At 45.3% G+C, this 68,850-nt stretch overlaps 9 protein-coding genes, 2 long non-coding RNA genes and 1 other non-coding gene across 17 annotated transcripts in view; 6 read left to right on the forward strand and 6 right to left on the reverse strand.

Annotated features, from left to right (window-relative positions):
- Positions 1-1,239, forward strand: part of LOC100481535 (histone H2B type 1-C/E/F/G/I) — a 16,991-nt gene extending 15,752 nt beyond the window's left edge. The window contains exon 2 of the mRNA XM_002928525.4: positions 1,058-1,239. The gene's annotated coding sequence lies outside the window, so the exon portion shown is untranslated. The remainder of the gene's footprint in view (positions 1-1,057) is intronic.
- The window catches only part of LOC117802195, a 6,259-nt gene extending 1,756 nt beyond the window's left edge, over positions 1-4,503 (reverse strand). Inside the window, exon 1 of one of the 2 annotated variants that reach the window (XR_004625250.1) lies at positions 4,353-4,503. This is a non-coding gene — a long non-coding RNA (uncharacterized LOC117802195). Of the gene's footprint in view, positions 1,062-4,352 lie in introns of those variants that run through there. The other variant, XR_004625249.1, reaches the window with a different exon arrangement.
- Positions 4,504-8,110: 3,607 nt separating this feature from the next.
- On the forward strand, positions 8,111-8,761 carry H1-6 (H1.6 linker histone, cluster member). Its single transcript, XM_011236399.3, is given in 2 exon segments — positions 8,111-8,694; positions 8,697-8,761. Coding segments are annotated over 2 exon segments (636 nt in total). The 5' UTR covers positions 8,111-8,123.
- A 2,224-nt stretch (positions 8,762-10,985) lies between these two features.
- Positions 10,986-11,341, reverse strand: LOC100481285 (histone H4). Its single transcript, XM_019809268.2, has one exon. It carries the CDS (start codon positions 11,315-11,317, stop codon positions 11,006-11,008), a length of 312 nt encoding a protein of 103 aa, XP_019664827.1. The 5' UTR covers positions 11,318-11,341; the 3' UTR covers positions 10,986-11,005.
- A 6,260-nt stretch (positions 11,342-17,601) lies between these two features.
- On the reverse strand, positions 17,602-25,947 carry HFE (homeostatic iron regulator). 4 transcript variants are annotated; one of them, XM_034660097.1, is made up of 6 exons: positions 25,642-25,946; positions 22,381-22,605; positions 21,908-22,207; positions 20,835-21,110; positions 20,593-20,706; positions 17,602-19,660 (listed from the first exon to the last, which is right to left on the reverse strand). In XM_034660097.1, exons 1-6 carry the CDS (start codon positions 25,721-25,723, stop codon positions 19,620-19,622), a joined length of 1,038 nt encoding a protein of 345 aa, XP_034515988.1. In that variant the 5' UTR covers positions 25,724-25,946; the 3' UTR covers positions 17,602-19,619. The 4 variants fall into 4 exon arrangements, with proteins under 4 accessions (XP_034515988.1, XP_011234698.3, XP_034515989.1 ...); XM_011236396.3 differs by having other exon boundaries at positions 22,381-22,644; positions 25,642-25,945; XM_034660098.1 differs by lacking the exon at positions 25,642-25,946 and adding an exon at positions 24,656-25,610 and having other exon boundaries at positions 22,381-22,644.
- An 11,548-nt stretch (positions 25,948-37,495) lies between these two features.
- LOC117802196 lies at positions 37,496-42,531 on the reverse strand. Of its 2 annotated transcripts, XR_004625252.1 has the most exons (4): positions 42,202-42,531; positions 38,720-38,909; positions 38,247-38,516; positions 37,496-37,686 (listed from the first exon to the last, which is right to left on the reverse strand). It is a non-coding gene; the product is annotated as an uncharacterized LOC117802196 (long non-coding RNA). The 2 variants fall into 2 exon arrangements; XR_004625251.1 differs by having other exon boundaries at positions 37,496-38,516.
- Positions 42,532-45,846: 3,315 nt separating this feature from the next.
- On the forward strand, positions 45,847-48,214 carry H1-2 (H1.2 linker histone, cluster member). Its single transcript, XM_011236409.3, has one exon. It carries the CDS (start codon positions 45,898-45,900, stop codon positions 46,537-46,539), a length of 642 nt encoding a protein of 213 aa, XP_011234711.2. The 5' UTR covers positions 45,847-45,897; the 3' UTR covers positions 46,540-48,214.
- Positions 48,215-53,889: 5,675 nt separating this feature from the next.
- Positions 53,890-54,362, reverse strand: LOC117802187 (histone H3.1). Its single transcript, XM_034660113.1, has one exon. It carries the CDS (start codon positions 54,327-54,329, stop codon positions 53,919-53,921), a length of 411 nt encoding a protein of 136 aa, XP_034516004.1. The 5' UTR covers positions 54,330-54,362; the 3' UTR covers positions 53,890-53,918.
- Positions 54,363-55,107: 745 nt separating this feature from the next.
- LOC100480781 (histone H2A type 1-D) lies at positions 55,108-55,731 on the reverse strand. Its single transcript, XM_002928522.4, has one exon. It carries the CDS (start codon positions 55,676-55,678, stop codon positions 55,286-55,288), a length of 393 nt encoding a protein of 130 aa, XP_002928568.1. The 5' UTR covers positions 55,679-55,731; the 3' UTR covers positions 55,108-55,285.
- A 245-nt stretch (positions 55,732-55,976) lies between these two features.
- On the forward strand, positions 55,977-56,453 carry LOC109491083 (histone H2B type 1-B). Its single transcript, XM_034660129.1, has one exon. It carries the CDS (start codon positions 56,029-56,031, stop codon positions 56,407-56,409), a length of 381 nt encoding a protein of 126 aa, XP_034516020.1. The 5' UTR covers positions 55,977-56,028; the 3' UTR covers positions 56,410-56,453.
- Positions 56,454-66,567: 10,114 nt separating this feature from the next.
- Positions 66,568-67,054, forward strand: LOC100480280. Its single transcript, XR_004625241.1, has one exon. It is a non-coding gene; the product is annotated as a histone H2A type 1-B (transcript).
- An 869-nt stretch (positions 67,055-67,923) lies between these two features.
- LOC100480024 (histone H3.1) lies at positions 67,924-68,432 on the forward strand. Its single transcript, XM_019809264.2, has one exon. It carries the CDS (start codon positions 67,981-67,983, stop codon positions 68,389-68,391), a length of 411 nt encoding a protein of 136 aa, XP_019664823.1. The 5' UTR covers positions 67,924-67,980; the 3' UTR covers positions 68,392-68,432.
- The last annotated feature ends 418 nt before the right edge of the window (positions 68,433-68,850 follow it).

Here is a 68,850-nt window from a genome sequence, read left to right on the forward strand (position 1 = left end):
GGGATTCCCTAATAGGCAAACCCTGGTACCTTTTCCTGCATGGGATTCGGACACCTGCAGGGGATAAAATCAGGTTTGTCTTTGTTTGCTTGACAAGAGGAGGAGGAAAAGTGCATTTTACAACACCCCCAGAAACAGACTAAGCATTTATTTGGGTACATTTCCATCAGATATGTTTCATCTAACTTATTTAAAAGCTCATGGGGGATGACTTCAGCCGTTAGCAGCCCAGAGGGACGAGCAGCTGGGAGAAAGGTGGCTTCTGGGAACAGTTTCAACTGCTCCATGTGGGAATAACAAGCTCGAACTCTAAACTGTGGTCATATAAGGACCTTCCTCGCCCCCCACAGGCAGTTCCAGCCGTGGCTCACCCCAAGCACCCCACCTTAGACAATGCCCGCTCCCTGGGCTTTGTCACTGTATCTCCTACGTGAAAAGCCCTAACCTGATGAATTCCTACTCGCCCTTCAAGACTTGGCTCAGGGGCGCCTGGGTGGCTCAGTCGGTGAAGCGTCTGCCTTTGGCTCATGTCGTGATCCCAGGGTTTTGGGTTTGAGCCCGAGTAGGGCTCCCTGCCCAACGGGGACTCTGCTTCTCCCTCCCGCTGCCCCTCCCTGTGCTCTGCGGGCGTGATGCTCTGTCTCTCAAATTAATAAATAAAATCTTAAAAAAAAAAAGACTTAGCTCAAACGTAACTTAAAGGACACTGGCTAGACACAGTCATCCTTTATTTAAGAGCGTACACAGGCCCCAGGGCTGGAGGCTGTGAGTTTACTACGGAGGGTCACTATCCAACAGCTGCGGCACCGGGAAGCTCAACCTTCATTTTCTCATTTACGCAGCGGAGAGAATGATCATTGTAGGCACCTCATAAGGTTGCCACGAGATTAAATGCATTGGTGTCTATAAAGTGCTTAGAACACCGTCTGGCATAGAACAAGCCCCCAGTGAACTTGGCCATCTCCATTATTGCTGTTGTTCTCAGAGTCCAGTCCAGTATCAGGTATCTGATGAATTATAGAAGTGAATTGATCAGTTCATCTCTCTCTTTTCACAGGAGGAGCAGCTGGGTTTTAGACATCTTCACCCACCACTGGTCACGGCTAAACACCATTGCATCTCACATATAAAACAACAAGTGACGCTACGAGAAGATAAATGGAAATATTTTTAATAATCACGGAAGGATCAGTAAGAACCTGGCTAAAAATTTTTTTCTGAGTATAAAAATATTAAATGTTTATTGTAGAATTTTATAAAAAGAGAAATATATAAAGAAGAGAATTAAAATAACTCTTAGTATCTCCTTTTAATATGTATATGACAAATACGGTACAGGTGAATGTGAATACATACGTTACACCTGTGATGCATACACAAAGCGTATTTAAGTACCATGCCATATACGCACATATAGAATTTTCTAGGTAACATGCTTAGAAACCCAATTTTTGACGGATGTACCATTACTTACGTAAATAGTCCTGTGTTATTAGCTATTTAGATTGAGTTCTATTTGTTTTTACATTTTTTCAAAATTATTAGATAATCTCTACACCCAGCGTGGGGCTTGAACTCATGACCCTGAGATCAAGAGTCGCATGCCCCTCAACCGAGCAAGCCGGGCGCCCCCTGAGTTTCATTTTTATGCATTTGAGATCAAACAGATCACATATCTTTGCTTAAATATGTGATTATCTCTTAAGATAGACTTCTACAAGTAGAAATACTAAATCACAAGGTCACCACAGTTCGCAAGACTCTTAATGTATACATTGCCAAATTGCCATCCAGAAGGACCATGCCCATTTATAATCCCGACATTTTATGAAAATCCCTGGTTTATAGCATGCATATTTACACTGAGAATTTTTTAAAACATCGTTAACCTGACAGACCAAAAAAATTTTTTTGAAATGTCATTTCCCTCATTATTAGTGAGGGGATTTTCCCCCATGTTTTCCTGAGCCATGATCCCATAAGAAACGAACCGCTGCCCATGATCGCAGTCATTCCATGGAAGGTACCATATGGAGAATAAGCAGGCTCTTAGGTTAAGACCGGAAACTAGGATTTAGCAGGTTCTCCTCTGCCCAGAAGGCTGCTGGATTAATAAACCGCATTGGGCTGTGTGCGTAACTGAACATGCTTTTACCTACATCATTTCTTACAAGCCTCCTGACGACTCCATGAGAAAGGTGTCGAATGTGGATTGAATTCTGTCCCCCCAGAGTTCATATGTTGAAGCCCTAACACCCAATGTGACTCTAGCTGGAGCTGGCTTTAGTAGGTATTCAAGGCTTAAGTTATAAAAGTGAGGTCCTAATCAAATTAGATTGGTGGGCTTGTAAGAAGAGGGAGAGGGAAAGATAGTTCTGAAACGCATGCTGCAGAGAAAGGTCATCTGAGGTCAGAGCGAGAAGGCAGCCATGTAGAGGCTAGGGAAAGAGCTCGCACCAGAACCTGACCACGCTGGCACCCTGATCTCAGATTTCAAGTCTCCAGAGCCACGAGGAAATACATTTCCATGGTTAAAGCCACCCAACCTACAGTATGTCGTGCCGGTAGCCTGAGCGGATTGAGACAGCGTCGTCGCCGTGACTTACAGCCAAGGGAAGGGAGTACGACAAGGAGAAGTAAGGTGACGTTTGGCCATGATCACAAGAGCCAGACACAGGCAAGGTTGGAAGTCCACCCATTTCTGCTTATTCCCAGACCAGGGCTCCCCCATTCCACCCGCAGACAGTAGCCTCGGAGGGTCAAGAGCCACGAGTTTGAACCAGTATTAGACTAAGTCTTGTCTCCAGAAGATGGATGTTTAATCTTAAATAAACATGCTCTGACAGCTCGCTTATGAAAACTGTTGAACTTCATGCAAAACTAAAATGCAAATTGTGGGCAAAACCGATTTTGCCTACCCAGTGGAAAATGACATAAAGCCCAATGATATCCTTAGAGCGTTGGGGTTTGTGTGTGTGGTGAAGCAGGCTCTCAGATTGGTCCTAGAGTAGGGCCTCGGGTAAATAAACTGGAAAGACATAGACTGTGAACTGTTTATTTATTTTTTAATATATTTTTTAAAAATTTATTCATTTACTTGGGGGGGTGGGCAGTGGGACAGAGGGAGATGGAGGGATAGTCGCAAGCAAACTCTGCACTGAGCGTGGAGTCCCCCCTCGGGGTTCGATCTCATGACCCTGAGATCACCACCAGAGCCGAAAGCAAGAGTTAAGCGATTAACCGACTGAGCCACTCAGGCGTCCCTAAAATGTTTATTTTTTAAAAAAAAATAAAGAAAATATAGGACATAAAGGTGGAAATTAGATTGACTATGTGTCCATCCATCCATTCAATCGTTCTGCACAGAATTGAGCCCCTCCCACACACCAGACACTGTTGTGGAAGGATTCAGTACCGTGCACGGCAGACGAAAATCCTGGGTCCATGAAGTTGGCATGCTCGTGGAAAGGTATTAGCCCCTGAATCAGTTACAAATGCACTGGGCTGCATTTCACAGAAATCCATATATACTGGGTTAGCTAGAAAGAGACTTGTTTTTCCCCATCAGCAGGAAAGCTCGGCTGGTTTGTCAGGGGGCGTGGGGAGCGGCCAATGCTGCCCAAGTGTACAGGTTTCTTCTAGCATCCTGTACTCTCGACCCTGAAGTTTTCACCCTCCATGTCATTCTCAACCTCATGGTCCTCTTTAGCAACTCTGGAGGGCGAATGTATGCTCCAGACTGGAAGAAGGGTAAGATCAAGGGGAAATAGGCATGCACCATCTGAGTCTACCGAATTACTATTGGGAAGTTAAAAAAAAAGAGTTCTTGCTTTTTTCCTGGTGATTCCATGTTCTGTATTAAAGTTCAACAGAAAATTCACCCCAGGGGCGCCTGGGTGGCACAGCGGTTAAGCGTCTGCCTTCAGCTCAGGGCGTGATCCCGGCGTTACGGGATCGAGCCCCACGTCAGGCTCCTCTGCTATGAGCCTGCTTCTTCCTCTCCCACTCCCCCTGCTTGTGTTCCCTCTCTCGCTGGCTGTCTCTATCTCTGTCAAATAAATAAATAAAATCTTTAATAAAAAAAAAAAAAGAAAAGAAAATTCACCCCAAGTTCTAATGCTTGTGTCTCTTTACTTTCAAAGACTGGCTCATTAGCATCTGGGGAGCTTGGGAAAATCATTTCAGTTACCTGGCACTGAGCTGTTCACAGAAAGGTTTTGGATATCAGTCTATGTTGTTAGCAGTATACGTATGAGTCACAAATTAAGAAGCAGCGTGATATGTGTCCTTGTTTACATTTAAAGAGCTAATAAGAGAGGTCGGAATGTCAGGAAGAACAGAAATGAGATGACCTGAATGGTTCCTCCAGCACTTTTCCAGTTCCACAAGCAGCTTTTTCTTCAAGGGCAGGCGCTTCCAGTGCTTTCTAATTAGATAGTGGTGGGTTTCAATCCTCTGTCCTCTGAGAAGCTTCTAGAACTCCTTCAGAAGATGTGCTGTTTCCTAAGGAGCAGCAGAAACAGGCTGAACAAGTCATTCAGGTCCAACTGACTCAACCGAGGACACCTTCCTGCCACCCTCTCTCACAGATATTTCTCTTGTCTTGGAACTCTGGGCAGATTATTGTTTGGGGCATTAATTTCAGCACCAAATAACTGTCATTGCATATATTTAAATCTCATCTCCCAAATAAGGGAAATGGTGATTTCTTTAGTTTGGAGACCATGTAGGACTTTTTTTTTAATTTAAAAAAATGTCATTTTTATGTCTCTCAGCCCTGGAACAGCATCATACCTGCATTTGATATTTAATACTTGATGATTTTAGAGACAATGTTTACAAACCATGGAATTATACACATGCCCTTTCTACAGAGCAAACAAAATAATTACTCAATAGCCAAGCAACCAATCAATCAAATAGAGTGATTCAAAAAACAAGGAGGTCAGTTGAAAAAGAGGTAAAGCTAAATATGAAATAATGTTTGTTAAAGATAGATGAAACTGTCTTTGAAATGAAGTTCAAAAATAGCTATTGAAAAAAGAAGAAACATATGAAAAAAGGATAGCAATTTTAAAAGGTAGGTTTAAATCTTAGATCCTAGGAAAATCCAAGAAGCGTGTAGGACAGACATGCTGGTATGTGAAAGTCTGCTAATCTCACTGAACATAGTCAAAATCTGTAGATGCCTTTATTTTATTCACACACACCCATATATAGAGAAATATAGTGTAAACATTTTTTACAACAGACTAGAATGTTAAAATAATATTAAAAATGGGCTGTATGGTTTCCATATCATGAGAGAGTAAATTTATTATATTTTTTGAGGAAAACTTTCTTTTATTTTCTTTGCAACTGCTTCCCTTGCTTTACTATGCAGAAGTTAGGCCAGCGAAAGTCGATCTAAGGAAATGTTAATGGCAGTATTATTTCAATAATGAAAGTTCAGAAGGTTAACTTTCCCACAATAGAAAATTTGCCAAAATAAAATTACAGTGCTCCACAAAAAATGCTATAAAAATGTAATTAAACATGAACAGCAGTTCTTGACATATTAAGGAGAAAAAAAAATAACCTAACACAGGTGATGTCCATAACTAGCCAGAGCCTTTTGAAGCCAGCCTCTTGCTTACTAGCTCTAAGAACGTGGGCTCATTTTATGATTTTTCTGTGACTCAGTTTCTTAACTACAAAATTAGTTTCTATACTTTCTCATTTTTTTTTTTTTTTTTTTTAAAGATTTTATTTATTTATTTGACAGAGATAGAGACAGCCAGCGAGAGAGGGAACACAAGCAGGGGGAGTGGGAGAGGAAGAAGCAGGCTCATAGCAGAGGAGCCTGATGTGGGGCTCGATCCCATAACGCCGGGATCACGCCCTGAGCCGAAGGCAGATGCTTAACCGCTGTGCCACCCAGGCGCCCCTATACTTTCTCATTTTTTAACAAATTCATTTATTTGAGAAAGTGAGAGTATGAGTGGAGGGGCAGAGGGAGAGGGAGAAGCAAGACTCTTCACGAGCAGGGAGCCTCACATAGGGCTCCATCCCAGAACCCTGGGATCATGACCAGAGCCAAAGGCAGCCGCTTAACCAACTGAGCCACCCAGGTGCCCCAATACTTTCTCATTTTTTTGAATGGGGAAACTTGGGATGATGACTGACACAGAGTAATAAGCACTGTGCGTGTGTGCGTGTGTGTGTGTGTGTGTATGGTAGCTTTTATATTTCCAATGAAAATATGAATCATGGTTTTCTCTGGATCTTAAATTATGGAATGTAAGAATTTTTTAAATTCTCCAATTCTTTGTTACTTTTAAAGCAATAGAATGATATGTTCTGTCAACCTATAATTATAAGGATCAATCCACTTCACAACCTGACCCCTAAGGGCAAGTACTCAGGGGTCATAGAGGGTCAGAAAAACCAAACACATGTTAAAACATAGGGTCCTTGGTAAGATGCACCTGTAATCTCCCTTAGAAGAAAGATTTTTGAAACTGAGGGTCACATTAGTGCATTATTGCCTTGTGAAATCAATCCCATCATTTGCAACCAGCATTGAAAAAAATGAACTAGATTAGAATGTACCAGAACGCAAGCACTTAAGTTGGTATTGTTTCCTGAATTTTTGTTTCGCGAGTGTGTGCTTTGTGAGACACAGAGAGACAGAGACTTTGCAACCTCACTCTGCAACCCAAAATTGGAAAGTCTCATCATTTGAATTCTGTTTCAGAAATATTTCAAATGTAGAGTCTCTCCTTTCTCATACTGTTTCCTCACGTGAAGCCCTTGTCTTTCTCTCGAGACTGTTGTTACAGATTACCAGCCTCTGACACCGGGCCCTTTCCAACAATTATTTTTATGTGAAAAGTCTAAAACCAAGACAGCTACAAGAACAATACACAATCCTCCCCTTAAACACTTCGGGTCGTTCCCCAGCCTGCAGCACAACAAACTTCTCTGGCAGGCACTGGGGGAATCTCCGCAAGATGGTCCTTTCGGGGTTCTCCTCTGCTGAAGCCTGGACTTTAGCCACACTGCTCTGCTCTCTCAACGTCCTCCTGGAAGGTCTGGTCTTGATGAACAAGCTCCTATCTGGACCTCTTACGAAGGCAAGTCCGAGGACAAGCCCAAAAAAGCACGCAGGACCAATGACTCCTTCCAATGACCCCTTTCCCGCAGCTTTGCAGGCTCCTGGGCCAGCCCAGTCCTGCTGGAGATCTGGGGCTCTGGTTCCCACCGAGCTCCTCCGCCTCCCGTTTTCGAGTTGAGAGTAGGGACTGTGTCTTTTTCTCTGTGCACGTGCTTGGCGTTCAGGAGGCAGAAGGGGGTTGCGGTGAGGGTGGGGTTTGGCTTAATGAGACCAGAAGCAAGATTCAGTTGAGGACACCAGCCACGGAGGTGACCTGATTGGGGTGCACGGATATCACGTGCTAGCTCCACGTGACTTACTGCCTTCGCGAGGGCGATGCGTCAAGCCACAGGGACTGAGGACTGGTTTAACTCACAACCCACACGCCTCAGAGATTACGGTTCCTTAGATTGTGTTTGCCCAAATAAAGTCGTACTCTGCAGTTTTTAGACAATTCTGTAAGCATCTCCTAAGCACGCAGTGAGACATTTAAGGGATGTGTTACTTCCTTCATATACATAAATAATTTTCAATAAAAATCAATATGTGAATAATTTATTTTCTCCACCGATTGGAAGTCAACTGCTCGGAAAAGCACTCAGAAGAGCTGAGGTAAACAGCTCGCTCAAAATTACTTTTAAATTTACAAGGAAAAGAGGAAGTTTTCTTCTTCTCCCTGAATTTTGCTGAAAATCGGGAGCTTTGTCTAATAGTGTTGGCATTCGGGGTCACTTTTCATCAAAAGGTTAAAAGGCGCGTGAAATCCGAGTCTCCACGGACTACCCAGCAATAGTGTGGACGATTCTGTTCCAAGGATTTGTGAGGGATCCAACTTTTGCGGGTAAAACAAACACAAATGCTCCTCCCTCGAGGGGCGGGGCGGTGCCCGGGTGATGCACCAATCACAGTGCGCCCTGCCCTATATAAGGCCTTGAGGCGCCCGCGGCGTTTTGCTTCTCGGTGGTCGCCTGCAACTTGTCCCTGTGCGATGTCTGAGACGGCTCCAGTAGCCACAGCTGACACTGCCTTGGCGTCTATGAAGAGTCCCCCCGCGAAGAAGAGAGGGAAGAAGCCGGTGGGCCTGCCGGGCGCTAGTCGCAAGGCCCCGAGCCTGTCCGTGTCCAAGCTGATCACGGAGGCTCTCTCCGTGTCTCAGGAGCGGACAGGCGTGTCCCTGGCCGCGCTCAAGAAGGCGCTGGCGGCCGCCGGCTACGATGTGGAGAAGAACAACAGCCGCATCAAGCTGGGCCTCAAGAGCCTGGTGAGCAAGGGCACCCTGGTGCAGACCAAGGGCACCGGCGCCTCGGGCTCCTTCAAGCTCAACAAGAAGGCCCTTCCTGAGCCCACCAAGAGCAAGGTCAAGAGGCCGTCTTCTGCCAAGGCGAAGAAGCTGGTCTTATCCAGGGATTCGAAGTCCCCGAAACGTGCCAAGACCAACAAGAAAGCCAAGAAGCCCAGTGCCACGGTGGCGCAGAAATCTGCCAAGAGCGGCAGGAAGGCCCAGGGAGCCAAGGGCAAGCAAGCACGGAAGAGCCCGGGGAAGGCCAGAGCAGGGAAGCCAAGGCCGGGAAGCCTAAGCTGAGCCAGCAGAAGACTAACCCGAGGAAGGTGGGGTCCAAGAAGTAAGCCGACAGAAACTCCATTCTCAACCCAAAGGCTCTTTTAAGAGCCACTCACGTACTAGAAAAATGGCGTGACACTGAAAACTTCTAGAAGCTTGTAGATGGGTAAACTGAGTGGTCTTCTCAGTAAATTCTATTGTAGGGAGTAAAAAGGGTCTCGTCAGACAAGTTACCGATTTCAAAGGTTTCATTTTTTGTTAAGATTACTTGACAGTGAGAGGAGGAACACAAGTGGAGTGGGAGAGGGGGAAGCAGGCTCCCCCCTGAGCAGGGGGCCCGATGTGGGACTCGATCCCAGGGCTCTAGGATCATGAGCTAAGCCGAAGGCAGACGCTTAACGACTGAGACAGGTGCCCCAAGGGTTTCAGTATTTGCAAATCCTGTTGCCTTATCCAAAAATAGGTTGCACACTACCATTCCAATAGGGCACGTGGCCTGTGTAGCCACCATACTCCTGGAAGGACCAACGTGTAGGCCGATAGCTAGCTATGCACAAACCTAGCTAATTTCCAAGGGCTTAGATTCCCATTGACCCTGTTACATGGTGCTGTCGTAACCACGATTTCAGAACTCCTTGTCCACAGCTTTCTGGGAGTCAGGATATAGGAATCCAATTGTAACAAAATTTGGGTTGGAGGAATTTTAAATGTTTGGAGTTTTCCATTTTTTAAGATTTATTTGAGCGATAGCACCAGCATTGGGGGAGGCAGAGGGAGAAACAGGCTCCTTGCTGAACGCAGAGATTGACCAGGGACTCCATCCCAAGACCCTGAGGTCATGACCTGAGCCAAAGTCAAAGAGTCAGATACTTAACTGACAGAGCCACCCCCGGCGCCCTGACTTTGCCATTTAATAAATAGAAATAAGTATCTTAAGTTTACAGTTGAAAGAATATTGAAATACAGTTTATCCTCATTTCCAAAATACTGTATTGTCCCATTAAAGAAACTCGTTTGATAATATTAGTCTAATGTAATTTTATGTGTTTTCTGAAGAGAGTGGATAGGCTTGTCCAGATTGTGTTCTACAGGCTTAAAAATACTAAACGTTTCTGGAAACATAGGGGCTACAAAGTTTTCAGGTCCCAAACTGAACTACATCACAAAAACTACTTGGGAAATTCTCACGGTCTGAGTGAAGGCATCTTTTTCATTTTAAGCAAAATCAGTTTTTCGGCTTTCACTTAATTTGGGATTTAGCATTGTTAAATATTATTATAAATACTAAATTCATACTGTTAATCTTATTTTGGGCCTCGGTATTTGGGGCAAGCTTTAACAACGCCCAATGCGAAACTAACACATTTTCATGTACAAGCTTGTACTACAGATAACTCACTAGGGCCTAGCCTTTCTAAACTCATTTCTGTAATGGGGTCTCTGACAGTTCTTTTATATAATGGAAAACGAATAAACATAATGGTTAAAAGTTGTATACAATCAGCCGCAGCCCGAGTCTGGCTTCCACATGGCAGCCAGTTGCCCTTTCAGGTTGGAACCATAGCGCAGGAATAAGCTTCACTTGCCTGGCAAGGCCGTGAGTCCTTTGTCCGACTGCCGCGCCCAGCAGTGCACCGACCTCAGACCCCCGCCTGGAAGCCGGCAGGTCCCTGGCACTGCTCGAATCCGTCGAGAACTGGCCCCCGCGATCCTGGGCGCCTTTGTTCCTCGCGCCACTTTAGCGCCTGGCATACAGCGGGTTAAAAACAAAGCAAACCAACGAAGCTTTTTCTGCCAGTTCCGGGGACAGATATTACACCCTTTAAGCCAACAGGAAAATGGTGCTGAAATCCCACCCTCCCCATTTTTTTCCTGCAGTACAGCGAGTATCATCCAATCAGAGCTTGTCCCCAAAGGACATTCTTTTACACAGAAGCTGGTGTGACCCGAGAGCTTTGCGCCCTGGACGCTGCCGGCTCTGCCCTCATCCAAACGACCCAAAAACGACCTAAGTCGGGATGCTCCCGATTGCATAAAATACTCATTTCTGTCCTGAAACCATTTCATTGCCACCGTGTAACTGACCGCTTTTTTAAAAAATGGGTTTTCCGCAAAACTCTAAGTATGCTGTGGTGTAAATATCCCGTGATCTGGATTACATCGCTGCGTAAATGGTAACGTACTTCAAACTTACTAACCTTTCACTACCCCAAACTTATTTCTACTAAGCACAACAGCCCTTTAAAGTGATTTTGTGGGCGGCCCTGAAAAGGGCCTTTGAGTTTGGAAATACGGTGGGCTGTGGGTGCTCAGCCCCCGAAGCCATAGAGGGTGCGGCCCTGGCGCTTGAGCGCGTAGACCACGTCCATGGCCGTGACGGTCTTGCGCTTGGCGTGCTCCGTGTAGGTGACAGCGTCCCGGATCACGTTCTCCAGGAACACCTTAAGCACCCCGCGGGTCTCCTCGTAGATGAGCCCGGAGATGCGCTTGACGCCGCCGCGCCGGGCCAGCCGCCGGATGGCGGGCTTGGTGATCCCCTGGATGTTGTCGCGCAGAACCTTGCGATGGCGCTTGGCGCCCCCCTTGCCCAGGCCCTTCCCACCCTTGCCTCGACCAGACATTGCTATCCAAGTGGCGGTCTCCTTTTCGAACAGCCCTTTAAATAGCATTTGTGCGGACCTGATTGAGAACAAGGTGCGCTGGCGTTCTTTCCAAATTAAGTCAGCAAGGGGGTGTGGCAAGGAAACCTCATTAACATTTGATTGGCCAGTGAAACCTCGCCTGTCTGGCGGGCTGGAGCGGGAGGTATGGCTCTCATTCAATTGAAATGCTTGTTTCTCTTTTGTCCTGCGTTGTTTTTTCTGGGCGCGTTTGCAGGTGAAATGTGGTTTTGTGGGGTTTTTTGTGTTTTTTTTCTTTTTTCTTTTTTCTTTTCTCTTTCTTTCTTTCTTTCTTTCTTTCTTTCTTTCTTTTTTTTTTTTTTTTTTTTTTTTTTTTTTTTTTTTTTTTTTTTTTTTTTTTTTTTTACCGGGTAAAGCTTCTGAGCAAAGAGAACCACTCGTTTCTTTTTATTTCCACTTAATAACTAATAAATTATGTAATGATTCCTTGGGGGAGAATGTAGAGGTAATATGTGAAGAACGGTGGATTTATCGGTCAAGGGACTTTCCCTCAGGTTCTTTTAATATTCCTATTAAACTGACATATTTAGAAGGCCTTTTTTATGCTGGACAAAGTAAGCCTGGCCATCTAAAAGGTCTGGCCCTATGTTTGGGAACAGCAAAACCCCAACAATTGCAAATTAAAAGTTCTTGTTCTCTTTCAAACATTTATTGAGTGACTCCTGTTTCTACAAAAGTCTGTGCGAGAGTTAGGGAACCTAAAGCTAAGCTTCAATGATCACTTGCCCCTGGACGCTCCTCTTCCTGGCCTGCTGGGCCTGTCTGATCTGCCTGCAATTCCTAATAAGCTCCCCTTTCCTCCTTAACTGATGCCTTTTCAACCTTCTCCAGGTTTACAAGAACAAACGTTTTGTTGAGTTGGGGATTAATTGTAGGGCAGGGCTAATACTTGATTAAGGTCATTGCAAAGCCTACAGGGCCCTCCCCTGGAGGGCTTTTGATGAGATTATTGGTGTTTTAAACAAGGCTAATCCCATTAAGGAAAAAAGAAAGAAAGAAAAAGCAGAAGAGAGCAGAACTGGATCTGAATGTGGTTGGGAGAGAGCCTTTTCAAATCAAAAATTTCTGCTTAGCCTCCTGCTGCAGCTTTTGAAAATTTCCATGATCATTCTTACTCTGCTTAAAACCGGAGAGGGAAGTGCACACCCTCTTTCCATCCTGGTTAGTAAATAACTGCCTATTCGGAATATTTAAAATGCGACAACGGCTGGAGAGAGATCACAGATTATACATAACCTCATACTTTCTCGGGTGAAAAGAGAGAAGAGTCCCAGGAGAGGGTAGGAAAGTCCTGAATGGCATATGATTTGTGACACTTCTGGAATTATTAAGTAGTTACGTTCTTCTGCCCCAAATTGAGGGTTTTTAGTTTCCTAACTTTTACTCCTCCCTCCCCCACTGCGAACACATATTTATAAGGGGGACTTAGCTAGGAAAAAATGTCAAACACTACAGAGAAAAACTGCAGGATCTGAGGTTATAAGTAAAATTGAAATCTCAACATGCTTTTTAATTCATGGACATAAACAGAAAAAGCATGTATATAATATGGTAATTTCATGCAAAAATCTGTGGCGTGGGCCACCCTTGATACACATCCCAGCGGGTGCCCTTGGCATTGCAACCAGAGATCTAGGCCAGCTTTCCCCCAGTTTTATTTTGCCCACTCTATCATTAATAAAACATCACTTTTATTTAGACATCTTATTCCTTTTTTCTATTCCCTTCTCCTAGGTCCTCCTTTATCAATTTTTCTCAATGACGTTGACTCAAAAATCATGAATGTCACAACAGAAATATTTAAAAGGTGTACACATATAGATGTATATTAAAAATGGATCCTTCCACTCTGGAAAGGGTACAGGTCTTACCTGGTCATAAGGCTTGGGAGAGGGGTGCCTCACTCTGGAACCTGTATGGCTGGCTTTCTTTTCACCTCCCTCTCATCCTCAGAGAGAATCTGGCTTCAGAGAACCCCAATTATTCAACATGTGAGTTAAGCTCTTCAGCTAAAAACCCTACAAACAAGTTGTGGTTAATAGGTCACATCACACATTTGAACAAATAAAACCATCAGGTTAATCAAAGGGCTTATAAAAATATGAAATGCCCACAACCACCCTCTGCAGTAGACAGACTAACTCAATCAAAGTATCAGAGCTGAGGGATGGTGTAGAGACTATATGTATATATAGTCAACAAACAATCCCGATACTTGTCCAGCGTTGAGAACTACCAGTACGGAGCATCACTTTTAAGTGTATAATTGTTCTTTAGTAAGAAGAAATCTTATGGTAGAGATACTTTTGACCTATATTACAGTTGAAGAAAGGTGTACCTTCAACCTGACCCAACTTAGTTTTCCAGGGCTTTATAACATTAGTTGTCTCCAACAATTTGGGTATGTCACTCCTGGTGTGGGGCAGACAGCCCTTCAGCCCCTGGCTGATGGATCTTACTGCAATGTAAGGCTTTGATGAATTTCTTTTTTCCAGCCACCTAACGTTTACCCTGGTATGAATCCCCATTGTCTTATTCACTTTCCCTAAATTCAATTTTCATTCCCATTGGCATATCTGTGGTCCATTACATATATTATGTCTTCCCTAGCTTCCTTACTTCCTCTCCTTCCTTTTTTTAATAATAATTTATTATGTTATGTTAGTCACCATACAGTACATCCTTAGTTTTTGATGTAGTGTTCCATGATTCATTATTTGCGTATAACACCCAGTGCACCATGCAGTACGTGCCCTCCTTAATACTCATCACCGGTCTATCCCAATCCCCCACCCCCCTTCCCTCTGAAGACTTCCTCTCCTTGCTGTTCTAGAAAATGTTCTACTTTTTCTTCTAGGTCCAAACATTCTACTGAAAGTTTTGGTCCCACCCACTTGCTCAGCCTGCTGTCTTTGTGTGGGCTTGCACCTATGAACATTTTTAATTTATTTTGACCTACTGGAAAAAGTTCTTTGGACAGAGAACTTCTAACAATATCCTTACTTATACATTTATTTGTTTCAAAATTTTTATATAAATGTCTGTAATTAAATTTGATTTTCAAATTTCCTTGAATGCTTTCTTTTTTTTTTTTTTTTAAAGATTTTTTTATTTATTCGATAGAGATAGAGACAGCCAGCGAGAGAGGGAACACAAGCAGGGGGAGTGGGAGAGGAAGAAGCAGGCTCACAGCAGAGGAGCCTGATGTGGGGCTCGATCCCAGAACGCTGGGATCACGCCCTGAGCGTGAAGGCAGACGCTTAACCTTTGTGCCACCCAGGCGCCCCTCCTTGAATGCTTTTTTAATCACATACACAAAGCACAAAAAGTATTTTGTACTTGTTTTAATGGCAAAACTGTGATTCCAAACATATACAAAGGAAGGACCATTAACTGTTACATCCATATTTAAAATAGATGCTCTCTCTTGCACACATTGTCAATATATTTTAGCAATATCAGAGTTGGTTGTTCACTGTTTTTTGAAAATGCCATTGTGGTAACTGTTTAAGGAATAAAATTCAGGTCATTTAATCAACCTGAAGAGTAAGGTTAACTGAGACCTAAAGCTAGATTTATACAGATACTGGTACTAACCCATCCCACCCTCACCCGGTCCCACCACGAGTACACAGAAGACTCCAAAACTCTTTGTTAGACTCTTTGGATCAAAAGCTAGAATTTTATATTTAAAAAATAACAAAACTTGGGGCGCCTGGGTGGCACAGCGGTTAAGCGTTGCCTTCGGCTCAGGGCGTGATCCCGGCGTTATGGGATCGAGCCCCACATCAGGCTCTTCCTCTATGAGCCTGCTTCTTCCTCTCCCACTCCCCCTGCTGTGTTCCCTCTCTCGCTGGCTGTCTCTATCTCTGTCGAATAAATAAATTAAAAAATCTTAAAAAAAAAAAATTTTAAAAAATAACAAAACTTAAAAAAAAAAAAACCCCACAAACCGGCAACAACGGTTTCTACCCAAATCTGTGAATAAAATGATTCACAGGTGTTTCAAGGCTATCATGCCCAAATTTGTCCCTTAATGATAAAGAGAATAAATAGAAATGTGAATTCATTCATTAGAAATTTATTTATTAACAGAAAAAAAATCCTTAAATTAAAAAAAATACATCCAAAGAAAATGTTTCCAAATATTTGTAAAAAAGCTACAGGGATACGGCAAATTCTGAAATGTTACAACAGATTCCCTCCTCATTGCGGCAGACAGCAGAGGTGCTGTCAGCAGAGCACCCCAAAGAGACAGTAACAACGCCACACCACATGTTTTCTTGACACAGAAACAGTGGTTTCTTGTACAGTGGTGATAAGCTTGACTCCCAGTCAGACGAGCTAGAAAAGAAATCAAGCCCAATAATTTTCTAGCTGTGTTAATCTTCAGCAAGTTACGGAACCTCTCTGTGCTTTGGTTTCCATACAACAAAATAAGGGCAATGAAATAACGGTTCCTGCTTCACTGGATTCTTCAGAAACAGTATCTCGAACAAGGCCTGGTATCTAGTAAGTACATAATCATTATTACCTTAAAAAAATAGTTTTAGAAAATATTCATGCCACGGGAGACATGCGTGTAGGGTGTCAAGTCAACCCCGGCTTTGTAGCGAACTCGTCACACAAAATCATTAATAATGAAATGACATTCTACCTGTTAACACCGATCCCAAAAGAGAAACGAAAAAAGGGTGGCCCAAAGTCTGCAGAAAGAAATCAAAACCTCAAATACCCGTCCATCGATGTGAGACTCTTAAATGTTTAAAGTCATTCTTGACTTCTAGTCATTATTAGAGTGTGATTAGAAAAACATAGTTTAAAAATGGTGGCTTGTAAGAATTCTCCAGCATTCTATGCTTTCGGAGGGGTGTGCGGACACGCACAATGCTTTACGGTGCGGGGAGCCCACGCAGCCCTGTAAGACCCTACTACCAAGCGCGCCCGGCGGTTCTGAACCCACTGCTGGCCCCCAACAGCAAACAGCACCGAGCTTCTCTTCTGTTCCCTTCTCAGCTCAGGCAGCTCAGCATGCCCGTGATCAAACCAGCTGGGGACTCGGTTCTTACTTCCTCAAAGTCTCAGGGGCTTTTCTCCACAGAAGACCTCCAGGGCCACCTCTTCTCTATCCCCATCCCTGCAGGAACCTCCCACTCCCCCGGGCTATACAGTCACATCACCACTGTGACACTTTCCACCATAGCCACCAGGTGGCACCCTTTTCCACACTCCTGCACTTCACGGGTGGTTTTGCCAGAGGCCACACAGGATCCAGAATTTTAAAGGTAGGTCTTTGATTTTTCAAATGTAGTTGATCTTAAGAATTGATGAACAAGAACAGAAAAATTAAGCTAAGAAACACTGAAAGATAATAGAGGTTTATAACTTCCATTATGAAAAGAATGGGTGGCTCAGTTGATTAAGCATCTGCCTTCGCCTCAGGTCATGACCCTGGGGTCCTGGGAGGGAGTCCCCACATCAGGCTCCTTGCTCAGCGGGGACCCTGCTTCTCCCTCACCCTCTGCCTCTTCCCTGTTTATGCTCTCTCTCAAATAAATAAATAAATAAAATCTTTAAAAATATATATATATATAAAGAAAAGTAACAAGCCACCGTTGCCAAGGGTTACAGAATGTGCCACTGAGAAAACAGGTGTTTCTTGAAATCTCAGTCTGTGTGAAAGAAAACCAATAAAACACACACTAGTGCCTAATTAGTTGTAACATATCCTTAATGAGCTACAACAGCCAGGGAAGCTTTTGGGCAGTCTGTTCTGAGTACAGAATGACGTCTAAAGAGGAAGAATCTGTCAGTGTGTGTTCAGTGTGGTTTGGAGGTAAAATAACCAACACATAACAGCTTAGATGATAATGTTTCTAGAGTGAGGAGAAACAATTAAATTAGCTACCAGAGTTCCATGAAGATTTCCATAAAAGAAAAAGTAAAAAAAATTGGAAGCATATCAGTGTCCCACAAATGACCCAATGATTAATTTGATTAATCTATAACATCGTTAAGTACATAGGAAAAATCATGCAGGGGCGCCTGGGTTGGTCAGTCAGTTAAGCATCTGGCTCTGGATTTTGGCTGAGGTCGTGATCTCAGGGTCGCGGGATTGAGAACCGAGCTGGGCTCTTCACTGGGCATGGAGTCTGCTTAAGATTCTCTTTCTTTCTCCCTCTACCCTTCTGCCCCCTAAAAAAATCATGCAGTACACAACACAATTAATTAATTTAATGTTTATTAAAGTGTATTTGTTGATTTTATATATTTTAATATAGCAATCGTGAGAGGAAATACACAGATCAATGATAGGGTCTATCACTAGCTAATGGAATGAGAGTTTCAATTTAACTTATTTTCAAATTTTCGACAGTAAGCACAAATTACATGTACTTTTATCCACTTAACTTTCATAACCAGAAAACAAAGAAAAGCTTTCAAAAAAATTGTTGCAGTCTCTTTGCCCAAATTCAATACCTAACAAACAAACCATTGACCTTTTTTTGGTCTTTGAGGCACCTGCCGTCGCAGACAGAATGCCTTGTTGCACATTATGTGGCCAAACGTACACAGCAGCAGAAAGGAAACGTGAGCCATCTGGGGGTCTATGTTAGTATTCTTTTGAACATAGTCAGATGAATTACCTTCCCAGAATGGAGTAATTCTTGAACAGCCTGGTGAGATGAGTTTCTTTTCTTAATGCACACAGTGGGGGAAGAGAACCAGACTGCCAGGAGCCCCAGGAACATACCAGGTTTACCGCGTCTAATACGACAGACATCGCTCTGGTTCCTGGAGAGAAATGCCACCAGGGTTCTGACTCTGGAGGCACGGGCAGAGCAAAAATGCCGTGAGGTCCAACACAACCACTGACAGACACCGCCGATCCCCGTCCTGACCCAGGGGCCCGAGAGATGTGCCAGACAGAGGGGACCAGGCTGGCAGTGGACTAAGCCAGCCACACGCTGGTCTTTCCCCAGCAACTTTGCAAGGAAATGGCTGTGGTTATTTTCTGCTGTTTTCCCTTCGTTTGGGTCAAGCTCGCTGAGAATGAAGATGCTGGGGGACAGAGGACTGTGCCCCTCCCTCCTTCATTTCCTGGCACATGTAAAGCGTCTGTGGGCCGCAGTGACTGGGAGTCAGACTGACGGAGCCGCTCCCCTGTCTCTAGCCCAGGCAGCCTGCAACATACTCTGTACTTCACTTCGCTCACCTAAAAAAAGAACGAGCCTAGTAGTTAGTACTCATATCAGGGAATTATTGTAAGAATCCTACGTAAGCAGGGGCTCAGAACTCAGTCTGGTGGCAAGTCTGCTGGCCTTTTCCACGTATCTATGTAAGTGTCAGCCACCTTATCACCGTCTTCATCCTGAGGATCATTGTCGCTATCACTTCATTAGCAGAGACCAAGCGGGAAATGACTGCGTTACTTCGAGCCTGGCCAACGGAGAGGCACCGTGAATGCATTAAAGTAAATCGCGACTCCGAGGAACCCTATGTGACACCTCGCTGCCAATGAGAAAAAGATACCCCTCCTCAAGACATTTCCCACCCACTTTCTGGAAAACTATCATAAATAAACACAGGCATCCACAGTGGCTCTTCTGGGAAAGGTGTTTCCTTGGGTTGTGCAGTGCACCGCCTTCACCGCTGTACGATGACCCACATCACCTTCTGATGGAAGAGACCAGAGGGCTTGGTGACAGGTGAATTACTGGCTAACAGAGAGAGGATCAAAAGGAAACCTGGATGGGCCTGGGAAATGCCTGGATGTGGGTGCAAAATTCTGGTAAGGGCATGAGAGTGTTATGCCCTAAGCAGAAAGTTCATCGTTTTTCTCAGATGTTGAAAGGAACTGTGAGTTCCCCAAATTTCAGCTATTCCAGAGGTAAGAGATGAGATGACATAGGCATGTGGAATCGGAAGTGATACAGAAACGAAGGCGAGCTCTAGAGGCAGCTTGAGATTCAAGATAGCCAGTTCTGCCCAGAGGCCTGCGCTGGGGCTCATTGGCACGCAGGAACTCAAACACCAAAACGGGAGAAACTTCTCAAAAACTCAAACACCAAAACGGGAGAAACTTCTCAAAAAGGAACAAGGCAGGCCACAAGCAGAGAGTTCCTGTGGCAGTCCCTGTTCGTTTGGTCCAAATCTGCCCTGGAACACGAAGAAGGCCCCAGGGGCGCCCTCTCTGTGAGTCTCCACGTCTCCTCCCCACGAGGGGTCTGCAGGCTGTCCGTCACTTACATTCGGCCAAGACGTAGTCCCCCATGGCTCCTCCTGCAGAGACAGGAGACAGGAAAGGGGCATCGCAGACCCGAGCACCCTGCTGCCTCGTCCCCGGCCCTCACCCCCCTCATCCATTCACCTCAACTGAGACCAGGCCCTGCCTGGAGACCTCTCGGGGCTCGCACACCACCATCTCTCACCTGGAGCTGCTTACCGGCTCTGTAGCTGGCCTCTTTGCCTCCCATCTCACCTCCTGACACGCATTCTCCAACCGCTGAGACTGTGTCCCCCCTACTGTCCCTGCACTGACTTCCCAGGGCTCGCTGGCTTGCATCCTCGAGGCCCCCAAAGCTCCGCGTGGCTGCCTTCCGTCACCACAGATGCCCAGTGAGGCAGGAAGGCACCCCGGTGACGGACAGGCTGAGACAATCCTTCCTCACCGCCCACTACGCCCCGTGCTCCTCCGTGTGCATGGCTGATCCATCTGGGTAGGCCTCCCCCTGGCCTCAACCTCTCCTAAAGCCATCTACCTCAAGGCCCACAACTCTTGGTCGATCCCCAGCAGGTCATGGCCATTCTTTCCCTTGACGCCCCAGAGAATTTTCTTTGCGTCTGTCTTAGGACCTTAAGGGCTCTCCTTTAACTGTGTTTACTGGTCCCACAGATTTCGTCCCGTTCCAGATGTGAGATCTGAGAAAAGCAGCGAGGAACTCAACTTCAAAGCCCGCGCACCGCTTTAAACAGCATCTTGCAAAACAGTAGGTGCTCAAAAGGCGTGTGCTGAACTTGGAGCTTTCATTCTGAGGAAAGCCATTAACTCCTGCTCCCGGGGCGGGGGGGCATGTTCCCAAAGAGAAAAAGGGGAACGGGCTTGTCGTGGATGGACACCCAATGCCCTCCGCCCTCCCTCCCCCCACTTCCTGATGGGTTAGTGTGTCCTGGGGTCAGAGGAACTGAGAGACGTCCTCCTTCTTCCTACTCACTTGAAGCCTGCCTTTTCCTTAAGACTCTGAACAGAATTCCCGTGAGAAAGAGGGTGATGCACACGGCGACCCCGCCGACGACGCCGACCAGCACGGTGCCGGGCACCGGGGCCTCTAAAACAGCAGGAGCATGTGAAAGCTTCGACTGCGGCCCAGCCCAGCTCAGAGCCTCCCCTCCCTCCATGCCCACCCCTGCGGGTCCCCCCACAGCGGACTTCCCCTGCCGCCGCTCTCATCCGTACCCCAGGTGGCAGTGAGCGGCTGGTCCAGGCCTGAGTGCTCCACCCGGCAGGCGTAGCGCCGCTCTTCCCCAGGGGCCACGACCAGCGCCACCCGGCCCTGGAACGTCCCATCCCCGTTGGGCAGCACGTCCTCCGGCTCAACGTCCTGGGCGTCCAGTGGCTGCCTGTCCTTCAGCCACTTCATGGTGATGCTCCGGGGATAGAAGTTCAGAGCCTGACACCGCAGGGTGCTCACTGCCGAGGCCACGTGATGAGTCACCTTCACCGAGGGGGGCACTGGACAGGAAGGAGGAAGGATCTGGAGAGGGGAGCTCTCTACCCCAGCCAGGAAGACTGGAGCTTTCACTTCCCTTCCTCTGTGGGTCAGAGGCAGAAGCTAACCCTATTCAGACACAGCTGCAGAAGGGTCACCGTTTGTGTCCTAAACCGTGTTGTGGGAGTCAGCTGGGATGGGGTGCTACAGGGAGGACGGTCAAGCCCATCCTCCTGTCCCGTATATAAATACACATACTTGCTGCTCATGGCCTCTGTCCTTTGTCAGTATAGTCAATGGAATCGGATGAAGTTGCCCTGTATGCGGATTTGACTGAATAAGCCCTATTGGCCAATTCTACCTGGCTCAACCCAGGAAGTATTCCTGTAAGAAGGGGCCCCGGAAGATTGGCAGCCTTCAGGGACTTTCTCTCTGTTCTGTGAAAGTAACTTTAACCTCGAAACGATTCTGCTACTCTGATTGGTTGCCTTCATTGGTAATTTCTTGACTTGGCATTCATGTGAAAATTGACATCTCTGAAATTCCTAAAAGGTTTAAATATACACAGGGTTCTTGGTTAAATCAGAAGATCACAGATACTTCTTCTTTGGCCACATGTAGGGAGAAGAACACATAAAACCATGACCCTTGGCTGTGTCCTACATCTTAGCTGTAAGGCGGAGACCCCAGACCTCAGCGCCTTCCCTGAGAGTCACGTGACCCTGGGCACCTGGGAAACCCCAGCCGGGGTCCTGCCCTGCCCTGCATCCCCTCCGCTGTGTCAGGACAGTGTGGGGGTACCTGGGCGCTCCCACCGTACCTTGCCGGTCCAGGACGCCCCTCCCCAGCTCCAGCAAGCGCTGCAGCTGCTCGGGGCAGTCCCTCTCGAGGTAGGCTCTGTTCTGTTTGGCCCGAATCTTGTTCACTTCCCACTCCAGCTTGGTGGCCTGGGCCTTGGGCTCTGCTGCTCTCCAGTCCAGCGTCTCAGGGCAGAATTCCAGATGGTTCTGCCCATCGTACCCGTACTTCCAGAACCCCCTGGTGCTGTTGTCCTCTTGCACCTCACAGCCCAGGATCACTTGCAGGGTGTGGGACTCTGACGACACCCCGAGCTTCGTTACTGAAACCGAAGGAGTAAGTCCCTGTCTCACCATCCCCGGGGACCCCCAGACCTCAGACTCCTTCCCTCCTCCCGCAGGACCTCAGACTCCCGGCCTGCTCCTCCAGATGCATCTTCAAGCTAGAGGACTGCTCTCTGCCCACCTCGGAAGGCTGAGCGCCCTCTCCACGTACCCTTGCTACGGTTGTGATTGTCCATGATGGTCCAGAAGTCGACGATGAACATGTGATCCCACCCTTTCAGACTCTGACTCAGCTGCAGCCACAGCTGGCTGGCGGCCCCGCCCCGGACCCACGGGGCTCGGGGCTCTGCACGGCGACTCTCGTGACTGTAGGACACGAACAGCTGGTCATCCACGTAGCCCAAGGCCTCAAACAGGGGCAGCCCGAGGTCCGGCACTGAGGCACCCATGAAGAGGAAGCGCAGAGAATGGGACCCTGGGGAGAAGGCAGGAGGACATCTCTGCAGGCCACGAGCGGGGGTGGGACGCGGGGGGCCACAGCCCCGCTGGATCAAACTCACAGCACCAGCTGCGTCCGAGCCCACCACCCCACGACATGTGAGCGGCAGGGCCTCCCCGCCCCCTGCCACAGGCCCAGGTGCTCTCGCCCCCCAGGGAGCTGTCACCACCCCCTCGAGCTCCTAGCCTCTGCCCTGCTTCCCACATTTAGGGCAATCTCCCGTGCAGCCCAGAAACTCTCCAAGATCCCAAAAGCTCTCTAGCTGGGGCAGTGGAGCTCAGGAGTTGATGCTCAGGGCAAATTAGATCCTGGTGCAGAGGAATTTGCTGTGGGTTTTTTCCATGACTCCCGTCGCTAAGCCCTTTCCTGTGTAAATGTTTGCTGTGAAATGCTTGCGGATCTGCTGATCCATAGCTAAAACTTTCAGAGCAAACCCGGAGGAAGCAGGTGGGAGCTCCCCTTCCCTCCGCTCTGGAACGAGGGATTCCGGGACGAATGCCCAATGCCTAGAACAGCGCCGGCATGTAGTAGGGCCTCAGTGCACCCTTGCTAGATGAATCAATGACCACTCCTTGCTTTTTCTCTCTGGCCCTGAGCTCCAGATTCTTACACCCAACAGCCGACAGGACACCACCAGTTGAATGACTAATTGGAAAAACCAAACTTAAGTCTAACTCTTGATTTCTCCCCAGCTGCTCTTTCTTCCGCCTTCACCATCTCAGAAATGGCATCACCTGTCACCCCATCGCTCAGGCCAATAAAACGTTTAAAACAATAAAATAACTTTTACATAACAGTCGCCTTTGACTTTTTCTCTCACACAGCACGGGGATCCTGAGACCCTTCAGCAACTTCCTTCTCTGTGCATCCGCAATGAGCCTGCTGCTCAGGGCTCCTCTGCTCATCCCTGCCTCGGCCTACCGTGTCCCCAGAACTGTCTTGCCAAAAGCCCTGACAGGTCACATCCCTCCGCAGCTAGGACACACAGGGCAGCCCGCGAGGTCCTAGGAGACCCTGCCCGTGGCCTGCGGCTGAGTCCCTGACAAGTCCCTGCGCTCCTGCTGCACCCGAGCCACCCCTAATTGGGAAGCCGGGTCTCCCAGCAGACACTTGGCAATGTCTGGAGACACCTCTGACCGTCGTAACTGGGAGAATGCTACTAACATCCAGTGAGTAGAGGACGTCCGACCATGCGCACAACAGGAAAGTGCCCGTTTCCCTGAGGGTGCAGTCCCTGACTCAACTCAACTTTCGGGGTCCACTCCGCTCATCTGGGAAGCGATGCTTCCGGCTGGCACCCCCCGTTTCCCTCAGCTCTCTGCTCTACCGCCAGCCTGAGAGGAGGCTGCCCGAGCCTCCCTACCTCGCCTCCTTCACAGCTCCCGCTGCTACCCGGGCTCTGGATCCTCTTGCTTGTTGCTTTATTGTCACCCCCCACGAGAATGCAAAATACCAGAAGGCAAGGACTTGGCTCCCCGCTACTTCCTGGGGTCTAGAACAGGGCAACTCACGCTCCAATACTTCCTTTATACGTGTGAACAACAAATATTTCTGTTCCACATCAAATTTAAGTTTCCACCCTTTCTGCGGTGTGACATTTAAGAACCACGGCTACAGGGGCGCCTGGGTGGCACAGCAGTTAAGCGTCTGCCTTCGGCTCAGGGCGTGATCCCGGTGTTATGGGATCGAGCCCCACATCAGGCTCCTCTGCTATGAGCCTGCTTCTTCCTCTCCCACTCCCCCTGCTTGTGTTCCCTCTCTCGCTGGCTGTCTCTATCTCTGTCAAATAAATAAATAAAAATCTTTAAAAAAAAGAACCACAGCTACGGAGATGCGGGTTCTGCCTCAAAAGCCCAGGGTAACGCTGAACAAAATTACCCACTAGTAGGTCATGCCTCATTCTCGTCACCTGTAAACGTGGACACACACACGACCTATCCTCCAAGTGTTGTTCTGAGACTGTGTAAAAAGGTGTGTGAAGACTCACCGTCAACTGAGATTGGGAACGGTGGCAGTGCTTCATTTTACATCAGTGAACCGGTCGCCTGAGCTCTTTCTAACCCGGCGAAGGAATATAACCCGAGGGCCAGTGAACACTAGTTAAAATCGCCCTATGACGGGCTCCCACCTCCCAATGCTTAGTGGAGTCACGCCAGACCCCAGAGAGGAGGGTGATTTAAACCGAGTTAAAGGTCAGTTACCATCACGGTGGCATCCTTCAGTAAAGGCCATTAGTTACATACACTAGGAAGAACGTTGCAAATCAACCCCCGCCCCCGCCTTCCGCGGAAAAGGAGAACTTTTTCGTGCAGTTCAAAAGTCCAGCAATCACAGGTATGTTATTTTTCCAGGCAAAAGAATAACCGCCAAGAGTCAAAAGGCCGGGGTCAGATGTGTCTCGGGAGCCTCCCCTCATCCCGGGTTCAAAAGGGCTGCGGGTGGGGGTGCAGGAAGCCCAGCCCCGGCTCGCTCTCGCGCCCCACGCGCCCCACGCGCCCCACGCGCCCGCGAGGCTGGATGGGGGGACCCCGCTGAGCCGAGGCCCGCTGCCCCCGCCAGCCCTGCGCGTCAACGCCCGGCCGGGCCTACGCCGTCTTTGGGGAGAAGAACTTCCTGTTCGGGGACGACGGGGAAAACACGACATGGCCCAAGCAGAACAAGAGCCCCCAGATCCGAGTCCGCAGACCCGGGGATCTCAGCTCAGCCTGTATGAGAAACGCACAGATTTGGAGTTAAAAGTAGTTAAAAGTGTCACAGCCGGCGGAGGGGGCGGGTGGCTCCGAGCGCCACCCTGGAGAGTTGCGACGGGCGTGGGGACCCGCAAACCCGCCCGCAGCCGACGGTGGAGCCCCTCCCGGGAGAGTCGGGGACAGGCTGCGCTCGGGCCCGAGCCGTGCCCCCCCCCCGCACTTGGCGACCCCAGGGGCTCCGCAGAGCTGGGTTCGATCTCGTCGCCCCGCGGCCCGGACTCACGCGGCGGCCGGTGCGAGGCCACGGCCCGCAGCAGGAGCAGCAGGAGCAGCAGGAGCAGCGCGCGCCGCGCTCCCGGGCCCATCTCGGCGCTGCGGCCGCGCGTCTCCCCGGCTCGCGCTGCGCGTCCCGGAGCTTCACCCGCCTCCGAGCGGCGGCGACGCGGGCATGGCCAAGGAGTCACCCTGGAGTCGCTGCCCGGGCTGCGGGGACACCAGACAAAACTTCCTGCCCAGTGCGATCCCTTTCCGGGCCGGGGCTGAACAGAAACGCGCCTCCTGAACTTGAACTCTCCCGCGGCCCGGAGCACGGGCTTGTGAAACACTCCGTGACCCCGCTGTCCCTGGGGGTTTTGAGGCCTCGGGGGACGTTGTTGATGGGGGAAAGTATGCTTAACAATGTTCTGACCTAAATAGTTCAATTTCTGATAGTATTTAAATAGTAAGTAATTTAAAAATTCAACGATACATTTTTCAAAATTTTTATCTTAAGTTCAGCTTGCCAATCTTGTTATTCAACTTAAAAATATGGTTTTTGTGTAAGACTTTAATTTTATTTCCACATTAGAAATAATTAAATAAGTTTAATCAATTAGAGACTACTGAAACATCTTTCACAATTTACGTAAATTAAATTTCACAAACTTTACAGCACATTGGAATCCCCTAGAAAATCATTTCACCTGCTGATGCCCTGCTTTTACTCTCAGCTACTCATTTAATTGGTGTGCAGTGCTACCTGGGGATTGGAATTTTAAACCCCCCTTCACAGCCCCCCCCCACAAAGTTTGGGAACTCCTGCTTTAGATATTTCAAAACATATTAACAAATTTAACACATTTGGTTTTCCTAAAAACTTTAAATACCTACTAACTCCAATGAACAGTACCTTTTTAAGCATGTGTGCTAATTTTGGCCATCTAAGAAAAAAATCAAACTTGGAAATTGGGGCCTAACTGTAGGGGGACATGAAATGCAACTGGAAAAATGTTGAATACAGTTGATGAGTACATTGGGGTTGACTGTAATATTCTTTTTTCTTGGTAACAGCTTGATTATTGAGATTTAGTTCACATACCATACGATTCATCCACTTAAGGTGTAAAATTCAGTGAGTTTTCGTATTTTCACAAAATTTTTGTATTTTACCACAGTTTTAGAACATTTTTCGTACTCTCCACAAAGAAACTTTGTGCCTTTTAGACACCACCTCCAAATCCCTCCATGCCTCCCACCCCCCCACCCCCACCCCAGGCAGTCACTAATCTACCTTCTGTCTCAATAAAGTTACCTCTTCTGAACATTTCATACACATGGAATCCTAGAATATGTATTTCTTCACGACTGGCTCCTTTCATTTAGCATAATGTTTTCACGTTTCTTTTTCATGGATAAATAATATTCCATTATACCCCATTTTATTTATCCATTTGTCAGTTGTTGGAAACTAGATTATTTCAACTTTGTGCCTATTAGGAATAATGCTGCTCTGAGCACTTGTGTACCCATTTTGTGTGGACTTTTATTTTCTTTTGGGCGTACACCTAGGGGTGGAATTGCTGGGTCATATGATGACTCTATGTTTAATTAACCTTTTGAGGAACTGCCAGACTGTCTTCCAAAGTGGCCACACGGTTTCGCGCTCTCAGCAGCAGAGAATGACAGTTCTGATTTCTCTACATGTTTGCCGACACTTCTTATGGTTCGTCTGTATCAGCCAGCCATCCTAGTCGGTGAGAAGTACTGCCTCACCGTGCCTTGGATTTGCATTCCCCCGATAACTGGTGACATTGAACATCTTTTTTTTTTTTTTAAAGATTTTATTTATTTATTTATTTGACAGAGAGTCAGCCAGTGAGAGAGGGAACACAAGCAGGGGGAGTGGGAGAGGAAGAAGCAGGCTCCCAGCAGAGGAGCCTCATGTGGGGCTTGATCCCAGAACGCCGGGATCACACCCTGAGCCAAAGGCAGACACTTAATGACTGCGCCACCCAGGCGCCCCTGAACATCTTTTTTTTTTTTTTTTTTAAATCAGATTATCGGCCATCTGTAAACCTTCTTTGGAGAAATGTCTATTCAGATCCTTTGCCATTTTAAAATCTGGGTTATTTGCTTTTCCTCGTTGAGTTGTAAATGTCCTTTATGTATTCTAGATAGAAGTCCTGTACCAGATATATGATTTGGAATTTCCAATTCAGTGTGTTATCTTTAGTTTCTCGATGGTGTGCCTTGAGGCACAGATACTGCTAATGTTGGTGAAGAGCAGGGGCGCCTGGGTGGCTCAGTCGTTAAGCGTCTGCCTTCGGCTCAGGGCGTGATCCCACAATCCTGGGATCGAGCCCCACATCAGGCTCCTCCACTGGGAGCCTGCTTCTCTCACTCCCCCTGCTTGTGTTCCCTCTCTCACTGGCTGTCTCTTTCTCTGTCATATAAATAAATAAAATCTTTTAAAAAAAATTTGGAGAAATGATTGTGCTTGTGCTCTGGTATAGACAGCCTCAGTTCTCATTTTACTCCCAAGACCTCCTATGCCACAGGGAATAATCCTGCGTTTTATCTTGTGCGTCTCTGACATTTTATTCTATGAATAATATCTTGTGTACAATATTTATTTCAGCATATAGTCACATAGACATCAATCAATGAGAGCCTGCTTCTCCCACTCACCCTGCTTGTGTTCCCTCTCTCACTGGCTGTCTCTCTCTCTGTCATATAAATAAATAAAATCTTTAAAAAAATGTTGGTGAAGAGCATTTTTTCTATTTTTTCTTTAGTTACTTAGTGTCATAACTTAGAGATCAGTGTCAAATCCAAGGTCACGAAGATTTATACCTATGGTTCCTTGTAAGTATTTGTACTTTTAGTTCTTACATTTATGTCTTTGATCCATTTTGAGTTAATTGTTGGATATGGTATGAGTTCATTCTTTTTCATGCGTGTAAAGGTAAAATCTCAGCTTTTCCTTTGTGTGTAGGGGAAAAAAACAGTTCTGCACTGTGTTTTCTACCCTGTGTGTCTCCTTTACTACTCACACAAAACACTTGACTTTTGACTCTTCTAGTCAGCAAATGGGTGGGGTTTCCCACAACAATAAGCAATTCTCTACAGCATCGGTTGGGTGTCCTAAGATTTAACTCAATTCTGACCCGCTCTACCTGGAGGTGGTGTCAGATCCCACAGGTAAGGGCCCAGCCCCATGAAACTGCCCCCACCCTTCAGATACCAGTCTCAAGGCCAGATTGTCACTTGTGCTTCTGACCAATGGGCTATGAGTCAGAAGTTCCAGTGACCCTCTCCTCAAGTTCAATTAGTTGGCTAGAACACACAGCTCGAGGAACTCAGGGAAACACGTAGATTTGCCTGTTTATGAAATGATATTGTAAAGGACACAGATGAACAGCAGGTGGAGAGAGATGTAAGACAAGGTGTGGGAGGGCCCTGAGTGCAGGAGCGTCTGTCCGTGTGGAGCTGGGGTGCGTCACGCTCTTGGTGTGGCTGTGTTCCCCAGCCCGGAAACTCCCAGAAACCCATTCTGTTGGGATTTTATGGAGGCTTTTCACATAGACATGATCAATTATTAACTCCATTTCCAGCCCCTCTCCTCCCTCTGGAGGATGGTAGGGGAGGGGGGTGAGGTTGAGCATTCCAAGCTTCTATTCCTGCTTGGCTTGGTGCTTCCTATGACCCTCATCCAGGAGCCGCCAGGAATCCACCCAGAGTGGCCTCATTAGAATGAAAGACACTTCTATTACCCAGGGAGTTACAAGGATTTCAGGGGCCCTGTGTCAGGAGCTGAGGGGGAGTCCAACATATGTTTTCCATCATCTCCCAGTGTGGATATTTGGTGGTCCCAGGACCATTTGTTGAAAAGACTATTCTTTTTTTACTGAATTTTGGCGCCCTTGTCAAAAATCAATTGACTGTATATGTGAAGATTTATTTCTGGACTCTCGGTTCTATTTAATTGACCTATGTTCCTGAAAGTGCATATATCAAAATTAAAGATTCTTGTTCAGTGAAGGATACTGTGGATTAAGTTGATAAGCAGCGGACAGAATGGCAGAAAGTTATATACGATGTTGGAAACAGACAGAAGGGTTAGTAATTCTTTAGGAGTAAAAGGAACTCCTCTAAATCAAAAAGCCCAAAACAGAAACAAGAGAAAAAAATGAACAAGAAACTTACATACAGAAAAATCCAAAGCACTTGGTAAAAAAAGCTAACGAAGGGGGTGTATCATTTTGTCTCTTAGGGCGTTAACACATTAGAAAGTTGAACACTGCCCAGTGTTTGTGTGGGTATGGGAGTGCAGACTGGGGCTTCAACTCCATTCCCGGCACTCTTCGTAAAGATTGTCTCAAATGTATCCCATCAAGGGCCGTGTCTGCGGGCGACCAGAAGGGGCAGGTACACAGGGTATAACCTTCCCTGAGAGAGGAAAATGGGTAAAATGGGACAACTGCGCCACAGGGCATTGTAAAAAACCAAAGACATTAGTTTAGTAAATTAAAAATGCATGCAATACAAAACAAGGACATTCTCCTTCTGAAAGACATTTTCAACCAAAAATACCCATTGAAGTCATTAGAAAGGCAGTCTGCCACGGTGGGATAGGAGTGGGATGTGGTGGCAGGAGGGGTACACGGAGTAAGCACACGCGCACACACTCCTTGAGCGTGTGTTCTCTGGCAGAAATGGGGGGGCCTGCAGGATTGAGGGCCTTCCCCACCCCACCTGCTCGACAGCAAACAGCCACGGATGAGCACTCCCTCCATGAAGGGATGCCGGAGACAGTACACGCCGTCTGCCATGAAGGGATGCCGGAGACAGTACACGCCGTCTGGTCTGGGGCTCTGGCCGCTGACCACGCAGAAGAGATTGACAGCGAGCCGCGCTGTGCTGCATCTTAGCTTTCCTGCCTGATCAGATTAGCTCTTCCCAGAGAACTCCAGTGCCGGCCACGGCCTGAATGCCTACTGACACGGGCATCCGCGCCGTGCTGTTCCTGGAGTCCGGCCAAGGCTCTGTTTGAGGCTCCACAGGACCGAACTCCTGGCTTCTCTCCGGCCCTCCCCAGGGTGTGAGAGTCTGGGTCCTCTGTCCCAACCACCCGCTTTGGTAACGATGCCAGACCCACCCTGGCCTACCAACCCTGACAGCCTCGCTGCTTCCTGCACGTGCTAATGGTGGCTCCGTTCAGGCCTCAGTGTTCAGCGTGGCAGGGGTAGGTGGCTTTTTCTCTCCAAGGGACAATTACCCAGAGTTGACAGGTTCCGTTCTTGCTGGGCTGGCACCCCCGTGGTCTGAGTGCAGGCCTCCGTGACCCCTTAGAGAGGACCGGTATCGGCGTGGTAGCCACACATGGCTGGGCACCGCGGCTTCCTGCCAAGAGCTCCCCCAGCCGGTCACATACTTTGAAGGTGGTTCTGAGGAGCCGGGGTGGGAGGAAGAACGGGCTCCGGGCCCTCCCTTCTGAGATATTGGCTCACGCCACGAGACCAACCGCTGTAGGCTGGACTCAGCCCCTCACGGCTCTGGAAACCCCTGTGGATGGGCAGGTGCTGTGGGTTGAAATGTGCCCCCCACTAAAATGGTTGCAGTCTTAACTCCCAGTACCTATAAATGTGACCTTATTTGAAAATAGAGTTTTTGCAAATGATCAAACTAAGGTAAGGCCATTGGGATGGGACTTAATCCAATAGGACTGATTTTGACCCAGAGAAGTTCACAGAGGGGGGCTGTGAAGACACAGCAGGTACCCGAGTGCAAGCTAGACGCCAGGAGGGGGACCTGGAACAGATTTTTCCTTTGCCTTGCTCAGAAGGAGCCAAGCCTGCCGACACTTTCATTTCGGAATTAACCCCCCAGAACAGTCATTTCAAATTGTCCAAGTCCTGCTTATTACCCAAGGAGAGAAAAGGAAAGGGAAATGCAATTTGCAGAATGCTAGCCCTGTACTAGCATCATGCTAGGCTCTTTATATAGGAGAAACTTAATCTCAACATCTTCTTAAAAATATATTATCCTGGGGCGCCCGGGTGGCTCAGTCGGTTAGGCGTCCAACTCTTGATTTCAGTTCAGGTCATGACCTCAGGGTCGTGATATTAAGCCCTGTGTCAGGCTCCATGCTCAGTGCAGAGTCCCCTTGTCCCTCTCTCTCTGCCCCTCCCCCGCTCTCTCTATCAAATAAATAAATAAATAAAGTCTTTAATATGTATACTACCCCTATTTGCAAATGGGGAGTTGAGGGTCTTGCCCAAGTTCACAGAGGTCACTATCTCTGTGAACTCACAGAAATGAATAATTTTTTGCCTTAAGGACTTCAATAGAATCATAGAAGAACCAGGCCAAGTTCAACAGAAGCTGTGTATTATTCCACCTGGTTCCTGATAGTTTCTTTGTCTTCCTCTGAAGCAGGTGGTCTAAAGCCAGGATGAATTCCTAGGAATGCCAAGATTTGTTAGGAAAGCTTGTTTTCCTGCCTTCATCTACACTTTCACACAAGCAAACGCGTCTTGGGCCTGTCTAGGCGCCCTTCCACCTGGTTGCCCCCCCACCCCCCACCCCTTCGAGCTCTGTCCATAGGGATGGTCCTTTCCAGGCCAAGAGTGTTCATTCCTTTCCTTTGAGCTCCTGCTACGCAGTGAGCGCAGAGGCCTTGCTCTATGTTGTTCAGCACTGTTGCCTAGGGTCAGTACTCCATAAATATGTAAAGATTGAGTAAATAAATGAGCAAGTGAATGAATATCCAAGATCAGACTGTGAAGCCAACAGAAACCCACCGGGGAAGACTTCCTGGCTCTCTGTATTCGTGGGGCCCCTGGGAACAGCGAGGGAATACACTGCATGAACTCACGCATATATATTGATATATTGCCTCCCTACTAGATTTGTCACCGCCTGACACCGTCTCTTTCCTTCTCAATAACCCTAATGCTTTGCGGAGTAACCGGCACAGGGCTACACAGTCGCTTCTACCATAACCCAGTATAGACTCTCCTGAAAAACCACATAGTCTTAAAAAAAAAACACACTCACATTCAACAGGGGTCATGGAAAACTAGGACGGGGGACAACTCAAAACTCTTTAGCAGGTGTGCAAAAGGAAGAAGCGACTGCTTCCCCCCATACGCTCAGAGTGGATCTTTTGTTAACTCAGAACCTTGCACTGGTGCTCAGTTGAGTTAACTGATGGACGATCATTAGATACACACTTCGATACATTTCTTTTTTTGGAAGCTTTTATTTATTTATTTTAGAGAGTAAGAGAGTGTGTGAGCTTGTGTGAGAAAAAGAGAGGGGGACGCTTGGGTGGCTCAGTCGGTTAGGCATCCACCTTCTGCTCAGGTCACGATCTCGGGGTCCTGGCATCGAGCCCAGTGTCTATCGGGCTCCCTGTTCAGCATGGAGTCTGCTTCTTCCTCCCTCCGCCCCTGTTCCCACCCCCCCTCCTGTTTACGCTCTCTCTCTCTTTCAAATAAATAATTTTTTTAACTAAAAAAAAAAAAAAAGAAAGAGAGAGAGAGAGTGCATAAGCAGGGGGACCAGAGGGAGAAGCAGACTCCCGGCTGAGCAGGGAGCCCAGGGTGGGACTTCATCCCAGGACCCTGAGATCACGACCTGAGCCTGAGCCAAAGGCACTTAACCGACTGAGCCACCCAGGTGCCCCCACGTAAATACATTTCTAAGTAAGATAAAACATCGAGACACTGCTTAAGCATCGCTTTAAGTTCATATGCTCTTGCTTTTATTTTTATACGCCCTAGTGAGACTGCGCCTTCGGGTTTGTTAATGAGCGTGTTTACTTTTGCCACTTTGAGTGGTTCTATGCCCATGACCTAACATTCCTAACATCAGCTCCCAGGACAAGAGGAAGAGTGTGGGGCTGACAGACTATTTGAATAAATGTCCAAAAATTTCAAACTTTGGTGAAAAGATATAAACTGAGTGAACCCCAAGTAAAATATAACCAAAGGGACTCATGCCAATCACTTTGTGATTCCAATTCCAGAGACTAAAGACAGATTGAAAAATCTTAAAAGCGTCCAGAAAGAAACAAGCGATGTGGGGACGACAACTCAGAGGAAAGTGGGTTGTTCCTCTGAAGGAACGGGTGCCAGAAGGAAAGGGCGCATGCTTTTGGGGCAGTGAAAGGAAGGAACTGTTAATTGCAAGTTCTATATCCTTTAAGTAAAACTGCCTTCACAAATGAAGGGGAGATAAAGACATTCTCAGATGCAGGAAACCTGAAAGAATTTTTTGCTGACAGACCTATCTTTAAAGAATGACTAGAGAAAGTTCTTGGAACAGAAAAGAAATGATAAAAGAAGGCATCTTAGAGTACCAGGAAGGAAGAATTTACAATGGCAAGGCCAGAAATATGGGTAAACACATAGGCAAACATTAGATTGCCTTTCTCCTGAGTTTTCTAAATCATAGTTGGTGATTGATACAAAAATTATAACATAGTTTAATACTCAAGACAATGTTTTTAAATAGAAGGGATAAAAATGAAGGGTCCCTGATTCACTTGAGGTGGTAAAACCTGATCCCAGTAGACTGTGAAAGATCGCATACATTGTAAGACCTAAGAGTAACCACTGACAAAACTGTACAAAGAATACACTCAAAAATATTATAAATAAATTAAGATGGGATTATTTTTTAAAAACCTGTTCAAATAACCTACAGAAAGACGAGGGGGAAAAAAACAGGAAAAACACATAAAACAAATAATAATGTGGCAGACCTAAACCCTCACGCATCAAAAATTGTCTTAAACGTAAATGGTCTAAATACCTAAATTAAAAACAGAAATTGGCAGAGTGGCTGAAAAAAAACCCCTAGAATCTTAATTTCTTCTCTGTCAATCAAATTTGCATTTCCCATCTCAGGAAATGTCTCTGCCATTCACTCCATGGCTAAGGCCAAGATAGCCGAGCTTACTCTCAGTGTCTCTTCCACTGGAACATAAGATCTATGCAAGCCTTTGTTTGATTCATATGTACAGTTATCATTATGGGTTGAATTGTGCCCAGTCAAAAAAAAGCTATGTTTGAATCCTAATTCCTAGCACCTCTGAACGCGACCTTATTCGGAGATAGGGTCTTCCTGGCGGTCATCAGGTTAAAATGAGGTCATTAGGGTGGGCCCTAAACCAATATGACTGGTGTCCCTACAAAACAGGGGAAATTTGGACAGAGACATCCATGCATAGAGGGACAAAGACGGTCGTCTACAAGTCTAGGAATGCCTGAGGCTGCCAGAAGAGAGACCCGCGGCGGAGTCTCTTTCTCAGCCCTCAGAAAGAACCAACCCTCTCAACACCCCGGTTCTAGCTATCTGGGCTCCAGAATGTGGGACAATACATTTCTGTTGGCCAAGCCACCCAGTCTGCCGTACTTCGCTATGGCAACAAACTAACATAAGCTAAAACATTTATAGTACCTGGCTCAGTGCTTTACACACAGTAGACGCTCAGTAAAAAAAACTGGTTGAAGTAAGAAATTGTAGGAAACACAAGCCTGGGTATCTGTGTTCTAGGAGACAAAACGGGAAGGAGCTGGGACAACTTGAGATGCAGATTCTCTTTCAAAACCCTATTTTCAGTTTGGTGCTGCGTCCTTGTAGTCAGCTGTGCCTGAAAGTCCCTCTGATTGAGCATCACCCAAGGAAAACCCTCAGTCTGCTGCTGAGCTGGGCTCCAGAAGTTGCCTGGCTGTTAGCGTGGGGATGTAATCTGGGCAGCAGAGTGCCTCTTCCACAGGTTTCTAACCAATCTACCTTTTCCAGTCCCGCTCACAACCTTGACCTCAGAGATACCTGATGTCTCAAAGACTTACATCTCTCTAGGCTTCTATGGTGGGGAATTTATTTGTTTCTTACTGGTCTTGTCCCCTTGCAGGTGTTGAACACGGATTTCTCTGGTCTGGCAAGGCGTTCATCCATCTGCTCTCCAGCTTGCAAAATTCCGTTGACCTCTCTCATGGGTTGTTTCGTCTCGCATTCTCTTCATCTTTGAGGGTTTATGCCTTCTTTGCAAAATCCTTTACCGTATAAGGGTGGGGTTTGGAGGAGGAGCAGAGACTGACCTGTGTCCAACACCCTGGTTAACACAAGTTGGTTCCTTTAAATAAAAAATAATGCAATGTGGGGCGCCTGGGTGGCTCAGTCAGTTAAGTGTCTGCCTGCGGCTCAGGTCTCGATACTGGGGTCCTGGGATCGAGCCCTGCATGAGGCTTCCTGCTCAGTGGTAAGTCTGCTTCTCCCTCTCTCTCGTGTTCTCTCTCTGTCAAATAAATAAATAAAATATTTAAAAAAATAATGCAATGTAATAGTGGTAGGATGAACTCTATTTGCTAAGAACCATGTGTGGACCTTCTGTATATATGACCTCATTTCATTTTCAAAAATATCTTGCCCTCTCTCAAGGAGTTTATAGTCAGATTGAAAAGATATGCCCATGACATTCACTAGCCAAATAGCAGTGCCCTGGAGTTCTGTTGGATCTCAAACCAGTAGGAGAAAGAGGTGAAGGTGTAAAGGTCCATAACTGGAATGACAATTCCATTTCTTAGTGCAAATGTTATCTAACTCTGAGTCCAAAGACCTGGTTGCTTAGTCGTGGCCGTTTACTGTACTGTTTACTGGTATTTTTATCGTACTACTGTATGGACTTTCTCCAGCCAATCTGCTCATCTGATGTTCAATGTGGGTAATAATTTCTGATCACCAATCGATTCTTTACGTGAATGATCTCTTACAGCTGTTAACAGATGTAGACACCAGTAGAAGGTAATAATTACCCAGCAGCTTAGGAATGAACTGTATGCAATACATTTTGGTTTAGCGTGTCATCAGACCTAACGACAGATCATGGTGTAAAGGTCTAGTTCAGCTGCGAAGAGTTGGAGGTCACTGCAGTGACCAGTCCTGTTAATTGTTATCTTCGGGCTCCTTTGGCAGCCCTAGAAACTTTGAGGGAGGAAACGTCCTTGATATTTAATATCTTCCAACAGAAACTGTCCATACATTTTTTTCATGACTGATGAGAAAAGCAACAGAACCAACACTTGTTCACTTTGGTACAACCCAAGTTTTTGTAAACTTCCCTATCACGTATCATTCTTGACGAGCATTTGCGTGTGCTTTAAGGGCACATGAACTGTAATCAGTACGCCAGGCAAAGTTATATTGCGAAGCCACTTAAACTCTCTAGGTCTCAATTTTCTCATTTGTAAAGAGGTGATAACAACAGCTGTTTAATAAAATGGTATTTAGAATTAAATTTTTAAAAAGCAAAAATTGATAAATGAAGCCCTTATTACAATGTCTGGTATATAATCAAGGTTAAGCCAAGATGACGATGATGATATATTCTAAAACATATATTACATAATATACTATTATATATTCTAATATAATATAACTATATAATAAATTCCATATATTATTGTATATTCTAAAATAATATTATTATATGATACTATATGATAATAATAATATTGTCAATGACATTGCTGACCTAAAGATGTCATTTCCTACCAGGTAACAAACAGGTCACTACCCTCTTACACATTGCCTATACTGTGGTTTTTCTCACTATTAAAATAATAATAATTTTTGGGGTGCCTGGGTGGCACAGCAGTTAAGCGCCTGCCTTCTGCTCAGGGCGTGATCCCGGCATTATGGGATCGAGCCCCACATCAGGCTCCTCCGTTGTGAGCCTGCTTCTTCCTCTCCCACTCCCCCTGCATTTGTTCCCTCTCTCTGGCTGTCTCTATCTCTGTAGAATAAATAAATAAAAAATTAAAAAATAATAATAATTTTTAAAAGAGCATATGCAGTCTCTCCAGGTCTTCGGGGTTCTTATGCTTATTTTGCTGCTCACATGTAAGACACAGTTGACGTGGCTTCTCCGAGATTGTTTCTAGGCCCATTCCTCCCTGGATCCCCGCTCTGCACCCCCGTCCATTCTCTTCCTACGCGTTTTCTTCTTTAAGCTGTAGGCAGGGCGAAGCTAGTCATCTGTATTTCTTCTCCGTAGTAACTGTTGGGGGAAGAGAGAGGATCAAACAGCGCGGGTCTCTGGTCCACGACAATGAATCTCTTTATGAGGAGGGCTGACCCCAAAGGTCCTGGCAGCTGGCCTCCCTACTCGACCATTCTCAATACTGTCAGCGTCACTTGTAAGTAAGAATCATTTCTGTCTGTCAAGACTGTGTGTGAATGAGGTTTGAAATCTGGGCAGTACAATGTCAACCCAAGGTTAATGACTGAGGACTGTGCCAGGCAGGCCGCCGGAGAGGCAGCCGTCCAGCCCAGGGTGGTTTGATCTGGAGCGCCATCTAGTGACCAGTCGTGCACCAGCATCCCTTCTCGTAAATTCCCTTGGGCAGGAAAGAGTTGAGGCCAAAACCAACCTGTGAATTACTCCGTCGTCCTTCAACAATTCGACTAGCCCTGGACACCTCAAAGGTTAAAAACAGGCAATGCTTTATCTAAAACTCTTTAAAGGCAATGTTTATCTAAAACTCTTTAAAGTTACTAGTTAGCAACCGGGCGTTCTGCCTCTCAAGGGCCTCTTCCGTCGGACTGAAAGAAACCTACACTTCAGCGCAGTGTCCTTCGGGGGCTTTGTCTGAGGGTGCGTGTTCCAGTCAAGGCGCTGAGTTGATTTTCCGCACATTGCGAAGTCACTAGCCCTTTCAATACGCACCGCTTAATACATTTACTATTACTCTCATTAGGACCGTCGCCATGGTCGTAACTGATACACTTAGCCAGAAATCTCGGAATTCTGCTCCCACTAAGCAGAAGAGCCGATTCCGGTGTCCATCTCTGCGCGAGAGCTTCCTCCTTCTTTCTGTGGTCGTTGCACTTTGAGAACGAAAAGAAGAATTGAGTATTTTAAAAGTTGCTCTTATAAGATTCGAGGCCTAACCTTCTCCCCGGGGAAAATTGACCACTCCCCTCTTTCAGGGCCCCTCTGACGTCTTCTGAGCAACCACTGTGACCTCCTTTTTCCTAGTGTCCCCTCCTCCAAACCTTTCCACCAACAGGGGAGAGCCTGTCCTCCTTACTTTCTTATTCCCAAAACCCAGCAGAGTGCAGGGCTTCTCGAAGGTGCTGATGAGTCTTCATGGAATGAATGAATGAATGATCCAGATTTCTCTGCACCACGTAGACATGAGTCCAAGTCACTCGGTTTGTTCCTCTCACGTTCTTTCCTGCCCATGGACGTCCTGCAGCGTTAGAGCTTCCCAGCGGCCCCTGTCAAATGGGGATAGTAATTTCTGTTCACCAAAAAGGACAGGAAACTGTTAAGTGTATAACGAGACGTTAATAATTACAGAAAGGCCTGGAGAAATAGGAACACACCTGCCTCTAAAATAAGCTTTGGTTGGTTCGGAGCGCCACCTAGTGTCAGTCAGGTCAAACAGCAGATGTATCGTAAATGGCTTCGGCCAGGGAGGTGTGAGGTCCAAATAGGATGTCCTTGAGCCGTGTGTGGAAAGGCCTTCTACCTAGCAATAGCTGTGGTGTATTTTAATTTATAGCACTTTATAGATTAAAAACAAGTCTTATCTTCGACTGTAGTTCGATTGGTGTTTGTGTGTGCGCGAGTGTTAGGGACGTGGATTTTACTGTCTTCAAGGCTGTGCCGGGAGAAATCTGAATTCTCAATCTCCGTTTTCTTACTGATGAAATGATAATGAATGTGAGGCAGTAGAGGACAGTGGTGAAGAGGGAATGAAAACAGTGCATATAATGCCTGGTCCGTACCGTGTGCAGTTACCTGTTATCTTTATTAATATTATTGACACTGTTAAACCAACAGTTGCAGGATTGTCCTGTGTTGTGGTTATAGTAATATATGTGTGCTTGTAACAATAATTTTTCTTTAATATGTATGTATACATTTTGTACTTATAATATAGCAGGTACTATTCTAAGAGCTATATAAATATTAACTCATTAACTCACATAACAACCTATGAAACAGGAAGTATTACTGACATTTGTAGGTGAGAAGACTGAAACATAGAGAAATTAACTTGTCCAATGGTAAAGTTGAACTTGAACCCAGGCATTCCAGCCTCTGAGACAGTCAGTTTGATAAATATACTATGCCATCTCTGCATTTTTCTTGGATTATTTTATAAAATTAAGAGGAAATATAAACGCCACTACTATTAACCATGAAAAGTATAAGAAATCTATGTACTAACTGAAGCATAGCTACAAATCTGTAGGTAGGCTAATGTAATAAGAATTTGGTCCCAACAAGGATTTCTGTTTAACTCCAGCAGGTTTAGGTGAGTTTAGTAAAAAATGCAGGGTGATGGAGTTCCTAGCCATACCTGCCTGCCATGGAAAGTGTGCACAGACCTGAGATGCAGAAGGTGGGGATGGGGTGACTATGAGTGTCATCACCACCTCTTCCCAAGTTTTAGGCAAGGAGTGAGCTCCAAGAACAGCAATGCGGGGGTAGATTCTGAGTGACAGTGATGGTCCTGGGTTATATGCTCACCTACCACACACCAACACACACACACACACACACACACTTACAGGCACATGCACACACTCACACTCATGTTCCTTCTCCAATGGTCCAGTTCCATCTCCTGTTAAGGTCTCTTCTTAAAGTCTTCCTTGGGTTAGCACCTAGCAGCCATGTTACCTTTCAGAGGCTTCCAGCAGCAGCACACATCATTGGAAAGAGTGAACAAGCTTGTTGGATGGTCTCTTCTCACCCTCTCCAAATTAAGGAGAGTACCAACTTTCTCAGGGTCACTCCAAAACAGCACAATCCCATGGTGGCTGGAGCTCATGGAAAGAAACCTCAAATAAGAGGCAACGGTGTGTTCAGCCCCGTCTCAGGAACTGTATGTATGGGATCTAATTTAATCCTCACTATATGCCTGGGGCGGAGGTGCTATTCCCCTGTCCCAAAGGAGGAAATGTAAGTGGAAAGTTTGAGGACTTAGCAGGGTCACCCTGCTGCGTGCAGGAATTGGGATTGGAAACAATGTGCTTTCTCCAGCACCGCTATCTTCCCAGCCTTTTGCACCATGAGCTCAGCTTGTTCTCTACCTGATGCCAGCCCAACAAGTTTCGGGTTAGCCTGGGGCTGCCAGGATTTCCAACTGGCTAGGGAATGTGGAAGCTTTTTGAGGTGACCTTCCATCATTTATATATGCAATAAAATACATAAAATATAATGTACTATAATATTATATATGGTATTCTGTAGCATGCGTTATACATACAAATCATAATATGTAACAAATGAATATGTGATATCTGTTATATGTTAATTATACATCATTATAAACGTAATTAATTTTATACTTAATAAATGCTTCCAATAAATATAGATACACATTATTAAATTAATTTAACACTCAGTTTTTATTTCTAAAGTAGTTCATATGACTATATGTGTAACCTTCATTAATGAAATCTGGGGGCACCTACTGACTTTTAGGAGTGTGAAGGGGTCCCGAAATCTAGAAGTTTGGGAACCACTGCTCTAGGCTGAACTCTGATGTCTTATTTTCCCAACCGGATTGGTAAGGACTGGGAGGCAAAGGTGTAACCAGCGCATGAATATTTTAATTTCTTATTCTTCTGTTCTCTCTGTGGTTTGGGTCTTTCCGATCAGACATATCGCATCGTACGATAATGACGCTGTCTGTGTCAGTCACACCAGTTATCATTCCTTGAGAGGAGGCACTTGCTGGGCTGATCTTTGTTTCTATGATCTCTTTTGAGTCTTCTGCTTGACAAGAGCCTTGCGTGTGCAGAGCTCACGTGTGGCATCGTGATGGGCTAGGAATAAAAAAGCAGTAATACATCCTAACAAATCTATCAAAACCTGTGTGTCCACGTTTCCTCCAAAATAGTCACTATGTAAGGCTCTATGCTCATTACTATGTTTATTCAGGCTACTGCCTAAAATATATCTGCATCTCGTGCTTATAATCACCTTTATTATGGGCGTAGACTGGGAAGCTGTAACAATGTATATATTCTCACTATTGAGAAATCCTTTCCTTTTGAGGGGAGATTTGACTTTCAAAACAGTTTAAAGTCATTTGAAAACAAGCTTTCAGAGTAAGGGGGCTATGGATGACCTCATTTCCTGCGTCACTTACGTGGTCGTAGGAGCAATTCCTAAATGTTAGGGCTTGTTCCCTTGGTGATACTCTCTGTGTATTTATTATTCTGTGCTTTACCATTATGTTCTCTGTCTGCTTCCCCAATGTCTTTTAAGGATGTGTCAGGGAATAAACATACAGAAACAGTAGTCTCAGCCCTTAAGGTGCCCACACGCTGGTGCGGGAAACATTTTGGCTCAGGTCTGATGACCTAAATGTTGGCCATTTGCCTGCAGAGACAGGATTGTTCGTCGGAATGGTTTGTGGGGCTGAAAAAAGCAAACAGACTGGAGAGCCTACAAACTTCTTTAGGCTGCGGATCTCCTGAAACTCTTTCCTGCATATTTTTTTTCAGGCTGCCCTCTATCATCAACCTCACAGCGGAACAAAGCACTGACCATTTATACTCTTGAGCCGGCAGGCCAGGGGAGTGGCTGCTATTATTGGCCTCATCCATTGGTGAGTCAGGAAGAAGCAAGTTTTAATCTCCGAGTTGGGGCCTGTAACAAGGTTCACGAATATCAGGTTAGCTACCTTCAGAAGCAGACAGAACCCTCTTCTGTCATGGTAAAGAGGATCCATACACCTGCTCCAGCAACTCCTCTCACTGTCCTTGTGTATTTCTTGCTGTTCAAGTCTCTCTCCCCCACGCTCTCTGTCCAGCTGCCATTACAGTCTTTTGGACTTGACATTCGGCTCCTCATATTTAATTTTGTTTACCAGCTTTCCAGACCTGAAGAACATGAAAGACAATTAGCCAATCCATAATATTCAGAATGTGTGTAAATGCAAGAATACACAATTTATCACATTGCAATATTTGTGTTCTAAGTTTATTGTTGGCTACCTTGTAGTCACCAGTCTTGAATGGGAAGACCACAACCTTGACCTGAATTTTCCCTTGAAGCTAATTTTATTAGGCTTTCTGTTGCTCACAGCCTTGTTCAATCTTATTTCAAAGCCTGAGACTCCATGACACACCTACCAGATCTAAGGTTACTTTAAAGTCGATAGCCCAAAAGTATTATGTCTTCTGATTTCTAGAATGGTTTCTAAAGATTCCGATGTGGAGCACTTGGAACAAACCAACTAACGAGGTGTCAAAGTATAATCTTCAAGAAGTTAAAAACACACGTGTCCCACAAATACTGCTTACAGCAGGCTCATGCATGGGGCAAAGAATGATGTAAGTCATTAATGAGGGAGTACGCAGGATGACAAAGTTAGGTCAAGGCAGGGTATAGGAGAATGAAATAACGTGTTCAGTCAGGAAAAGAAAGAATGCTGGAAGGTACGAAACTGGTTAATGTTCTATGAGGCAATGCAATCATCACTTTTAGGGTTATCTTTTCTACTAGAGAGAGTTCATTTGCCTCTCGACTGGACAAAACCCTTATTAGTGTATCAATCTTCTACAAGTGAATGCCTAATTTTACATATTCTGGACCTAATCAAAGAGTAAATATGAAGTCAGTTACCTTCTAGAAAGCCAGGCCATCCAGAATGGTAACTAGTAATCCCATGTAGCCAATGAGCACCTGTAAGGCGGCTAGTCTGAAATGGAATGTTCCACGAACGTAAAATACACTAGATTTGCAGACTTGCCATGTGAAAAAAAAAAAAAAGGAATATAAACTATCTTATTTTTAAAAATATTGATTACATGTTGAAATGGTCATAATTGGGATAGATTGAGAGAAGTAGAATATATTAAAATTAAATTCACCTGTTTCTTTTTACTTTTGTCAATGCAACTACTAGAAAACTTAAAATTACACATGACTCATGTTCTATTTTATTGCAGAGCATTGCCTTAGAGCATCAAATGACCCACAAATGAACCTAGATAATTTTCTAATACAGCTTGGAAGGATGGGAAGGATGGGAAGGACACGAAGAAATAGTTTTCCCTTGTTTTTAAGTTTTGGATACTTTTTGTCAACACAAGTTACTGGGATCTGGAGACGGGTTACTTGTTTCTCTGACTTGAGATCTGGACATCAGATTTGCACATAGGGAGATGTGTTTTGGTTGATTCAACCTGAGTGGTCATATTAGTGTGATTAGAGAACTGAATCAGAGCTGTTTTATAAATCAGGACATCAGTTTATAGTGAAGGGAAGTCCCGTGACCTGGTAATCGAGACTCTCCACTGCTATTTTCCTGGTGGTAAAGCACACTTTACTGAATTTCAGATGCCTGTGGGGGCGGGGCGGGGCAAAGGAGGGGATCTCATTGCACAGAGAATCAGAGCAAAGTGGCATGCTCCTATTTTGTTTTGTTATTTTGTTACCAAAGTATATTAGTATGATAAAAGTGCTTTAGTTGTTCAAACACTTTCAATAACTTCTTACAATTCCTATACCCTAAGTCACAGTGAGGGATGGCAGGTCTAAAGTAGTTTTCTATGGCTGCTAATTCATCCATCACTAATCTTATTAGGCTGCTAATTCCCAGAGGACATGATCAGTAGTAGACACAATTTCCAAATGTTGAACAAATGTTGTTCAATAAAACCATGGAGTTATCCTTAGTCTAACAGATGCCTCATTTTTTATTCATCACTGAACTTAAGTTGTACAACTTCTTGATCACAATCGAAGGCAGACATCTTTCATACATATTTTCATGTCGCTGTATATTTGAATGGGAATTTCTGGTAAGTTGTAACACTTCCTTTGTCCCTAAATATAAGTTTATAATTACATTACATACATGAGTAGTAAGTTTATTCAGCTTTTTCTCTTAAGAAAAAATTGCAGCTGCTTGCAACCAAAGGCTGAAATATGAAGTAACAAACCTTAAAGAAGTAAAGCAAACTTGAGAACAGAATATGTAAGACCCACTTTACGGGGGATGAGAAGAGGTGTTCTTATCAACAACAAAAAACGGCGTAATAATTTATATGCCCCAGTACTTTTCTTCTATTTCTATTTAAAATTTTGCCATCTATTTTGCTGAACTTCAAATGCATAGCTCATCTGATTAAAGCGTATCACATTAAAGTCAGCTGTTTTACTTCCATCCAGATCTTTGAATTCCCAGCTATAGAGTGTCCTTCTACAGCATAACATGTGTTAGATATTGTTACTGGATATAACCTAGAATTTTCATGTGCTGAAATTCATCCCTTTACTGGAGCATATAAAAATAAATAAATAAATGCTTGTTTTCTTTGACAACATAATCTCAATGTCTATAGCTACCAAGTCTATTGAGGATTTTTTTTTTTTTGCAGGCTTAGGGGGTCTCCCTTCTTCCCTCATTATCCCTATTCTTGAGGGTCAGACCCCCTGCCTTGCACAACCCAGAGGGGAACCTAGGACCTTTTTAAAAACTGCCCAATTTCTCGCCTTTGGAGAAGTGAGGAGTGCCCCGCCCCCATCTATGAAAAGACGTATTTGATAAAGAATTTCAATGTCTTCAAGTCTAAGATTTAAGTCTCTAACCCCCCACGATCCTGGACACCCCCTAAGGCTTATAGACCCCCTTTCATCCAACCCTAACGGCTTTGGGCTGGCCCGGGAATCCTTGTCCCAGTCCGCGGTTCCTGTGGGTCTGTGCGCAGAATTCACAGAGGACCTGTGTTACTTCCCTTGCGAAGAAACAGAATTATCGTGAAAACTTAGCTGGAAACCATTTCGTTTTTGTCTCCCGAAGAAGGGAAGCATGTGCCCAACCACCCCTGAGAAAAAGAACTTTCGGGGGCAAAGGAGCGAACAGGTAATTTAGAAGAAAAACAGAAAGTGGTCTCCGACTGTCCTGGACTTCCCTCGGAGTTGGGGGACTTGGGGGCGCCTGGACGCGTTGTCTTTGGGCTTGAGGAAAAAATAAATGGAGGGCACGAAGCTTGAGGCTTCTCGGATCCTTTCCCGACCAAAGCCGGGAGATTTGGTGCGGGGCATTTTAACATTTTCCACCTTTTGTGAAGTGGAACAAACACAACTTGGGAGCACGGCGGCGGCTCGGAGCCTGCCAGCCGGGCGGGCGAGCGGAGCACCAATCAGCGCGCGCCTGCGCTCTATATATACGGCGTTCCGGCCCCGGCGCACCCACCGCGCTCTGCCACTTGTACCCAGTCCGAGAGCTTCAGCATGTCGGAGACCGCTCCCGCCGCTCCCGCCGCCGCCCCCCCTGTGGAGAAGGCCCCGGTGAAGAAGAAGGCGGCCAAAAAGCCTGCAGGGGCGCGCCGCAAGGCGTCCGGGCCCCCGGTGTCCGAGCTCATCACCAAGGCCGTCGCCGCCTCCAAGGAGCGCAGCGGCGTGTCCCTGGCCGCGCTCAAGAAGGCGCTGGCGGCCGCCGGCTACGACGTGGAGAAGAACAACAGCCGCATCAAGCTGGGCCTCAAGAGCCTGGTGAGCAAGGGCACCCTGGTGCAGACCAAGGGCACCGGCGCCTCGGGCTCCTTCAAGCTCAACAAGAAGGCGGCCTCCGGGGAAGCCAAGCCCAAAGCCAAGAAGGCGGGCGCGGCCAAGCCCAAGAAGGCGGCCGGGGCGGCCAAGAAACCCAAGAAGGCCACGGGGGCGAGCACCCCCAAGAAGAGCGCCAAGAAGACCCCCAAGAAGGCCAAGAAGCCCGCGGCGGCGGCTGTCGCCAAGAAAGTGGCCAAGAGTCCGAAGAAGGCGAAGGCTGCCAAGCCCAAGAAGGCCACCAAGAGCGCAGCGAAGGCTGTGAAGCCCAAGACTGCCAAGCCCAAGGTTGCCAAGCCCAAGAAGGCTGCACCCAAAAAGAAGTAGGTGACTGAACGTCTGCTTCTAAAACCCAAAAAGGCTCTTTTCAGAGCCACCACTGTCTCCGAGAAAGAGCTGAACATTCTTCACTCACCCTTCTCTTTCCTCTTTCCCTTAAGCTCTGGAAGAGGGTTGCGGGGAGGTGTGGTTGGCAATTAAGGGCTCGCGCCCACCGGAAGGGGGCGGAGGGGGTCCCTGTGCGCTCCCGTGGGCCCGTCCCCTGCCCTGCGGTGCAGGGGGTAGCCTCCCCCGCGGCCGTGCGGAAGCGCTGTCCCGAGGCGCGCGCTCGTCCGCCAGCCCCGCCCCGCGCCCGGTGCATAGAAAACAAGCTCCAACCCAGCCAGCCAGACTGTCTGCAGGGATACCCCGATTGGGTTGGAAAGTCATTCAAAAGTCCCGCCTGCTCGCGGGTTGGCCCGCTCCTCCAGCCCCTGGTTTTCGTCGTGCGTTTTATTGGGTGGCGTCCGGCCTTCTCTGTGTATTCTATGTGTGTTTGGCTTCTAGTGGGTTGATCTGGGCTTTTCCGGTTGATAAGGAGGTGTGTATCTGGCCTTTCGGACACTTCCCATGTTTTGGAAAATCAAGCCGGCGTGTCCGGGGCAGCGCCGGCCCGGGAGGAGAGGGGCAGGCGCCCGTGCCCCGCGCTCTTGTGTGCAAGCCCGTGCGCCGCGGCCACCAAGTACCGCGTCTGGAAAGACGCGCAGCGGCGACCCTGCCCCGGCGCACTGCTGGACCGGCGCCTCCTGTTCCTCGCCCCGTGCGTCTTTGGACGGAGGCGTGACGGATTCGAGTGCATCAAAAACAACTTTTCGTCGGCCATTTTGTCCTGGCGGCGGGTCACGAGCGTCGTTTCAGGCAGACGTCAACATCACCGGAGACGTTTGAAGGCATGGCGGCGCGGTCCCCACTCCAACAGTTTCGACGCGAGGACAGAATACGGGTAAACTGTTGGAAACGTAGGCGTGTCTGGGGGTGGTCTCTCTGATGAGGGGCTTTCGTTTATAGTCACGGTGTTCTCTGTGGGTTCTTTTATATTCGCGGCGTTTCTTCTGGACAGAGAAAGTCCTAGTCCTGTTTTTACTCTGGCGCACACATATTTTCTTGAGACGAGTTCCCGGAATAGGGGCTTCTGGGACCTGCAGCTCAGCTCTTCGTTGCCAAGATGACGAATCCGCATTCGTTCCCCCCTTACTGGTAGTGACCACGAGTGTCATCCCTGCCCGCACCGCCCCTCCCAACACAGTGGGGACGCTTCAATGTCCCTTGTGAGTAGAAAGACCTCCGCTTTGAGGGCGCAGAGCGCGCGCGCACCCACCAAGACAGAATTTTCCCATGGTTTCTTCCAGTAATTTTTGTCCTGTTAATTTCACATTTAAAACAATTGAGCCTCTATTTTGTTGTAAGGTTTAGTAAATGTATACAACCCTTCCGTGTCTGCCCCCTCCCCCATTTTGAGAGGCCGCCTTTATGTAGGCTAAATACCGTGGGTAGGTGGAGTAATTCTTGGTTTTCTACTTTGTTCCCTTGAACTTTCTTGGCCATACCTCAAGTGTGATCACACTGTTAAGTATTGTTCACAGGACTATTTTCAATGCTGAGAATATATGATCTATAGAAGGTATTAAAATAAAAATGGAATGTTTAATAAACTGAGATGTTATGACTAATAGCTGATAAAGCTTATTCCCTCTCGTTGCTCTTCTTTATCAGAATTTCTTGGTTATTCTCTTTTTGTTGATTTTGTTTTTCCAAATGAATTTAAGATGCTTCCTCCCTCTCACCTCTTCATCCATTAGGCATAAAAAGCCCTCAATACCCTATCAGTAGTTTCTTTGGGATGTTGTTAAATTTACAAATTAATTTGGGGAGACGATGAGTTTTCCTATTCAAGAACATTTTAAGTTTTTCCGCTTTTCCCCCCCAAATATTTTGTGCCTGTGGAGAATGTTGCAAATTTTCTCCAAATATTATCTTCATATTTCTCATTACCTTTACTCCCAGATATTTTGTGGTCTTTGTTGCTGTTGAAATGGCAACCTATGAGATTTGAGATTCCTTGAGGACCAGCATCCTATAAAGTGCACATTGAAGAAGATACCCAGTTATGGAAGAGATCTATGCCTGTGTGAATTAGCAACCTCTAGAACAGTGCTGTCTATAGCCAAATAAAAGAAAAAAGAAACAAGTGAAATCAATTTTAATAACATAATTTATTTAAGCTAATACATCCAAAATATTCTCTTTCAACTTAAAAGCAATGTAAAAATATTTATGAGACATTTCACATTCTTTTTTGTTTCTCATATGTCTCATATGTCTTTGGAAACTCTATGCAGACAGCATATCTGAATTCCTACTAGCCTGTCTGAAGAGCTCAGTTAACTGTGTGTGGCTTGTGGCAAGCATATGGACAATAAAACGCTAGAATGTCCTCTGGTCCCAAATACCCTGGTCTTCTCTAACCTCACCTTTGGCTTAAACCTTGCATGTCAGTGTGTTAGTATATACTGTCCTCTGTGGCCTAAACTTTTGGTGAAGCGTCTGACCTTAAAGGGCCAATATGAACCATCAAAAATTTTCTGTCCAAAAACTGGAATTGAGTCAGAAACTGAGATGACCTGATGTCCAGGGAACTGCCTTCTTAGACACTCTGTAGGAGAAACCAAGAAGTCTGGTGAATGAAAAGAGCAGAACGGAACCAAGTACAGAGCGGAGAGGAGAGATGCATAGAGGGGTGTTCTCTGGGTTCCTGACTTTGGACTTCTTGGTTCTCCTGCCCATCTAAACTCCTGCCGCTGGGGTCACCTTGCTTGGTTCAGGTCAGGTCAAGTTTTAGCAACCGGGAGACTTAATTAAGACGCTGCAAATATTATCACAGTTAGTGCTTATGGTTATAGCATACTGCATATCTGTGCTCCCTTTCTCCTTCAAATGCTTTCAAGTCCACACACCTTTTGAGTTTATATACTTGCAATCGTTCCTAACATTGACTGTCTCCTGCAAACAGATCTGCACAGGTAACGGGTGTCCTTTACTTTCAAATGAAATGTATTCCTCAAAAACAAATATCGTTCTTTTCTAGTAAGGATAAAGGGAGAGTTCATTCACGGAGAGCTAAAAGTTGTCATAAAAATCTCTAATTTTGCCCAGACTTTGGATACAATCTTCATCAATGTTTCTTTGATTTTGTTCTATTCCCTCACCAGTGTTCACAAAGTTGACTGGCTTAAGCCTCTTTCCGTAAGCCATTCATTAGACTCTAATTTGGCCACTCTAAGAAAAAGGTCCTTGTCTTGATTTCTAGTTTATGAAGTCTATATTTTATTTTGACATTATTAATATTATCATTTTCAATACTCATTATTATCATATTGATAATAGCAATAATATATTCAAATAATTGCCCAAACACGGCTGATTGGATAAAATGTCAATGAGTACTGCATAAACTAAACTGTGATTGATAATTCAACAATGAAAATTCATGATCTCATGTCCGTGTATGACAAAAGCATGAGTAACGCAGAAATTAAAGGCTACTTGTAACACATTGTACCAAACTTCTTTTTTTTCCTGCCCATACACAGTGCCCTCATGGCTGAAAAATTAAATATCCTATTCCTTCGCATAGGCAAAGTTCTAGGTATCATTCTTTGCCTAAGGGAAACGTAGACAGGAACTTTGGGTTGAAATTCATGCCAGAGATGAACAGGTCCAGGAGATGCAAGATTACATCATCAGAGGATTTCACAGTGGAGCAGGGATTTAGGGCATAGTGGAAACAATAGCTTTGAGAGCTCGCATTTCCTGAGCTCTAATGTACAATGTACCAAGCATTGTTGCTCAGCATTCTCCACTTATTATCACTTTGTCACAGTGCTTTGAGGTAAGTGTCATTAATCCTGGGGCTTGGTGATATTAAGAATGTACCTAGTTAGTTTCCGATCAGTGAGCCAGTGTAATTATCCTCTGTACGCTAGTGTTTTTCCTCAGAAGTACAGTAAGAGCTATAGAGGTTATTCGACATTTTCTAGTAGCCACATTTAAAAAAGTAAAAAAGAAGCAAGTAAAATCTATTTTCATAGTATTTTAACTCACAATAATAAAAATATTATTTCAACTAGTTATCTAATACAAAAAATATTGAGGAGATTTTTAAATTCTATTTTTCAGACAGCTCTTTGAAACCTGCTATGTCGTTTACCCTGAAAGCTCATCCCAATTTGGACTAGTCACATTTCAAATGCATAACAGCCATCCATGGCTAGTGGCGACTGTCTTGGACGATATAGCTCCATAGTAAATACTGTGGGGAAGACACAAGCAAATACTTGCTCTGTAGCAGAATCCAGATGTTTCCAAGGAAATGATTATTCTGAGCTGGTCCTGAAGGCCAGAGAGCATCCCTAAGACATGATGGTTCCTCTACTCATCCTACCCACTTCATGTCATACCAGGCCACTGAGCAGAGGACTCTGACAACAGAAGTTAGCCCAAGCCAGGCCACTGCATCTCCTACCCATCCAGCCTAATCTGTGGGACGTTACCCTCGAGGAGCAACTAAATCTAAGAATCCCTTTCTGGGCAATCTTATTGATCAGAAGATATTTAGAGTGTGGGTTTGGTGTGAGATTGCCTGTCAACGATACTTATTAGTAGTATGAATTTAGCCAATCTCTTAGGCTAATATTCTTCCTCTATAAAATGGACACAGTGAGAGAACTTGACTTTCCGTGTTGTATTAAGAATGGTATAGGGGCGCCTGGGTGGCTCAGTCAATTGAGCGTCTGAATCTTGATTTTGGCTCAGGTCTTAATCTAGTCATCGTGAATTTGAGCCCTGCATTGGGCCCCATGCTGGGTGTGGAGCCCACTTTAAATAAAAGGTATAGAACGATAGAGAACAATTCAGGCCAATCAGTTCACATGGTACTTGACCCATGGAAAACTATGAATGTTAGCTATTAGACTGACTCCAGTGAAAACATGGTTTTATTGCTCTTCCTGTGGGGACCTCTCTAAAGGAAGATGATATTCAGTCCAGAATAGATCTATAACACCTGGCAATATTGTCCCAGGGAACTCACATTTACACTGAAAGGGCTCAAATTGCTTGAAATTGACTTTATATTCTCCCCACGAAGCTTTGTCTTTCTGGTATCTCTGAGAATGGTACCACCATCCGAAGCAGCATGCAAAGCAAAGCTCGGATTATCCCAGAGGCCTACGAGTCATCCCAAACCAGCGATTCTCAACTCCTAGGGCTCTCTGCTGAGATGTGTTAAAACAGAGTGGTAGGGGGACAGGGAAAGGTCTTGTATCATTTAGAAAAGCATAGCCAGTGCTCAGAAGCACATTTACCCTTTAGCTAATGAAACTCAAATGTTAAGCCCAGTACTTCCAAAGCCCTGAGAAGGGCTCTTGGGAGTATGTTCACTTGGTCTCTCTCTCTCTCTCTTAAAATTTCAGTGTTAAGATATTTTATTCACAGCTGGTTAAACCTGTTGTTTATTGCCACTCAATCTTCCCTTTCGTATTACAATTCACCTTTTGCCTTATTATGCTGGGATATTGATGAACACATTTGGATTTGTGTAAGAGAAATTTTACTTCATATATGTTTAGTTTAGTGTTAGTGAGGTATAAAATTTGCAGATGTGCTCACATAGAGTTCAGTTGTTCTAGCCAATCGGATGTAAGAATGGTTTCAAGGAACATACTCCTACTGCTCACTGACAAACTTACCTGGATTTCAGGCCAGAAGATGTAGGACTAGATAACGACATCTATGTCTTTGTAGCAACCACAGTGAGAGTAAAGATGTCTAGTATGGATGAATCAAGATTGGCAGTGTAGAGAACTGAAAGCTAGTCCATGAAGAATCCTTCCAAATTTTACAACTCACATATGAAAGAAGCTTGACAAAGGATTTCCCAAATTCGAAAACAATCTTAAAAATGACACTACCAATAATATGTTTTGAAGATGAAACTCAGTTTTAAGGTATCAAGAGAACAAAACAAATTGTGATCAATTTACCCTGGAGGAAATACTGAATTCTCTTCCCACTGTATATATAGAAAATCTCCCCCCAAATATATATGTATTATATATATATGTATTATATATATATGTATGTATTTTTTCTTTTTTTGGTGGGCAGCAAAGCAAGGTTTATTGAGTGATAGCACAAAGTTCCCAAGGAGGAAGGTGACCTGAGAGGGTTGCCTTCCAAAATAATTTTCAAGTGAAAATGGAATCAATATGCAGTCAAAAATATTCTAAGAAAAGAAAACCACACACATTATAGTGCTGTGTTTGAGAGTTAATAAAATGTGCTATTTTTCTGAACTTTGTGATTGCTGTGGTTTTATTTTTGTAAAATTGGAACTTGGCTCTTCTTTCAATTATAAATTAATATTCAGTCTGGTTTTGTATTTAAAATTTTGAATTGTAATTGTTCAGAGTTGCCAAGTTGTGTAAGTTTTAGGCCTCAGAAAACCTTGAGCTACTAGCAGTTTAGTATGATTTATACTTAGAAAATTAAAGAAATTAACTTTAGTTAATGATTTTGTATTTATTAAAAGGGGACGCGGGTAGGAGAGACACTCTAGGTAGCAACCTGTCAGAGTCTCAAATCCCATTGATTTTAGGATGCATAGGCCAAAAAAACTTTGGATAATGATTGGCAAGTCTTCTTTCTTATTGCATATATGTATATAGTGGGTCTCTGCTGGTGAGTACAGAAGTCAGTTTCTATCACTCTATCACCTACCCTTCTCAGGTAGACCAATACAAGATTTCTGGAGTCAGGATACATGAAATGTTTTGTGGACTACTGAAAACGTTATGGATACTGATAATGCTATTAGATATACTTCTATTATGCCAAATGGAATAAAAGTTGTTACAGGGGATGGTCAGGACCCTCTACAAACCCACGTGACTAAATGTTCTCTTTGATGAAGTCCAACTGAACAGGCAAAAGTAATCAATATAAGGGGTTTCAAGGAACTGCACACGTAGAGAAAACGCCCTGAAGAATTTAAGTCCAACCAAGAGCTTATTTTGCCCTCTATTTCTTGTGTACATGTGAAAAAAAACTTGTCTAACTGCTCCAAGAAATTAGAACTGCATTCGTCAAATCACCCCAGAAATGATAAAATGTACTTTAAAAAGCACTTGTAACAGGGCTGCCTAAACCTGATAAAGGGACTTAGGATATAGACAATTAACATCCAAATACCTCATACTAAAAACATTCCACGTCAGAAGTTCCTTTCATAGCAACGAAATTGCGCTTCGGTAGTTAGAGCTAGAAATTACAGCTGTTTTAAGAGATTGTGGGTGGCTCTGAAAAGAGCCTTTTGCAACCAGAAGTTTGTTTTACGCCCTCTCCCCGCGGATGCGGCGCGCCAGCTGGATGTCCTTGGGCATGATGGTGACGCGCTTGGCGTGGATGGCGCACAGGTTGGTGTCCTCGAAGAGCCCCACCAGGTAGGCCTCGCACGCCTCCTGCAGCGCCATCACGGCCGAGCTCTGGAAGCGCAGGTCGGTCTTGAAGTCCTGCGCGATCTCGCGCACCAGCCGCTGGAACGGCAGCTTGCGGATCAGCAGCTCGGTGGACTTCTGGTAGCGCCGGATCTCGCGCAGGGCCACCGTGCCGGGCCGGTAGCGGTGCGGCTTCTTGACGCCGCCGGTGGCCGGCGCGCTCTTGCGGGCCGCCTTGGTGGCCAGCTGCTTGCGCGGGGCCTTGCCGCCGGTCGACTTGCGCGCCGTCTGCTTTGTGCGAGCCATTTGGAAAAACTGTAGACAGAGCGAGAGCCTGGCGGGCAAAGGCGAAGATTCCTTTATATACAGTAAGAAGCATTCTGATTGGTCTTGTAATTTTTCAAAAGAACCGCGCGATAAAACCATTGGTCGAACTGTAGCCACGTTGTTTAATTACTGGAGAATCTGATTGGATGAATTACTCCACGTCTCTCCCTCTTTACAGCGTGAAAGAATTAATATTCAAAGGTAGTTTTATGCTTTCGCTACGTACAGTAGGCCTAACCAGTCATTTAAGAAGCATGTTAAATGTAATTTGTGTGGTTCTGTAAACCTAAGTGGGACCTGAGATCCCCCCATCTTTACAGGCTCTGAGGTTATCAATCCTGGTATGCACACTTCATTGAGTACACTTTTGTCTAAACTTCTCTAGACAGTGGGGTTAGTTATTTAGAAGTAAATCTCGGGTAGCCTGGACTGCCACTTCCTAGATCTCTGATTATTATAACTCCCCTAATATGGAGTTTTGTCCTATAAAACTACACGGCAGCGTCCCTGGGTAGATTTGGAATATCACACATAGAGCACCGGGTCTGATAATGCTAGTTACACACATTAGACCACAAATGACCGCCGACTTTTGTTGAATAAAATGGTTTTTCCTTAAAACTGAAAATCTGAAAAGCTCTTGTGGCTTTACTATTGGTCAAAAGCAAATTTCCTTCCTGCTTGTACATTTCAGCCCCTTTACCCTCTTGTAGCGAAGTTAGGTGTAGTATGCACTAAGTTTATAGTAGACGGCCTGTTTTTTTTTTTTTTTTGATCTCAATGTCTTAACTATGTTGTCTTTTACAAATATATTCAGGACAGATTCTACCAACGTAACTGGTTACCAGCTTTTCTTGTGAATAGATGGATGGCTCTGAAAAGAGCCTTTTATTTGCTCTATTAGAATAGAAGATGGGTGCTGTCTATGCTAGATTTTACTTCCCCTTCGCCTTGTGGTGGCTCTCGGTCTTCTTGGGCAGCAACACGGCCTGGATGTTGGGCAGGACACCGCCCTGAGCGATGGTGACTTTGCCCAGCAGCTTGTTGAGCTCCTCGTCGTTGCGGATGGCCAGCTGCAGGTGGCGCGGGATGATGCGCGTCTTCTTGTTGTCGCGGGCCGCGTTGCCCGCCAGCTCCAGGATCTCGGCAGTCAAGTACTCCAGCACGGCCGCCAGGTACACGGGCGCGCCGGCACCGACCCGCTCCGAATAGTTGCCCTTGCGGAGCAAGCGGTGTACACGGCCCACCGGGAACTGGAGACCGGCCCTCGAGGAGCGTGTCTTAGCCTTAGCTCGGGTTTTACCCCCCTGCTTTCCACGGCCAGACATGCTAAAACAATTTAACGCACCCACCTAACCTTTGAAAGACTAAAAAATATACGTATCTTGCGCGGTACAAAGTCCTTTTATAGGCAGCGAGGGGATGAGCCAACAAGCTATCCCATTGGTCTAAATAGGTTACTCCATGTATCCAATAGGCAGAGAGACTGTGTATTCTTTATTTGCATAAGCCCCTCCCCTTAGCGAAGTGGTTCTGATTTTATCCAATCAGAAGTGAAAATTCTTGAAACTTCATTTGCATTGAAGAACTATAAAAGAATGGGCTCCGGACCCCTCACAACACTAACCTTTGTTCTGGTGAGTGCGATTAGCATTTCTACAGTTGTTAGGGAAAAACCATGCCTGAGCCTTCGAAATCTGCTCCGGCCCCGAAGAAGGGTTCCAAAAAAGCCATCACTAAGGCGCAGAAGAAGGACGGCAAGAAGCGCAAGCGCAGCCGTAAAGAGAGCTATTCCATCTACGTGTACAAGGTGCTGAAGCAGGTGCACCCCGACACCGGCATCTCGTCCAAGGCCATGGGCATCATGAACTCGTTCGTCAACGACATCTTCGAGCGCATCGCGGGCGAGGCGTCGCGCCTGGCGCATTACAACAAGCGCTCGACCATCACGTCCAGGGAGATCCAGACGGCCGTGCGCCTGCTGCTGCCCGGGGAGCTGGCCAAGCACGCCGTGTCCGAGGGCACCAAGGCCGTCACCAAGTACACCAGCTCCAAGTGAGTGCGCTCCGAAGCACAGTCGACCCCAAAGGCTCTTTTCAGAGCCACCCACTTTATCGAAAGAGAGCTATAATACCACTTCGTAGCGGTGTAAGTGCGAGTGTGGGCTACTCTAGCTTGAGTCCTAAGAAAGCCAAGCAAACGAGGGTCGTTGAAGCAATTCTAGAGCCAAGAAGGGATTTGGAAAGTCCGTAGCCTTTAAGCGCAATATAATCCTGTGGTGTAATGCCCATAAGCGCTAGTTCACCTTTTTTTTTTTTTTTCAGCCCAGTTTTCAAGTTTTCCCCCTAAGTCTCAGGATGCTTGTAAGTGCTCATTCATCCCTTCCCAGTGTCTGCGTTTCTAAAAAAGGGATTTTCCTGCTGGGTGAAGTAGTGGTTAAAGGTTTTCAGAATAGGGACCCTCAGGGGATAGTTAATACAGACTTGATCTTTTATTGGGAGGAGGCGACGTATGGGTGGCGGAAAGAGCAGGTAGAGGCTTATATACCTGGACTCAAGTTCCCTGGCCTATAGCGTTGGGTAAACAGTAAACAGTCGCCTGTGGTTCCGGTAGGCACCTCTGGGGTGAGCTCTTCGCTCACAGATTAAAGGAAATTTCGCATTAGAATTGTGCACCGATGGCGATAGCTATTCTAAACCCGTTTCAATTTTTCTTGCGTCCCAGCAATCCGATCTTCCATTTCCCTTTTTGAGTGTTACTGTCTTTTTGGGAATGCCACTAGAAGGGCGGGAAGGATGGCCCTCCATCTCTCGGAGGGACAAAAGGTTTGAATTTCCCTCTCTTCCCTATCGTGTCACCTCACTGGCTTGCGGGGAGGGCCTGGGTCGGAGAGGAAGATGTACTGGTTTTTCTCGCCAAACCTTTTTCAAGGAACCCCGGACTCCAAAAATAATCTCCCAAAGACAGAAAATGGCCTTAGTGGAGGACTAGGAAGTAATGGGGCAGTTCGAGGTCTGGGACTGGGGGAGGGGAGGAGAATGGGTAGCTGCTGACTGCCTATGAAAAGGAGGAAAACTAGTTTTCATTGGTTTATGAGCATTTTATGTAGTTGACACAACGGTGTCTTTGGATGAAGAAATTAAAAGTACAGTAGAATTTCTTTAAAAGGACACCTTTACAAAGCAAATTCAAATATTCTTTTCCCAGATCCCACATGTAAGCCGACCTCTGTATCTGTATGAGTACTTCGAGTCTCAGCAGCACAAAATTTATCGTTGTGAACGAGACCCCGGCCTTAAAAATTAATAATTATAAAAAGACATAGTCCCCCCCCCTTTTTTATTATCAAACTCAGGATACAGTTTAAGAATCGCTGACCCTTATGTTCTTCCCCTGGAGAGGTGAAATCTGAGTGGTAATATTATTTCTTATCCTGTTCAAAATGATCCGAGGTAGGGATTATTTTCTCCCCATCTTGTCCTTCAAAACTTTCACCTGCCTGCTTGTTTTCTACCTTTCTTCTCTCTGTCCTCTCTCCCTCCCTGCTCCCCTTCCTTCCTAGTATTTGATGCTTTACCTAAAACTTTACCCCTAATCGACAAGTTCAAACTAAACTGGGGTTTGTAAACTCAGACCTAGGCCTTTTTGCCATCCGTACTAAATACCTCTAGTAAGTGAACGGAGAATTAAAAAAAAAAAAAAAAAGAAAAATCAGATGCCTGGACTCTGTGGTAGACTCCAGATCTCTAGCGGGATGTGGTGAGAAAGCAGAAAAAACCTCATACTCTCTCTCCAGCTGCACCCGATGAGGCACGGACTTTGGACACAGCAGAGCCAGCAGGCAAGCCATCCAAGCGAGATTCTACCAGGGTTTATACACCATCTTCCCTAATAAAGCACCCACGTTTTCTCCAGAGAGGCAGTTTCTGAGTAAAAAAGCAAATGAGAAAAATAATAACCTGTATTACTTCCCTGATTCTCCTTGCAGCCAAGGGAAGTTTTGCCTGTCTTCCTATCCCACAAAGATGACCGGAAGACAGGGAGAGCTTGATATGTGGGGGAGGGAAAGAGAGGCTGCTCTGGGTTAAGTTCTGGGTGCCAGGAACAAGACAGACAGGGGTTGGAGAGACTTTTAATTTGAAGGGAGGTTGAGAATTTGGAAAAGAGAAGAAAGATCCACAGACAGATAACAGGGGGTCCAGAAAGTGTTTATGATTTGGGAAAGAGGGCACAGTTAGAAGTGGAATGCCCTGGCCCTGCTTCCTGGCAGATGAGAGGACACAGACTTCTCAGTTCTGTCTTCAACATCTGCACATTTGATGTCTTTCTTCTCGGCTTTTCATTTCTGTTAAATAATATACATATTTAAGTCAAATCTTTTTAACTTCCTTGCAAAACAATACCTGCCCGTTATTTTAAAATAATAAACACCACAAATAATTTTAAACACATGAAAAGCAACTGAAATTCAATTATCCAGGACATTTTTGCCATCAATCTTCTGGAAATTTTACTTTGTGCAAGTCTATATACATATAGAAATATAAATGTCATATGAGATCATACTTTCTCTTCTCTTTTAAAGCTAATAGAAAATTGCCAGGTGAACAGGGAAACCCTGGGCCCTGGAGCCTCCACTCAGCCTATCCCAAAGAGTTTGACCAAACATTCTTGGTCTTGTCACACGAAAGAATTCAAGGGCAGATATGCAACACAGAGGACAAGGGACACAAGCGGGAAAGTTTATTAAAGTTAAAAGTATACTCTTGAGATATGAGAGAGAAAGAGCTGCCTCCCCCTGCTTTTTCTTCCTCACTCACTCAGGGGTTTCCTGTGGAGGCGCCGCCATCTTGGGCCTGTCTGGTGGGATCCGGCTGCTCGTGGATGTGGCCAGGACAGGCCACCGACCTTCCCCACAGCCGGCCGTGGCCTCCTCCTTGCTGATCTCCGGGCATCTCATTAGAGCCTCACTTAGCTGCGTAACTAACAGTACAGAAAGAGAGCAATTGTCAGTGATAACTTTTTTTTTTTTTTTTTTTAATCTGAAAGACTTACTGCAAGGCCGGGCAAACATCTGATTAACCAAACATCTACTCTTACCTTCCTGTGAATTGCCAACTTCTCCTTTGAAGCCCCAGGTCCCTACCCTATTCCTTAGCTCAGGATGGCATACAAGCCCCAATTGCCTCACTGCCTTTGAGTCTCATGTCTTTGTGGGGCTCCCAGACATAAGAAATTATATTTGCTTTTCTCCTGTTAGTCTGCCCTGTGTTGAAATGTAATTATTAAACCAGCCAAAGAACCTAGAAGGGAAGAAGGGAACATTTTCCCACCTCTACACTACCATTGCTGGTTTACGGATGAAAACAAGTCACATGTTGAGTTCCGTATATTTGCTAACTTTTTGTATAGCTGTCCTATCAATTGTTGAGAGAGGGGTGTTGACCTGTCTACCTGTAATTGTGGATTTGCCGATCACTCCTTGCAGTTCTACCAGTTTTTGCCTCACATATTTTGTAAGGCTGTTATTTGGTGCTTACACAGTTAGAATTGCTTGGTTTGGGGTGCCTGGGTGGCTCAGTCGGTTAAGCATCTGCCTTCAGCCCAGGTCACGATCCCAGAGTCCTGGGATGGAGCCCCGCATTAGGCTCCCTGCTCAGTGGGTAAGTTGCTTCTCCCTCTGCCTGCCACTCCTCCTGCTTGGGCTCTCTCCCTCTCTCTGTCAAGTAAATAAATAAACTCTTAAAAAAAAAAAAGAATTGCTTGGTTTTCTTTTTAGTTTGACCATTTTATCATTCTGTAATGTCCTTTTCTATCTTTGGTAATTTTCTTTGCTCCGGTTTACTTACCTGATATTAATACAGGCACCCCTGATTCCTTTTGTTGGTATTTGCACGGTTTCTCTTCCTCTACCCTGTAATTTCAACTTGTGTATATAGTTACATTGGAAGTGAGTTCCTGTAGACACTGAAAGGGAACATTATTTGCCACCCTAAAATATTCCTCTTTGGCATAAAGATTACCTAAACTGATTTTTTTTTTTTTAAATAGCAGACATTAAATAAGCTTTGAAAACCTAGTAGGAGTTAGCCTTTTGTAAGAGAAATTTACATTTACAAGGGAAATCTGCATTTGTAAGAGTGTTTCCTTGTCTGTGCCAGGAAAGGAAGGATGATTAAAACTGTAGGAACACATTGGAGAAGGCGAAGACAAATCTGCCTAACAACCATAGCCTTGTTTACTGTGGTTTGCCTAGTAACCTCCCAAAACTGGCGTCCCCACCCTCCATCCCAAACATTTTTTGCCTTTAGCTGGAGATGGTATTTAAGGTGGTGGCTTGGGCCGTTTGGGGCGTTACTCAGTATTTCCTGGGTCTCCCCCTTGTATACAGGAAGTACACATGTTATTAAACTTCTGTTTTATTGTTTTTTCAAAAAGCCCTGTTTTCTCCGGTTAATCTGTCTTGTATTACGGGGTAGTCGCAGCTCACAATCCAGAAGGGTAGAGGGAAAGTTATTTTTCCTCCCCTTCCACATTTGGAGCAGGGACTTTTATCCCCTCAGCCGATCTCTATTATTGAATGGATGTATTTAGACCGTATACACTTAATGCAATTATTGATATTGATGGGGTTCAGGACATACTACCCCAAAAGATGGCCCTTTGATATACTGAATATATTAAGCTAGAGATGTCTGGGAAAACAGCAAAGTGGGGTTACTTTGGCCTCCTCTCCCTCACCCCTCTTACCTAAAGGCAGGATTAGAAAACCATTATCAGGAACAGGGAATTTAGGGCTGAGAAGACTACATGAACAAACCTTGTTATTCTTCACCATTTACTCCCTATTGTCCAAACCCCTTCGCCTTTTTGGTTCTTTAGAAATCTGTTTCATTGTCTAAAGGTATAAAAGCTTCCTGCTCTGGTCTCTTCTTTAGGTCTTCATTTTTTTAGGAAGGCTTCGAAATACATGTAAAAATTCCAATAAAATTTGTATGCTTTTCTCCTGCTAGTTTATCTTTGTCAGTTGAATTATCAGACCCAGCCAGGATTCTAAAAAGGTTTAGGTAACATTTTTCTCCCATACGTGTTAGGCCTTAACTTTGCCATTTTATTTTTTGTTTTCTGGTAGGTTTTTGTTTTGTTTTGTTTTTAATTTTTCCCTCGCTGTTGTTCAATTCCTCTGTTTTCTGGCTCCGGCTTTCCTGTGGGCTACTTGAATATTTTCTTGAGAGAGTTTGAATCTGATTCATCTGTTGTCTTTGGTAGTTTCTTAGTGGCTGCCCTAGATACTACACACACAGAACATCACCGTCCAGTGGTATCTACATGTTACCAGTTCAACCTTACAAAGCTTGTCTCCTTTTAAATCTTTTTACGCTTTCTTGTTTGTAATACAATTTTCTGAAATAGTTCCTTTATATACATCAAGAACCACATCAGATAATGTAAGAAATTTTGCTTCTAAACATAATTTAGAAATCAAGAGAATTGTATTTACCCATATTTCTTTCTTATCTTTCTTCCTTCCTAATGTTCCAAAAATCTTATATCATGTGCTTTCTTTTTCAAGAACTTCCTTCTGCCATTCTTCTATGGAGAGATATGCCAGCAACAAATACCACTTTACTTCCTCTGAGAATGTCTTTATTTCCGCACCAATTCCTAAACGACATGAAACTCAGAGTGACAGTACCAGTTCCCTACTTTTAGCTCTTAAAAAATGTGACATTGCCTTTTGGTATGTAGTTTCTGATGAGAAATCTGCTGTCATTTGAGTTGGTTTTTTCCCTATTACGTAGGTTTTGTTTTTCTCGCTGCTTTCAAGATTGTTTTGTGTTTAGTTTGCAAAGGTTTGATTATGATGTTTTATGGCGAGAACGGGTTTGGGTTTACTCTACCTGGGGGTTTGTGTAGCTTCTGAAATCTGTAGGTTTACACCTTTTGTCAAACTTAGGAATTCGTGGGCATTATTTCTTCAAATACTTCTCCAATACCACACTCTTCTCTCCTCTCCTTTTGATTCTCCAAAGACAAGAATGTTAGATCTTCATTCTCCCACACGTCTCTGATGATGATTTTTCTCCCCAGTCTATTCTCTCTCTGTTGTTCAAATTGGGTAATTTCTATTTTTCTATCTTCAGATTCACCGATTTTTTCCTGTCTTCTCCATTCTGCTGTTGAGCCCATCCGTGGAGCTTTTTATTTCAGTCATTGTATTTTTTCAGTTCTAAAATTTGAATTTGGTTCTTCTTTACAACTTTTTTTTTTCCCCTGAGGTTTTCCAGCTTTTTATTTGTTTCAAGTATGTCTGCAATTGCTCACTGAAGTATTTTTATGAAGGCTGCTTTAAAATCCCAGTTGAATGATTCCCACATGCTGAGAGGGGAGAAGGGCCTCATCATTTAGGACAAAGTGAAGTCCAGGATCCCCATGTGGCCTCCATGGAAACCTCATACCTGGGGAGATTGGGAGGCAGAGGCAGAATTTTTTCCACTGTGTTTCACTGGAGTACAGTGGTTATTTCTTACGTTTTCTACTTTCTAGGTCAACTTTGGTCTTTTGGCTAGAGATATCAGGCTTTTCTTGTTTTGTGTCTTTATTGTCGTTGTTCATTTGCTCTCCTTGCCATTTCTAGATTGCCAACTTCTTCAGCACCAAATCCAGGATATATGAGGTAAAAAGAAAACCCAGAGAACACAGAACTGTCTTGCTCCCCAGCTCTCAAGTTTAGTTAGCCAACCTGCCTTCTCTCCACCTTTGGCAGTCTATTATTTAATTTATAGGTAATGTCCGGGATTTCTAGCTGTACCTAGCAGAAAGAATAGAGATAAGTGTGTTTACTTCATTGTGGTCCAGAAACAGAAGTTTTTATGCTTTTGAAGTAATTTTTATACATTGTTTCTATGTGATGTAAGAGAGGTTTCCAGCTACTATTTTCAAACATATTGCCACAAAGAACACATCCTGGTAATTAAATAGACATTTATACTTAATAGATAATAGATAAGAAACAAAATTGGATATGATCATTTTTTTTTTAAAGTGGCTTTTGAAGTAACTGGTTTTTTTTAAAGTGGTTTTTGAAGTAACTTTTTGAATAACTGACTTTATTAGAATTCTGTCAGGCGAGGGGCGCCTGTGTGACTCGGTTGGTTGAGCATCCAGCTCCTGGTTTCGGCTCAGGTCATGATCTCGGGGTCCTGGGATTGAGCCCCACGTTGGGCTCCTTGCTCCTTGTGGAGTCTGCTTGTCCTTCCTCCCCGCCCTCTTCCCCCGCTTATGCTGGCTCCCTCTTTCTTATAAATAAATAAAATCTTTAAAAATTTTTGTCAGATGAATAGGATGTACAGATCTAGGTCAAATCAACTCCAGCTGCCTTTCAAGATGTGTTCTTATTGTTAACTTTTATTTTAAAATGCGGGATTCTTTTGTCTCCTGTTTTTAACCAGTGTTCGATAATGTGTTAAAGGTAAATAACAGGGGCTCCTGGCTGACTCAGTCAGTTGAGCATGCAACTCTTGATCTCAGGGTTGAGAGTTCAAGTCCCACTTTGGGTTTGGAAACTATTAAAAAAAAATAAATAATAAATAATAAATGAAGAATAAATTAATGAGTTAAAAGCATTTATAATTGTAACTCTTGCAGTGTTCAGATGAACGTACTCAAACCCAGACTCTTCCAAATGCTCCTATTAGGGAGGAACAACTGCTCTCTACACTCACAAGGTCTCCAACTGTGTCTAAGAATTCAATTGACATTGGGGCGCCTGGGTGGCACAGCGGTTAAGCGTCTGCCTTCGGCTCAGGGCGTGATCCTGGCGTTATGGGATCGAGCCCCACGTCAGGCTCCTCAGCTATGAGCCTGCTTCTTCCTCTCCCACTCCCCCTGCTTGTGTTCCCCCTCTTGCTGGCTGTCTCCATCTCTAATAAATAAATAAAAAATCTTAAAAAAAAAAAAAAAAGAATTCAACTGACATAGATTAATGGGAAAAAAGCATACAAGTTTTAATTATTACTTTTTCTCTACATGCACATGGGAGTTTTAGAAAGAAAAATGAAGATCTAAAGAAGCAGTTAGAATTTAATGCTTATATACTGTGTTGGACAAAGAACAGTAAATTATGACAACATGACAGGCAAAGGGGCTGGGGCAAGGATAGTTAATTGGGTGAAGAGACTAGGAAGATAAGGGTTAGTTTAACAATGTTTGCACAGATTTCTCTTGGCCTTAACTTCCAGTCCATGGTGAGAAGAATCACTTTCTTTCTGGTATAGGAAGGACAGCTTTTGCATGGGAGTTTCAACTCCTGCTTTTAAGGAAAAAAACGTAGAAAATGAGATTGTCCTCGCAGCTGTTCTTTTGCAAGTTCTTTTAATTCAAACTAGTCAATATGCCAACTAGTATATTTGGGGGGGGGGGCATGTTCTGGACAACTTCAACAATAACCTCAAGGCCAGTTAGTTTTTCGCAAATGTTGTTCAAGTGACATTACACTGTTTTTATTTCTATTGAGCAAAGAACAGTTATTTACTTTCTTTCACTGCTTATACAAACCCATATGCGTCAAAGTGTCCTGCTTCTGACAGAAAGGTGTTACTGGGGACAACTACTTTTATTCTCATATTTTTTTAAAAAAAATTTTATTTATTTATGTGACAGAGAGACAGCCAGCGAGAGAGGGAACACAAGCAGGGGGAGTGGGAGAGGAAGAAGCAGGCTCCCAGCGGAGGAGCCCGATGTGGGGCTCGATCCCGGAATGCTGGGATCACGCCCTGAGCCAAAGGCAGACGCTTAACCACTGAGCCACCCAGGCACCCCAGGAAGTTGAATATGGTTAAGAGAAGAAGACAGAAGAGTCAGAAGACTTAAGAGAAGGCAAAAAAGAAACAGAAGAAGAGCATCTTTACTCTCCTGCCAGGTTCCCTGGGTCGAAGGATGGTTCTCTGACACAGTTGGCTTATGAGTAGATTTTCTCACACATAGGCTCTTGTTCCTTTTACCATCCTGTTTGGGAATCAGGAGACCTTTAGGCTTGAGCCTGCAAAAATTCCTGAAATAATATTCACCTCTATCTGGGGCCCATCCAGTTCTATCTCATGGACTGTAAAAGGAAAAACAGCAACATTTCTCCTGGCAGTCTCTCTTGATGACGGAATTTCCTGAACCAACTAGAACCCTTTGTGTTGTACCAAATGAGAAAACAGAGAAGGCAGGACAATGGGGAATGGTGCTGGGAATGATGACTTTTCCAGTCAGGAGTTTGGAGTCCTTGCTCTCCTGAACTAACTCAGCATGAGCCTGCACCGGGTCAACCAAACAGACAATCTGTCTCTAAGTTTTTCAGTCTCTAAAGTGAACAGTACTCTATATACCTTGAGGGTGGTCCCATCAGGCCTCATATGTAAGATAAAGACTGAGGCAGAAAACTTGCTGTCCTAGGTCAAGGGCTGGATGGTCCAGTTCTTGCCTCAGTTTTCATTGTTCAGATATTTTAAGACTTGGGCTCTGACAAAGAAATTTTTTAAAAAGATTTATTTATTTATTTATTTATTTATTTATTTAACGCAAGTAAGCGAGGGGTGGGGAGGGCAGGTGCAGAGAGAATCTTAAGAGGACTCAGACCTAAGAGCAGAGGCCCAGGGTGGGGCTCCCTGGGGCTCAGTCCCACAACCCTGAGATCAGGACCAGAGCCTAAAAGAGTCCCATGCTTAACCAACTGAGCCACCCAGGTGCCCCCGAAGAATTATTTTGTTCCTTTCTTTCTTTTCTGTTGTGAGGTTCAAAGCGTTAAAGCAACTGATGACATAGATAGACTTTTTAAATGTTATTTATTTAGCAACTTTTCTGTTTATTCCTTTCCACAATCAGACACCATCCTGGAAAAAGACAAACAGCCAAAAGACAGAGCATGAGGACAATCACTTCTGCTTCTGATTGCATTTTGAAATAGTATTATTGAAAGAACCAAATTGCTTCAGTTACTAGTAGTAAAATAAAAGCTCTTCATACCGGATTACGCAGGAGCATTCAAAAACCTCCCGCTAGATGGAGGACGTGTATGCAAATGAGGGATGCTGATTCTGATATTCCATTGGTTATTTGAAAACAGCCAATGGGAGACTTGAAAACAGCCTACCTCCTGTTAGTATAAATACTTCTCCTGCGGTCCCTCTTGCTCTATACTGCTCGCGTTTTCTTTTGAAGGCGTTTGCTTTCTACTTTGTTAGTCATGTCCGGTCGCGGCAAGCAGGGCGGCAAGGCTCGCGCCAAGGCCAAGACGCGCTCCTCGCGGGCGGGTCTCCAGTTCCCGGTGGGCCGTGTGCACCGCCTTGCTGCGCAAAGGCAACTATTCGGAGCGGGTCGGGGCCGGCGCGCCCGTGTACCTGGCGGCCGTGCTGGAGTACCTGACGGCCGAGATCCTGGAGCTGGCGGGCAACGCGGCCCGCGACAACAAGAAGACGCGCATCATCCCGCGCCACCTGCAGCTGGCCATCCGCAACGACGAGGAGCTCAACAAGCTGCTGGGCCGCGTGACCATCGCGCAGGGTGGCGTCCTGCCCAACATCCAGGCCGTGTTGCTGCCCAAAAAGACGGAGAGCCACCACAAGGCCAAGGGGAAGTAAAATGCCGACCTTTCCTTGAAATGGGTTTTTCCTAATGAAGAGTTAACCTACCAACTTAAAAAGGCTCTTTTAAGAGCCACCCACTTTCTCTATTGAAAGAGCTGTCCTGCTTTGAACTATAGCGCTTAAAAACAAGGTGAAATGTCACGACCCCCCGAAAGCTTTTCCCCGCCCCCATAAAAAAAAATCGTAACATTCGCTTTGAGGCAAAATCCATATGTGGATTTAGGTGAGTGGATAGCAGTATTGACCTTATTTGGCCATATTCGGTGGGTCAGTTTCTAGTTAAGCAGGAAGGGCTCTATTCTACAGATGAAGTTTAAAGTTAATCGCACGTATAGTATCTTCACATTTCGGAAAATGAAAATAGTGAAAGGCGCTGGGATCTTAAATTCTTCAGTATTTTCTGTTAAAGATGTTGAATACCCGCATTCTCCGTCTAGATCCAAGTTGATGAAAACGTTGCACATTTGCTGAAGCAATTGAGAATAAGTCACAGGTCCTTGATAATTCATGCTTGTGAATAAAGACCATTTTCCTAATTCTCCACAATATTTGTGCCACACCCAAGAAAATTTTGAATTTCATTTTAGATGGAGCCCATTTGTATATTTCCCTAGGCACCTGCAAATTAACTTGACAGTTTCTCTTTTAAAAAAAGATTCGTTGGAAATTCCTATGTTGCTTTGCGTGATTACTTTACATTTCAAAATATTTGAAGTTCTCGGTGCAAGATTTTGTCCACAGCGGAGATAAGAAAGGAAAGGGTAAATAAATGACTGAGTCAGAGTAGCTACAGTGAGGGGCAGGGTTTAGGACTCATTCACCAACCTGAAAGCAACTCTTAATCCGGGCACCGCTCACGAAGCTGGGCCAATCCGCGGAGGGCGCGGGAACTTTTGAATATTCCTGGGCCCAATGGTTGTTGGTCTGGCTGTATAAAAGAAGGAGGGCTGTATGCCTTTTACCGGCTTCGGTGAAGACACTCCCTGTCCGCTTTAGAAATGGCTCGCACGAAGCAGACAGCGCGCAAGTCGACCGGCGGCAAGGCCCCGCGCAAGCAGCTGGCCACCAAGGCGGCCCGCAAGAGCGCGCCGGCCACCGGCGGCGTCAAGAAGCCGCACCGCTACCGGCCCGGCACGGTGGCCCTGCGCGAGATCCGGCGCTACCAGAAGTCCACCGAGCTGCTGATCCGCAAGCTGCCGTTCCAGCGGCTGGTGCGCGAGATCGCGCAGGACTTCAAGACCGACCTGCGCTTCCAGAGCTCGGCCGTGATGGCGCTGCAGGAGGCGTGCGAGGCCTACCTGGTGGGGCTCTTCGAGGACACCAACCTGTGCGCCATCCACGCCAAGCGCGTCACCATCATGCCCAAGGACATCCAGCTGGCGCGCCGCATCCGCGGGGAGAGGGCGTAAGTTTTTAGGGAGCGCCAACTTTAAACCCAAAGGCTCTTTTCAGAGCCACCCAATTAGTTCCATAAAAGTGGCTGTGATCGTTTCGGTGCTCTCATCTGTGACCCTAACCTTTCTAAACGTTTCTGGACACCTGCGGTAACTCAATCGTTGGCATCCAGCTGGTGTCGTGATCAAGACTGACAAAGGAACCGGCAAAATAGTACACTTGACTGGGAATTTCCCCAGGTAAGTTTGTGTACCCTGACCGTAACTAGCCATTTTAAACAGCAGGGACCGTGAACTGTCCACTTTTAACTGGCTCATGCTACGATCCTCGCATTTTATACAGTTGAGGTCCGTAATCTCACCTCTAAGAATACAATCTAGCCTAGCCTATTCATCTGTGATTAGGAATCAAAGTTGCAGTAATGACTACACATTTCCGGTCTCATAAAATTCCTCATCCCAATGTAATTTTCT

This window comes from Ailuropoda melanoleuca, chromosome 5 (assembly GCF_002007445.2).
Source record: "Ailuropoda melanoleuca isolate Jingjing chromosome 5, ASM200744v2, whole genome shotgun sequence".
NCBI lineage: Eukaryota > Metazoa > Chordata > Mammalia > Carnivora > Ursidae > Ailuropoda > Ailuropoda melanoleuca.

Bases quoted from the DNA above. Each gene is read 5' to 3' on its own strand.
- LOC100481285 (XM_019809268.2), bottom strand. From the start codon at position 11,317: ATGTCTGGTCGAGGCAAGGGTGGGAAGGGCCTGGGCAAGGGGGGCGCC.
- LOC100480781 (XM_002928522.4), bottom strand. From the start codon at position 55,678: ATGTCTGGCCGTGGAAAGCAGGGGGGTAAAACCCGAGCTAAGGCTAAG.
- HFE (XM_011236396.3), bottom strand. From the start codon at position 25,723: ATGGGCCCGGGAGCGCGGCGCGCGCTGCTCCTGCTGCTCCTGCTGCTC. The intron at 22,645-25,641 runs GTGAGTCCGGGC...CCTTCTCCCCAG, and splicing joins GGCCTCGCACCGGCCGCCGC to GGTCCCATTCTCTGCGCTTC. The intron at 21,111-21,907 runs GTACGGTGGGAG...CTTCCTGTCCAG, and splicing joins GGGCGTCCTGGACCGGCAAG to TGCCCCCCTCGGTGAAGGTG.
- H1-2 (XM_011236409.3), top strand. From the start codon at position 45,898: ATGTCGGAGACCGCTCCCGCCGCTCCCGCCGCCGCCCCCCCTGTGGAG.
- LOC117802187 (XM_034660113.1), bottom strand. From the start codon at position 54,329: ATGGCTCGCACAAAGCAGACGGCGCGCAAGTCGACCGGCGGCAAGGCC.
- LOC109491083 (XM_034660129.1), top strand. From the start codon at position 56,029: ATGCCTGAGCCTTCGAAATCTGCTCCGGCCCCGAAGAAGGGTTCCAAA.
- LOC100480024 (XM_019809264.2), top strand. From the start codon at position 67,981: ATGGCTCGCACGAAGCAGACAGCGCGCAAGTCGACCGGCGGCAAGGCC.